Source organism: Pholcus phalangioides, unplaced genomic scaffold (assembly GCF_987345545.1).
Source record: "Pholcus phalangioides strain wild (caught in Gottingen) unplaced genomic scaffold, Ppha-v1.0 ptg000013l_1, whole genome shotgun sequence".
NCBI lineage: Eukaryota > Metazoa > Arthropoda > Arachnida > Araneae > Pholcidae > Pholcus > Pholcus phalangioides.
In genome coordinates this window covers 17,835,334-17,907,422 of record NW_028301606.1, presented here as the reverse complement: position 1 = coordinate 17,907,422, position 72,089 = coordinate 17,835,334, and the positions used below count along the sequence as shown (strand labels likewise).

At 34.6% G+C, this 72,089-nt stretch overlaps 4 protein-coding genes across 4 annotated transcripts; 1 reads left to right on the top strand and 3 right to left on the bottom strand.

Moving 5' to 3' along the window:
- The first annotated feature begins 18,084 nt into the window (after positions 1-18,084).
- Positions 18,085-21,205, top strand: LOC149078688 (uncharacterized). Its single transcript, XM_089241265.1, has 4 exons — positions 18,085-18,426; positions 18,478-18,888; positions 19,011-19,254; positions 19,611-21,205. The coding sequence occupies exons 1-4, from the start codon at positions 18,085-18,087 to the stop codon at positions 21,203-21,205; spliced, it is 2,592 nt and encodes an 863-aa protein (XP_089097391.1).
- Positions 21,206-23,692: 2,487 nt separating this feature from the next.
- LOC149078687 (uncharacterized) lies at positions 23,693-30,756 on the bottom strand. Its single transcript, XM_089240507.1, has 5 exons — positions 30,606-30,756; positions 30,330-30,368; positions 28,619-28,684; positions 27,011-27,163; positions 23,693-23,940 (listed from the first exon to the last, which is right to left on the bottom strand). Coding segments are annotated over exons 1-5 (351 nt in total). The 5' UTR covers positions 30,697-30,756; the 3' UTR covers positions 23,693-23,938.
- A 1,399-nt stretch (positions 30,757-32,155) lies between these two features.
- Positions 32,156-62,290, bottom strand: LOC149078686 (uncharacterized). The gene is made up of 18 exons (XM_089241256.1): positions 62,196-62,290; positions 61,496-61,608; positions 60,649-60,678; positions 57,701-57,833; positions 53,016-53,170; positions 48,889-49,021; positions 47,981-48,144; positions 46,256-46,379; positions 45,522-45,688; positions 42,274-42,406; positions 41,789-41,943; positions 39,897-40,038; positions 37,650-37,798; positions 36,837-36,927; positions 35,836-35,999; positions 33,580-33,727; positions 32,376-32,518; positions 32,156-32,292 (listed from the first exon to the last, which is right to left on the bottom strand). Exons 1-18 carry the CDS (start codon positions 62,288-62,290, stop codon positions 32,156-32,158), a joined length of 2,376 nt encoding a protein of 791 aa, XP_089097382.1.
- Positions 62,291-66,539: 4,249 nt separating this feature from the next.
- Positions 66,540-68,572, bottom strand: LOC149078685 (uncharacterized). Its single transcript, XM_089241255.1, has 3 exons — positions 68,518-68,572; positions 66,926-67,085; positions 66,540-66,690 (listed from the first exon to the last, which is right to left on the bottom strand). The coding sequence occupies exons 1-3, from the start codon at positions 68,570-68,572 to the stop codon at positions 66,540-66,542; spliced, it is 366 nt and encodes a 121-aa protein (XP_089097381.1).
- Positions 68,573-72,089: the final 3,517 nt, after the last annotated feature.

The window sequence follows — 72,089 nt, the reverse complement described above, 5'->3', positions numbered from 1 at the left end:
AGTGCACATGAGCTCCAAGGAAATAATGAGAGATTCGTTTCCTCTGTAGTGTAGTGGTTTAGGTTTTCAGCAGGACGTGGGTTCGATTCCCCGCAAAGGCAATTGCATTTTCTCCCTTTTCATAAAAAATTCATCTTCGCAACAGCCAGTTTTTAAAAACATTTGTACGTTAGAGAACAATGACGTCATCCTTGCATAAGTCGCCATCTGGTGGCAGCGTCAGCAGTTGTGAACTTGGCATGAGTCAGGTCCGGCCGTCCATGTACGGTCCCGTTCAGTGCACATGAGCTCCAAGGAAAGATTGAGAGATTCGTTGCCTCTGTAGGGGGTAGTGGTATAGGGCATTCACCCGGAGAGTGAAAGGACGTAGGTTCGATTCCCCGCAAACACAATTACATTTCCTCCATTTCCAAAAAAAATTCATCTTCGCAACAGCCAGTTGCTAAAAACCTTTGTACGGTAGAGAAGACTGACGTCATCCTTGCATAAGTCACCATCTGGTGGCAGCGTCAGCAATTAAGTGCATGGCATGTTTGCCTGCAACTTGGAAATATGGCAGAAAATGTTCAACCGAGTCCTGGAGAGCCACGACTGAGCCTCATCCCAACCAGCTGGGCTGGTAGGCAACTTCGAAATATTGCAGCAATAGCTCAACCGAGCACCGGGAAGTGGGGGCGGCACAACCCAAAGCCCGCGATAGAAAGTTCCTTTCACCGGCCCTTGGGCGATGGGCAACTTGAAGACAAGACTGAAAGGCTCCGTGGAGTACTGGGAGCTAAACTGAGCCGAATAATATGAAAAAATTCTTAAGGATAGAAAATCAAATGATGTTCCACAATTCGCCTCTCCGGTTACACCGTTCTTTATCGTCGTGCCGTTTCACGTTTGGAGGGTGGAGGGGTTTACGCTATTGGCCCAGAAGACTATGGTAAGTTTCTTCTTGGAGGTTTGATTGTTCAATGAGTGTTCTCGGTCAAACTTTCCGTCCATGATTTCGAACATTGCCGTATACATAAATATCATGTTTCAGTAATTAAAAAAAAAAAAAAATCTCCACCTGATTCCCATTTGTTTCATTTCTTTTGTAAATGAATTTATTAGCCGCTGTGTGTGTTGTGTATACCTATTTCACGACCATCTCGACTATTCAAAACTTACGAGCAGAAAAAAAATATGTTCATTTGAATACTTTCCCCACAACCAAAAAATATTGAACTAATGAGAAATGATATAATATAAAAGAACAAATCATTCCATATAAAAAGCTTTGCTTGTTGCCTTACATGTAAACCGACAGCGATTTTCTTTACTCTAATTTCACTGTACCTGTATTTTGTCTTGTGTGTGAGCGAGAAATACTTCCATCTTGCGCAGAATGCACAGTACTGCACCAATATACTTAAATTTGAGTATTTATATTGTTAGAGTATGCAACGATTAAAAAACATTTGTTATTACTCGAATCATTTCTCCCGCGATGCGATTAACCTTCCAGAACGCGCAAATCAAGTTCATAGGTTCTTATGCTGCTGCATTTTGAAACATGGCATGGTTTCTAAACTATCACATATAAAATTGATCATAACATCCATGGATTTAGAAGATTCAAAAGAAAAAAAATCTTCGTATCATCCTTCGCTACTATCGTTAAAATTAAATGTTTATCATTTTGTGCTCACATCAAATCCTTACATCTTGTAACAACGCTATCGAAAGAAACAATCTTTCAAATTGTATTCTGAAATAATTATCCTTTTTAGTTCCACCACTACAAATGAGCGAAATCCATACACGTTTACATAACATATCAAAATGGTTTCAAACACATCCCCTTCGGACCAATTTCGCTCGAACAGATACAAAACAAAAATTTTTGATTATCCACCAACAAATACACAGTTTTGGAAAGAACCGTCAATTTAAATCAAGTTATTGAGAATAATTCATCAGCAGTCCAATCCTAATTGCACTGGAAATTCATCCGTTGACTCTTTTGAATGAAAACAAGAAAAACAAACCAATAAAATATCATATATACATTTAGTGAAAATTTTCACTTACGTGTCGGCACAAAGAAGCTCGCAGAGACGAGGATAAAGCAAATCCGTAGCAGCCACATGTTGCAGCAGTAACGGAGTACTCAACTATGAGCTGCTCTCGTTGGTTCGCTTCTTTTTATTACCGCGTGGATTGTTCTAGAACAATTTTCGTCTGGCTTTCTCGAGGATTCTATACGCTCGAGGAGGCGACGCTTTGACTAGTCTATACGGATTTATCAATCATTACGTCCGTAATTGGTACAAAAAATAAAAAAAAATAGTACTTGATAAAGTGTGAAAATTAAGTTCGAAATTAGGAACTATTAAATTCGAAATTAAGAAACACCAAGTTCGAAAGTTAATTTGTATAAAATTAAATTGCTGGAGAAATAATGAATCGGAAAATCGATCTGGAAAATCGGCTGTAGTCACATGCCCGACAAGCACAGGCGCCAAGGAAGTGCCCAAAATAAACATGTAGGCGCCGGACTGGCGTTCGTCGGTTCCAGAACATTCCAGAAGTGCAACCACTAGGATTTTTACACATAATACTGCTTTTTTATGTTTTCTGGTCTATTACGGATTTTAATTACCTCGATTATTTAAAGAGCAAAAAAAAAAAAAAACAGTTCATATTAGATTATATTGTTGTCTGAACTATATCGCTAGTAGAAATGTGCGTGCTACAGCGAATGTGATGAATCAGTTATTACATGTAATAACCGGTCATTATGTATACTTACCAATCGCCTTGCTAAGTTTGGTAGTTTTATCACTTTTACCGACGGATATACATAATACCCAAGGGTGTTGTTGGTAAATTTCATAAATACTTCAAATTTATCACCTTCACTGTGATTATGCATACCCTAGTATAATTGCGCCAAGCAGATCAAGGGTGAAGACTAAACAGGGTACTGAGCGAAATGAGCAGAGACCACAGAGGGCCCACCTGAGGGTCCCTCATGGATGGAAACAAAGCGTCTTTTTGGTCATGTCCCGTGCCAGGTGGCAAGTACCGATCAGATATGAATAAAGTACTAGCCAAGCAGAGCCAACGACCCCCTCATGAATCGTCAGGCAAATAAATGGAATACGGAACGAGACCACAGAGGGCCCACTTGAAGGTCCCTCACTGATGTAAACGAAGCTCATTTGACAGGCCCAGCACGTAAAATCTGAATAGATAACAAAACTATCGTGTTCGGGTGTAGGTCGATTGCGCTCACGATGAACCGTTTGTGATAAGAAATAGGTCGATTGCGCGCACCCCCTGATTTCAAGAATTGCAGGTAAACCCTCTATCATTGGTAGGCCAAATTACCCTTATTTGGATGACAAGAGTCGTTAATTCTTCATTCTCCTATTATAATATGAGGCAGTTGATAAAGAGTAAAAGAGGAAGATGCATCTGACCTGAAAAAGTCTGAGCTGAGTGTCCGAAAACTTTTCAAGGTCATTCTAGGAGTTCTACTTATACCATAACAGCGTTTTTCAATTTATGGTCCGCGATGATGACATAAGTAGTCGGCAGGCAGACTTGATAAAATGATTCACCTGTTGTAATTGATACTAGCAATATCCATATATGGGTTCAAAAAAATTATACCTTCATACCTAGGCTCACCATACATAATCGTGTAAAATGAGGGAAATTGCGATCTTAAATACGGATTGTCACTAAATTTTGCCAAAAATCGCAATTTGTTGTTCTAAATGTAATTTGCTAATTACTACTTAAATTGCTTTAGAGTGCTCAAATGAAGGACTGCTACAAATCGCAATAAAAAAAGAAAAATGTGTTTCATGGAGAAACATAATCAAATGATCTGATGACCATATTGCTTTGTGACAAATACGGTAAACTATGATCTTAAATAATAATCCTTATATAAAACAGAACATCGCTAATTATCATCAAAAACTGTTCACAGCATAATCCCCAATCGTAATTAAAATTCTAAAAAAAATGCGGCCGAAACGTTAAACCTGACAAATATGTGAGATGAAATTTATAACTTATGCCATAATTATCACATAGTATAATTCATATTATAAAATTTAGTATGTGTATTCACGACTTTAGTAAATATTGCAAATTGAAATAACTGTCTTTGAAAAATGAGACAGAGGTATAAAAAAATCTGAATAACGGAAATTACAGAAATGTCCCGTAATACGGGACTCAAGTAGTTCGTCAAATTATTTCAGACATTATACTGGCACTTGTCTTCAGAAAGGTTGAGAAACATTGCCATAGATATATGTAATTTGCTCTGTGTTTGTACTGCTCTTACTTTTAGTGGATATGCAGTTCATTTACAGCAAACAAGGGAAAAAAATTGATCATCCATTCAAATTTTAAGTTTTATAAAGGTTCCAAAACGAATGAAGGCATCAAATGGAGATGTACAAATAAGAAGTGCACTGCAGAGCTTTAGACTGATGAAAATGGCACAATAATTTTCAACTGGGAATTAGCTCACTATCACGAACCTGAAAATCATCTCCGGAGGCATATAATATCGAATGCCGTCAGAAGAAAAGTTGAGAAAAATCTCTTTTAAAAACCATCGAAAATCACCAAAGAAGATACTAGTGCTTCTCATCATTCTGAAAATATCAACGTGAAAGATTGGGAATGTATAAGGGAAAATAATGTATGTATCGAGAGAGAGAGAAAGAGAAAGCGAACAAGCGAAAAAATCTACCCACGTCGCCAAAAAGCTTAGATGAAGTACATGCTGCATTATAAAATCTTGACGTAACATCATTCGGAGGTGAAAATTTGCTGCAATTTAATGACCTAGACCGCCACATTGTTTGTCTTGCAGTGAATTCCAAGTTTGAACTATCTGAGAAAAAAACTAAAATTTTTGTCGACGGCACTTTTGCTTACTGTCCAAAGTATTTTAGTCAGTTATTCACTCTATCATTGCCTTATTGAGCGTTATGTCCCATTGGTATTTTTCCCGCTTCCAGGTAAAACCAGTCACACTTATGTGAATTCCTTCAAAATGATAATTGAGTTATGTGGAAAAGATTTCATGCCCCTCGAAGTTGATGTTGACTTTGAAACGGCTATATACAAAGTTGTGGAGGAATTATGGCCCACGATAGCATCATTGGTTGTCGGTTTCATCTCATCCAAGCGTGGGTACCGAAAAATTCAAGAATGAGGCCTCAGTGTGAATTATAAAGGTACTAATTATGAAAAGTCTCAGTGGCTTCACTTTTGTTTCGGCTTGCCCTTTTTGAGAGATTAAGATGTTTCTGATGCGTTCGTAGAAGACCTCATGTCGGACCAACCTACAGGAAAAAATAATGAGAAATTCAGACAATGTAAGGAAAATTACGTAGCAGAGGACTCTGCATTTTTTCGCTAGCAATATGGGCAAGTCCCTGTTGACTTCAGTACGCACCACAAATACATGCGAATCGTTTCATTCACGGGGTATATTGATAGTTTTTTCATCCCAATTTAAACGTAATTCCTGATAGGTGTAGTTTTTCCTTACAAAAAAAAGTTGGTAATTTTATTATTATATTAGTTGAGCATTAATTTTATGCGGTATTTTTATCAACTGAAATTTTCAAATCGAACGTTCCCGATACTGAAATATATAGCCATGATCATATTTGAACACTTGTATAAAAATTGCATAATTGTTTAAAAAAAACTGTATTATTATTTAAAGAAATACTGTACATATAAAGAATTGCAACGTTTGAATTGGGTGTGTCTGTGTTTCACATCGTGTTTTTCAAGTTATAACTATTACGTTTAGAACAAAAAGTTATTTCATTTATTATATAGTTTATGTTTACGGAGAATGTCTATATTAGGACGAATTTAGGAAAACTGGGCAAAAAAATCACCTTTTAAATCTAAAAATCCGAAAAAAACTCTAAGTTACACTTTCTTATCTGCTGATAAATGAAGTCGACAGCGGAGTTTGATCCAAATTCATAGTGAAAACAATTAATCTTAATTTAACCATGTTAAGAGGTAGGCCAATTCAAGTGTCATTTTAATTGCTCTAGCTCTAACTTTTTTTTGAGAGAGAGATAGAGATAAATACTTTTATATATATATATATATATTTGTATGAATAAAATACATACAATGACATATAAACAGAAACAACAGGACACATAAACTACACACAAAGTGAATACAACGCTATGATCTCCCAAGGGACCTATGTCCGTCCAGGGCAGATTCATGAAAATAACACCAAAATGTTTTCTCGTGGCAACACATCGTTTTATATATACACGTATGTGTGAACACACACACACACACACACGTATATTGATTTCCCTCACGGTTTTTTAAGCATGTGTTTATTGGTTTCTCTTAAAACTTTATACAACGTCATTTATTTGGATATTTGATGGATGGATGAGTATTAGGCCTGATTAAATTTAAACTTTTTTTTATTGTTTTATTTAGTAATTGGATATTACATTCATAATCTCTTCCTTCATACACAAATTCCATAACGAATAGTGGACAGGATCCATGCATTGTAAATAGTTATTAAAATTTTTTCTGATACAATATTTCGGAGATTATACATTCTTATATTATAATATTTTATCATACTGTTGATAATTTCTATATAGGATTTTTCCATTTACAAATCTCTACTGAATGTTGTTATTAAATACTTGAAGGCTTCAGTATTTTCTATTTGAGACTAATCGCAGAGCATCCGTACAATTTAGAAGTGGTACTTTATCTGAAATGAAATGTCAACGTTATTTCTTCGAAGCTGGAATTTTATGCATTTTGTTTTTGTGACGTTTAACTGGAGTTTATTGTTATGGAGCCAAATATTGAATTCGATTCAAGTCTTCTTCTGTATATTGCTCTAATACTTGATCGTTTGAAACTGATATGCTCAATGCAGCATCATCGGCAAAAGTAACTAATTTCCCAATGCAGTTGCAAAGAATGAATATCGTTTATATATACTAAAAATGCCAATGGTCATAAAATTGATCCCTGAGGAATTTCTTTCCTTATTATCTTATAATCACTTATTGTATAATTTATTTTAACAGATTGCTTTCAAGATAACTCGTTAGCCAGTTAAAAATTTTCCCCCTTAAACCTGCATTGTAGAATTTTTTCATTAATATATCATTATCGATATTTTTTCATGCGCATCAGCATAGGCATAAACTTTAATCCTGCTCATGAGCCAGAGTTCTATCCCCCACTCATCAACATTTTCCGCCATCTCCACAGTAACCTATGGAAATATTGGGTTTGAGCTTTCTCCAACAATTCTGAGACCTCCGAAATTTCCAATAACTACGCCTAAGCCGATTAGTTTGAAAATTATCAACATGAAAAATCTAAATACAATAATCTGCAGCATAAAAAAATTATGATGCAGGTTGATGCATAACTTTCAAAATTAAAACATTCAAATTTCACTCACTATTATTATTTTTTTATTTATTTTTTTATTATTAATTTGACAATACACAAATATATATATGAAATTGAGCGTTGAGCGCGCACACAAACCATAAAGACATCTATGTGGCCCCAAGAGACAATTGTCCTTCCAGGAAGCCGATAAGAATTATATCTTATCTGTTTACACAAGCAAAATAAGAGATAAAAAAAAAATTAAATTAAATAAGAAATAAAAAGAAAAAATAATAATTACAAAAGTAATACAATGAGTGATACATATATATATATTTTTTTCTTCTCTCCTTCTTTGAATATTTCTATTTGTTTAGCCGCCAATTTGAACCAAAGTACATTACAATGTTATTAGGTTTTCTATTTGCATGAAGACATAAAGCAATGGAATAAAATTTATCAGAGAAAAAAAATATATAAAATAGACGATTGTAACCTCACAATTGTGAAGGTTTCGCAAAAAGAATTATACATATTGTAGGTGATTCAGTGTGCAAGACATAATTTATGTGATGTCTAGATATGCTATTAGCAGGACATGTGAAAATGAAATAGAGCAATCAAAACATTTCATAGTGTGCTAGGAAAATATCATTTTCATTATTTCAGACGTTTTTACATATTGATATATTTCATACTTTTTGTTACACTAGCCACTGTGGTGGTCGAGTGGTTATAGTGCCGGACTCGTGATGCGAGGATCCGGGTTCGAACCCCACAGTGGTGGTCGGCTGAAGTTGGTTTTCTGTGGTTCCCAACTTCAAGGCGCAAATGCGAGCCGATCTCCCCGTTAAAAAGTCTCGCCACAGAGAGCAACAGTCCTACAACGGTAAGTCATTCAACCATAACACTTCACTCATAGTTAGTAAAACTGGGGGCAGATGACAGCACTACACATAACAAGCATTACACAGAAACAAACTTTACGTCAGGTTGCACTACACATACACGCACATTCCCGCATGTACCGATTCGTTGGGGGGTTCCGCGGGGGGGGGTGCATGTGTGGTGTAGCAGTAGTAGGTAGGGGCTCGGGGATCCATGATGTTCTTAAGTCAGCCACCTCGTTGGGCAATTTGCCTGTTGTGGCGTTGTATTTGTATTTGTATTAGTGTTGTTAGTTGTTTGGTACTCCGATTGGAAAAAATTCATTATTTTAGGTGCATTGAAATAGAAACTTTTATGGAAGAGATGTTTTTTCGTTTTTGGTATTTGATATTCGTTTTTAAGTCTTACCGAGGTTCTATTTGTTTTTCTCTGTAACCATTAGATGTTTCTTGTTAAGAAGTTAATCATTCTGTAAATATATAGCTGTCTGATGTTAAAAATATAGCTATTTATATTATTATTGTTTTCACGATATGTGTCCATTATCATACTTCTTATTTTATTATATATGTTGCTTAGTTTTTCAATGTTGGTTTGGTATGCACCTCCCGAAGCACATAAGCCATAGGTTATTATCGAGAAAACCCAAGCATAGAAAATATCTTTTAGAAAGTCTGCATCTATTAGGTACTTCAATCTATATATCAGGACTGTGTGTAATCTAAGTTTTTTGACAAGTTTGTTGCAATGAGCACTCCATTTTAGGTCATCTTGAATGATTATTCCTAGATATTCATACTCGTAAACTCTTTCTATGAGTTCACAATTACAGTTATGTTGTCCCTGTGGGTAACAGCTATGGATTTTAACGTGAATTTCAGTGTCATGATGAATGCTTCGTGTTTTTATGCATTGATATTTTGTTTTACTAATGTTTAGTTTAAGTTTATTTTTTGTCATCCACTGATTGATATTTCTAAGGTAATTTTCAGTTTTTATTAAAAGATTTGTTATATCGTTATCTTCTATATATAATGCTGTATCGTCTGCAAATGAGATTAGCTGTCCGTTCAGGTGCATTTTGCAAAAGTCATTTATATAAATTAAGAATAATGTGGGACCCAACACTGATCCCTGGGGTACACCTTTTTTGGTTTCGTGGTAATCACTAATTTCCCTATTTATAGTAACGGCTTGGTGTCTATGTGAATAATAAGTTTTGAACCATTCAAGTACATGTCCCCTGACTCCAGCCTTATGTAATTTTATTGTAAATATATTTAAGTCTACGTTATCAAATGCTTGCTTTAAATCCAGATAGACTATTATGCAATATTTGTTATTATTGTAACCATTATTTAGTTAATTACAGCCTTTTAGTATAGCCATTTCAGTATTTTTGTTTTGCTGGAATCCATACTGATTACATGAAATAAAGTTGTTATGGTTTAAGAAGCTAATAGTTGGCCATTCATATGTTTTTCAATAACTTTTGAAAATATTGGAAGAACTGAGATTGGTCTGTAGTTAGCCATATTGTTAGGATCTCCTTTTTTGTAGATTGGATGTACAAGGGAGAACTTAAGTTCATCGTAAAAGTGGCTTTTACTTACTGAAGAATCAATAGGTTTTTTAAGGTATCAATGTGGTATAGTGCAATAATTTTCAACATTTTTGGTGTTAGCCCGTCATACCCATTTGATTTATGTTCATTTAAATCATTTATTAATTTTTTTAAAGTGGGTATTTCGATTTCCATGCTGACCATTCAATTTGAAACACAGTCATTGTCATCTTCATACATGTGTTCATATTTAAATAAAAATAATGCTGCAAATTGTTTCATTGCATACCATGCATTTTGATTTGAAAAATGTGAATTAATCGAATTTCACATGCTTTAAGCATTGAAAAGAAATTATGGCGTTCATTTTTCCATTATAATAGACTCTATTCATTAATAAAAATTTAAAAAAGAGAAATATTAAAATTTTACATGCTGTTAGCATGTGTCTGGATTTTGCTGAATTGAGCAATGAAAATTTAATGAAACAAAATATCAAAGTTTTACAAATGCTGTGGCATTTAACAGATAATGTCACTCTAATATTTTAAATTCAACGTATAATATGCTGTTGCTGATTTAAATTTTCGCATATCAACAAGTGGTTTAAACAGTGAAATGCTTTATTGAGATTTCTCACACTTGATACGTATGCTGATTTTCAAATTTGTGCATTGATTTTGAAATTTAAAAAAAAGCAAAGTATTCAAATTCAACATGCCGTGACATTTCACATCTCATAGAGCTGGTCGTTTCAATATCCACGCATTCTTTCGAAAGTTTTAAACGATGAAATATTCAAATTTCACGTTAGAGTGAAATTTGAACAATTTTACTCAAATTTTACGTGGTGATGCATCAACATATTACGTTACTGCAAAACTGAAACCCACCCCCTAAAAATTTCTGAATGTGGCCCGGTTCCCTAGATTAAATATTAACGCTTTGATCTGAATATTCTTTATGGTGAAATATTCAAATTTCACATGCTATAACATTCCCCGCAAGATGGCAATCAATGTTTTAATATTCATGAAATGAAGCGATAGTAGTTTTTCGGCCCGAGTTTCGGCATAACATCCAGAAAATTCAAATTCTCAGTTGATGCAGTGATTTGAATACTTTAATTAAAAATATTTTAATTTGACACAGTGTGACACTATTGCGTAACATTGACGCATAAATTTCAAAATGTCAGAAAAAAAATTAAGTATTCTAATTTCCCATTTGACGCTGTTCAACTGTTCGGGTCTATTTGACCCAAAACGTGATTTGCCTTGTTTATTAAGTGAACGTTTGTCAATGAATCATAATTTTTTCTAACATTATTAGTTACTAGCTCATCTTTATGATTACGATGTGTTTTTGAACTATTTTATTTTTTTTTGTCTGAATTTTGAATTTTATACCTTTTTTAGGTTCGGTTCAATTTATGGTTCAAAAACAAAAATTTCTTTCAAAAGTTTTAAATTTTTACACATTAATTTGAGGGTGACAGTTTTTTTTAATGAGTTTTCCAAATTCCTTTTTACATCATTCAAGCACGGAGCTATTCACCCGGTGTTCCGCGGAGCTAAATAAGATTTCACAGCGGTTCAACGAGAAATGATAATGAACATTGTGAAAAAACAGTTTTAGACAGTTCGTTGAATCGAATGGAAGTAGCTGCAATGTTTCAAATTCCAAGAAACAGCGCTGAAGAACCACGCATATAATTTGTTTAATAAAGAAACAACGCATGTCTAACTACTGAATGAATGGAATCTTGAAACTTAATACGTTCATCGGGGTGCAGAGGTTGCTACGCCATTACTTTTCAAAAATGTTTTCGTGTGTCAACATGTCTTCTGGAAAAAAAAAAGACGCTTAAAATTTGCACCTGTGTGCATGAAAAATGGGGAAAAAAATATATACGGTATCATTATACACTATTCATTCCCATGCCCGTTTGAAACCAACAACCAATTTTACTTGAATTATAACAAATAGTAATGTTTTTCCTGATAGATGGCAGCAGGGGTTCCATCGCAATTATGTTCTCCCATGATAAAAGAGGTTGAAAAGAGGACTCTAAAAAACTTTCTTATCAACTTTCTTTATCTGTTATACTTTTCCTTATGTATATTTTCCTTTTCCCGTTCTTCCTTTTTCTAACGTGCGGCTAGGTTAGGACAAAATTACCGTATTTAAATAGAAATAATCCAAATTTCTTGCCAAAACCTTGTACGTGAAGTGGTTACGCTTGGTTTTCTGAATCAATGTGCTATTTTTTAACTAAACTACTAACCAATTTTTTTGCCTCTATGCTATAAAATAATTGCATTCATGTTTTAAATTAGTAATAATATTTTCATGCAAATCGAAGTTCTCACTTTTGGAAGAATAAAAACAATTCAAAGCATCAGATAGTGAAGAATCCATGTCTGAACTTGAAGATCATCCGAGCAACGAGTCTTAAATAATGTTTCTTCTAACTTGGATTTGGGCAATAAAGACTCGTGATGTTCAAACTTTTGAAATATTTCAGAGATGAGGAGATAAAATAAAAACCCGAACCACACACATTACAGCAATATGGTCCTTTTATCCGTTACCTTTGTAAAATTGCACTAGGGGCAACTACATGCATTTGTTCAAGAATCATTGTTTTATAAGTTCATTTGGAAGCTTTATTTTATTTATGCAAAATAATCCATTGTACGCCAACCTTTCCGTATTTTTTGCATGTCATGCAGGCCTGATCTAACTTTTCATGCTCTCAGTGTGTTCCCTTCCCCATGTTAGAATTCTGCGATTTCATCACAGTTTGGTTGCTCTCTCACTCTTGTTAATACCTATTCTAACCCCTGTATTCTGCTCAAGCCTATTTTACTCCTGTATATCACTGCATCTGCATTTGTCTTTAGGGCCAGATGTACGCAGCTTCCTCCCCTCTTTGATGAGGACCTAGCCATCATTTTCAGACCCAGGGAAAGCTATTAATACATCCCTCTGTCTTTTAATTATTCTAAATCTTCACTTCACCTGCTATAAATCAATTTTCTATGATTGGAGCACGAGCAATTCCAGCTATGTTTGAATGCGTACATATTGACAAATGCATCTTTAGAATTAGCTCTGGGCTGGCTAGCAATATTCTTTTGTTCTCTGCCTCCCCTTTTACCAACCCCGAGCGGTTTTCCATCTTTGAGGTGTGAATGTGAGCTGGTCTCCTACTTGAAAAAGCCTTTCCGCCAAGAGAAGAGAGATCTTCAATATGATACTCTTACGCAACATAGAAATTCAAACATTTACCGTCTTGGAGGAGTATATCAACTTCGCTCCAAGCATATTAAAAAGTCACTAACGAATCATCCGTTGGTTTAGTTATCAATATTTACCATCTTCATCTCAAAGTGTGGCAGACAGATGACAGCCCCATCAAGAGCGCAAAACAAGCATAAATCTGACACCATAAATACGTTAAGGCAACGCATATACACACATCACAACATGTTCTTGCATATTCCGATTCACTAGAAATTTCCCAGAGGAATTTGTTTGACTTGCACGTGCAGTTAAGTAGTGGTACATAGGACAATTTCATTGTCTGCTCAAGGAAAGCTATCGCTACAATTGTTATTATAGTCAACGTATTTAAAATACAAAGTTTAAACACGAAATTAAAAATGTTAGATTGATGTATGATTACTTCAATGATATTTTAATTTTTAGGTTTTTTATCTTCATATATAATACAGTAAAACCTGCCTTTACTGTCGAGATATGATTATATATATATAATATTTTGTATGCCAATAAATGACAAGAATAAATTAAAAAATCCCGCAACACCCTAGAGATTTAAAGTGACGTCATTCAAACAACAAATGATATCACTAAAACTGTGGCACGTCCTTCAAGGTATCATTAAATGTGCCACAGATCGTTTAAGTATTCTGGAACAGTGTGACGGGTCACGTAATTGATCTGTGAATGTGCCACGGGCCTACTTGAGTGATCTGAAAATAAGACCCACGGGTGCTTAAATTTTCTGGAATTGTGCCACGGGTCACTTCAGCGATCTGTAAAAGTGTCACGTAGTTCGGTTTTACTAAATTAGGTTTGAGGGTATAGCACAGACAGGGCCACATTTGATCCACCGGCCAATGATTTGATATAAGCCTATAATGGCTATTAATTTCTTAAAAATATATTTTGTGTTCATAGCCTTCAAATAGTATTGTCATTTAAAGAAATCTATTTGGAAACGCCTAACTTTTTATCTTTTGCACCCAACACAAGATGGAGTTGATGTCAACTTTCGCTTTTCTTTTCTTGTGTATTTCTTATTATTATTATGTCTCTCTCCCTCTCGAAGGGGAGAAATGTGGAAGAGTGTATGTAACAACCCTCCAGTGGGCGGTTGTCTGATGTAATTCCCCTGCGTGTTATTGCGCGCATTATTGAATCACCCTTCTCACAGAATTAAAATTTGTTGAGTTTAAAAACACAGGTGTGTGTTTGAGTTCATGGTATTGACTGTTATGTTGAATTGTCAAAATTCATCATAACATTACATTAACTCAATCTTAAAATAGTTTTAATTGTAGAGAAAAGAAAAGATTATTATATTGAATAGATTTTTGCCTTATGTTTTATTTGTACAGTGGCATAATTAATCATTTGATTATACCGATATTTAATTGTATATATTATGGCACATATAATAATAGTGGAAAGCAAAATCTATTCTATAGAAAGTTTAGGCCTTAAGATACAGTTGTACACGGTACTGTGCCTTGGGGCCCCAGATGAGAAACACGGGTCGAATTACAAAGGGTTGTAAGAGAGTGAAAGAGATGGTCATCGAGCCATATAAGGTAATGTTTGTTTTTCAGGGGGTGTGACTAAGGGTCCTTGGCGAGAAGAATTTCTCCGAAGATCTTAACGGTCCCCTTAAGTTTTCCCCTTTTTTCTGTTGTACCTCGATTCCCCCCCCTCTCTCTCCCTTCTCCGCCAACTGTAAATTAAAACGCCGAATAGTTCCCTTCAGGACCTGTACTCAGTACATTTTCATATAGTTTTGGATCGCCAAGGGGCCTTTTTAACATACCCTCTGGGAAAATTCGCTCTCAGTCTCGGGAGATGTTTCTATCAAGGTTTTTCGAGAATTCTACGCTACTGTCGGAGGAGAGTTTTTTTTGCTCTCGCTTGTAATTGAAGCTTGCGCGAGTTATATATGTTCGTTCGCTGGTGATTTGAATTTACTATGTGCCTCGAGTATTCACGACTCCTGTGTTCTCGAGTAAATCGCGTGCGTCTACCGCTATGTGCTAATCAATGTGTGTACAATCGTTAAGATTGTACGAAAGAGCAGAAATCGTATGGATGGAGGGTCTGGATCAATGGTCATTCCAGCAATTACTATGATAGAGGACGGCTTCGCCTTCCAGAAGGCCGATAGTAGCCAGCTAGCGATAGTAGCCAGTCGGTGAGTGCCCCTACCAACCTGTTCCTGAGAGGTGCTCTTAACAACAGGAGTGCTCCTACGAACCTGCTCCTGAAAGGTGTTTCTAACAACAGGAAGGATTCCTAGCCGCCAGTGACCTGCAGAATATGCGGGAAAATAAATTCCGTCTTCATTATGGACAAACCTCCATGCTCACCTTTTCGAGCTTCAACCGTAGTTTGCATAAATAGACAGAACGATAATATGTAAGTTTTTTTTTTATTTAAATCATTGTAAAGCGATGTTGTTTTTTTTTTTTTTGTCTCGGAAAATCTAACCTTCTGTAGATGTTTACATTTATCTGTATAACCTTTTAATTGTTAAAAGGTAGCTACCTACACCATTATTTTCTATTGTTAAAAATTAAATATCTTCTTTTCCTTAAAATTTGACTCTGATTTACTTGCTCATGAAAGTGTTGTGTTGTTTTCTTTCATCTAATGAATTGCTAAACCCCTTGTCTTGATCCTGCAATATTTATTCGAACCTGGGTGAATGGATTCCAATTTTGAATCAAAGAAAAATATAAATGAAAGAAGAAAGGATTAAGACATTGACCATGGCTGTTGGTCCGTCATCACAGGAGCATCAGTGAACCTATAGATTGATAGTTGATTAGTGAATCAGCTCAACTTTGGATACTCAACTTTTCTACACAAGAAACTGTAAGTAGAATTTCACCAAATTCATATTTCGATTCGCACAATGGTGAATTTAACTGTGTTAAGTCGACGTAAGGGCAACGTCAAGGCCCAAATCACCAGACTTGATAAATTATTGTCAGATAATGAAAGTGCTAGTGAGGCAGTAATTAAATGCAGAAAAGAAACATTAAACACGACAAAAAACAATTTTGAAGAGTTGAAATTGAAATATTATGAAGTGTTAAAAGATGATGAGTTCGAAGTTCTAAATGTAGAGCTCTGTGAAATTGAAGAAAAATTAGAGGACATTGAAATCCGTTTGAATTTGTTGAGTTTCGTTCCCAGTAAAATCGAAACTAATGCCTCTAAGCAAAACGTAAAACTGCCAGAAATTCCCCTGCCACAATTTAGTGGTAAATATGAAGAGTGGACTCTGTTCAAAAATCAATTCAATTCTCTGATCACCGAAAATAATAACCTTTCCGATGTACAAAAACTTTATTATTTACAAGCGGCCTTAAAAGGTGAAGCTAGACAAGTTCAAAGCATTGAAGACACCTTTGATTCGTTATTCTCTGCACTAGAGAAACGGTTTGAAAACAAACGTTTGATTGTTGATACGCATATCAATGCATTAATTTCAATCCCTAAAATCACCCAAGAGTCGGCTAAAGATTTGAGAGCCTTGCTAGACAACGTTCTAAAGCACCTGAGAGCATTAAACATTGCAAATCTTAAAACAGATGCTCTGAGTGAAGTAATATTATCCAATTTAATTCTCAGAAAATTGGACAGAGAAACAAGAAAACAATTCGAAATGACCCTAGAATCTACAGAAATTCCTAGTTGGGATAGTTTGATTTCGTTTTTGGAAAGCAGATGTCAGGTTTTGGAAGGTGTTACGCGAATCATTCCCGTCCGTGAGCCTCGCAATTCACCTATAAATAAATCGAGGACGTTTGCTGTAAAATCCTCTAACTACGGGAAATCATGTCCTGTATGCAAATTAGAACATTCCATCTATAATTGTTCTGAGTTTCATAGGCTAAGCATTAATGAGAGGCAAAATATAGTGAAAAAGAAACACCTTTGTTTCAATTGCCTCAACGACTCCCATACAGTAAATGAATGTATGTCCAAGGGCTGTAACATCTGTGGTTACAAACATCACACCCTCCTTCACAGAGTTAAAAGAAATGACTTGTTAGAAGACAAAACAAAAAAAGAAGGAAAGTCGCCTCCGCAAGCATCAAACGTACTCCCGCTTGCTGATAAACAATCCGATGAGATGGGGGAAGTCAGTCACACATCGACCCTCATAAACAGCACTCCTCGACAAGTGACGAATAACTACGTTCTTCTGGCTACAGCAGTGGTATACGTGAGGGATTCACGAGGTTGTTTACAACCATGTAGAGCGCTGTTGGATAGTGCATCGCAGTCAAGCTTTGTCACTACCGAAAGCGCAAAGAGACTTGGGCTGAAAAGAAATAAAACTTTCGTCGCTGTGTCTGGGTTGAGCGGCTTACCAGTACACATAAACCAGAAACTGCATGTGGTAATTTCATCTTCAGATGACAAGTTTAGGCGCTCATTGGAGTTGCTAATAGTTCCGAAAGTGATGGGTTTCAGTCCTTCCAGATATATCAACAAATCTGAAGTTTCCCCTCCAGAGAATATACGGCTAGCAGATCCCGACTTTAATGTTCCGCATAGAATCGACATTTTATTGGGTGCCGAAATATTTTTTGAGATTTTATGCGAACATCGGATTACCACGTCTAAAATATCGTTGCAAGAAACTGTTTTTGGTTGGATAGTTTGCGGTGCGGTGCAAAACCAAACCGAAAGTAATGTATTGTCACTTATCCAATGAATTAGAACATTTAGATAACACCTTGAAAAGATTCTGGGACTTAGAATCCGTAAACGAAAACAAGCTTATTGAAAGTACTGAGGCATTTCTTTGTGAAAAACATTTTTGTGAAACTCATTTCAGAAATGAAGCAGGTAGATACGTAGTGCAACTACCTCTTAAATCAGATCAAACACAATTGGGAGATTCTTTGGCCATGGCTAGTAGAAGATTGAACGCAACGTGCAAACGACTAGACAAGGATGAAGATGTGAAAAAGCTTTACGTGTCCTTCATGAAGGAGTATGAGGATTTGGGACACATGGAAGAACTCACCTCTGTTGCAGTTGATCACAACACCTACTATATGCCACATCACGGCGTTCACCGACCTGATAGTGCGAGTACAAAACTTCGCGTTGTCTTTGATGCATCCGCCATCTCTTCTTCAGGGGTGTCTCTTAACCATTTGCTCATGAATAGTGGAACCATTCAACAGGATTTATTCTCAATTATGATGAGATTTCGTCAACATAGATATGCTTTCACCGCCGACATTGTAAAAATGTATCGGTAATTTCTGGTTGAATCCGGCCATTGTGATTTGCAGAGAATCGTGTGGAAAGAAAATCTGAACGATCCTGTTAAGGTGTTTAGATTATTGACTGTCACCTACGGTACAGCTTGTGCTCCGTATTTAGCTACACGTGTGCTGAAACAGCTTGCGCTAGACGAACAACCTCGGTTTCCTTATGCGTCCAAGATTGCACTCTCGGACTTTTATGTGGATGACATCTTGTCTGGTGCACATGAGCTACATGACGCTCTAGAGCTTCAGCGTCAATTGATACAGATGCTCCAAACTTGTGGAATGACACTTCACAAGTGGTGTTCCAATTCGACACTGCTAAACGCAGTCAACCATGGCGAGAATGGATACAGTTTTGATGCCAAGGACAATGTCACTGTGAAAACGTTGGGCTTGGCTTGGAATCCCCAAAAGGACTATTTCACGTTCAAGGTAAGCGCTCAAACCTATCTTCCGATTACACCAAACGTACCGTTCTCTCGGATATAGCGAGACTGTTTGACCCTTTGGGTTTGCTAGGGCCTATCATAGTTAAGGCAAAAATATTCATGCAGCGTTTGTGGCTGTTGAAATTGGACTGGAATAATACGCTTCCAAAAAAGGAAGCAATCGAATGGTGCAAGTTTATTACTGCCCTGCATGTTGTTAATGATGTATACATTGATCGTTATTGCTTATCTGGTGAAGGTCGATCAATTGAAATACATGGATTCGCCGATGCTTCTTCTGAGGCTTATGGCGCAGCAGTTTACGTGCGGTGTCTTTCTGAAAATGTGTACAATGTTAAGCTTTTGTGTAGTAAGTCAAGAGTGGCTCCACTCAAGGTGACTACTATATATCGTTTAGAATTGTGTGCAGCAGTGTTGCTATCCAAATTGATCAGTAAAGTCGTAGAATCTCTAAGGTTAGACCTTAAGAAAATTATTTTGTGGTCAGATTCAAAAATTGTTCTGACATGGATAAACACCTCACCTCATTTGTTGAAAAATTTGTAGCCAATAGAGTGGCAGTTATTCAGGAAATAACTAGTATGTATAAGTGGTACCACGTTAGATCCGAAGACAATCCAGCAGATCTGGTGTCACGTAGCTTGTCTCCTGACAAATTAATTCACAATGAATTGTGATGGAGCGGTCCTGATTATTTGAGATCAGAACTTAGTTTTGATTTGGATCCGCCTACGTTGGCAGCAGAGGATGGGACATTTGCGAGTGAATTCAAGAAATCCGTTGAACATTCATTAGTAGCAAGTGTTGATGATGTTATAACACCCATAATAACGAAAGCCAGCAGATACACAACTACCATTAAAATAGTTGCTTACGTTCTTAGATTTTGTTCTAATGCGAGATCTAAGACAGACAAAAAATCAGGTCCACTCACTGCCCAAGAACTTGACGTGGCAAGAATAAAAATAATCCAGATAGTCCAAAGGGAATTCAGTGAGGAATTGAGGAACTTGAAGCAAGGGGCTCAAGTCTTCACTAAAAGCAAATTGAAAAATCTCAATCCCTTCATCGATCAGAAAGGATTGCTTCGCGTTGGTGGTCGCATAAATGAAGCAGACATTTCGTACAATCAAAAACAACAGATAATTCTACCAGCCAAACACCGACTAACGAGACTGATTTTCGAATACTATCACCGTAAACACCTGCATGTAGGTTCTCAAACCTTACTGCATCTCGTTCGCCAAACTTTTTGGGTTGTTGGTGCAAGAAACCTTGCAAGAAAAATAGTTCATGAGTGTGTAACATGCTTCCGTGCACAACCGACCACTCTTGAGCAAATAATGGGCAACTTGCCTAAGGAAAGAGTAAACAGAACTTTTCCATTCAACGTTTGTGGAGTAGATTTTTGTGGCCCATTCTACGTAAAATTCAAGGGTCAGAGAAGGGGTCAATTGCATAAAATATATGTTGCTTTATTCGTGTGTTTCGTGACTAAAGCAATCCACCTAGAATTCGTGTCAGATTTGACAGCAGACGCATTTATTGCATGTCTAAAGAGGTTTTTTGCTAGACGTGGAAAATGCTCATCAATATTCAGCGACAATGGCACTAATTTCGTCGGTGCCAACACAGAGTTGAAACGTCTTCATCAGATGGTTGTGAAACCTGATGAATCTGTGGCTAATTTTTTCGCCTTCGAGGAAATCACATGGAATTTCCTACCTCCAAGAGCTCCAAATTTTGGAGGTTTGTGGGAAACTGGTGTCAAGTCCTTCAAGCACCATTTCAAAAGAACTGTTGGGTCTTCCAAACTCACGTTGGAAGAGTTCCAAACTGTTATGACCCAAATTGAACGAATTTTGAACTCCAGACCAATAACACCTCTATCGCCAGACATCAATGACTTTGAGGTCCTAACACCAGCTCACTTTTTGATTGGACGATCGCTTAACACCGTTGTTGAGCCTGACCTGTGCCACCTTGGTGATAACCGACTATCTCGATGGCAGCTCACAACACGATTCGTTCAGACCATCTGGAAGCGTTGGCAGATGGACTACCTAAGTTCGCTCCAGCAACGAAATAAGTGGCACTTCTCAAAATCTAATGTGCAACCAGGTGCCATGGTGATTGTCAAGGAAGATAACGTGCCGCCGTGTAACTGGTTACTTGGAAGAATCGAAGAAATCATTCCAGGTCCAGATCACAAGATTCGCGTTGTGACTGTACGAACTAAAAAAGGACTAATCAAACGATCCATAGCAAAAATTTGTTTGCTCCCGCTTCAAGAGAAATGAAGTGACTTGGTCTTCATGTAATTTATCATCTAGTGTTTGTGTTTATTATATTTAATCGGATACATCTTAGTATTTTCATTTGTGCATTTTAGCTGCATAATTTCATTGCATATGATAATGATGGTTTTTTTTTTTAAGCTTTTCAGAATGGATATTAATTTGAATTGACTGTACATCTGTTTGTTGCATTTTGAATTAATTGCAACGCGTGTTTGATTACAGCAGTTATGTGTTTAGATTTGTTTCAGTTCATTTTGATGCCTAAGATAGGATATGCCTACACAAGTAAGATGCATCTATCTTGCAAATTTATTATTATCATTATTGTATTATTACCATTATGCTCATGATTCTTCATAATTACTTTTTCAATATGTATTGTGTACAAGTTTTGATTTCAAGCCTTTTTTTAATTTTTTTTGTATTGTGTTAAATTGATATTGGTTGTAATTAGCATTACAACGCCGAGCGGGATGGAAACGCCTAACTTTTTATCTTTTGCACCCAACACAAGATGGAGTTGATGTCAACTTTCGCTTTTCTTTTCTTGTGTATTTCTTATTATTATTATGTCTCTCTCCCTCTCGAAGGGGAGAAATGTGGAAGAGTGTATGTAACAACCCTCCAGTGGGAGGTTGTCTGATGTAATTCCCCTGCGTGTTATTGCGCGCATTATTGAATCACCCTTCTCACAGAATTAAAATTTGTTGAGTTTAAAAACACAGGTGTGTGTTTGAGTTCATGGTATTGACCACTATTAAAATAGTAGTTGAAGGTAGTTCCTTTAAAAATTTTAATTTTTCTAAAAAATATTTTTTGCATTAAAAAAATAAATTTTTGATCTTGGGGAGCTGGGCTCCCCTGTGTTAACCACTCCCCAGCCCCCAGCGTACGTATCTGATCCTACGAATATGAATTAGGACGTAGGGGGCAGAGATGACGAAATTTTGCTGACAAGTGGGGGAGGGGGAGGTCAGAGTTTTGCTGACTTTTCTGACAAGGGGGGGGGGGTCACTAAAAATTTTCTGGCGTAATACTTGAACGTCCCCATACGAAAAATTCTAAAGAATAAGCATTGAAATTTTTTACGTTGTAGTATTCTGACAATAGATGGTCATGCTGTTAATTTAGATATTCCCACACTTTGATTCGAAATACAGATATTCGTGTATATATTTGTGTGTGAACTGTTACGGATTTTTTTTCTTCTCATTCATAGAGTAGAATCTCGAAAATCCGAGCCACGAAAGTTTTAATATTCGGATAATCCCGAGGCAATGAAAATTTCCGATTATTCTTCAAACACTCTTCCCCTCCTTTTTTTGTTCCAAGACCCTATCTTTATTTATTTTTTATTTTCAAGAGTACTACGTAGTGTAGAGTACGTAATGCACAGTAATTTTGATTTTAACAGGAACTAGTCAACCCCCACATTTATAATAGGTATAACTGGTGTAATGCAATATTAGACTCCTTTGAATGGACGTAGATCGTCATTAGACCGTCAAGGAAAGATTGAGATATCCGTTGCCTCTGCAGTCCAGTGGTCTAGGGCGTTGGTTCGATTCTCCGCAGATGCAGTTGAATTTTCTCTCTCTTTCCAAAAAATATATATCTTCGCATCAGCCAGCTGTTAACAACCTTTGTGTGTGTGTGCGCGCGTGTGTGAATAGCGGAGAGTGACGTAATCCTCGGACAAGACATTTTTGTTTGGCGGTCGTAGTTTTGAGATCGAAATGTCGTCTCGGAAGAGCGTCAGTTTTTTGATAACGGTTTCCAATTAATGGTGAAACATCGGATATCCGAGGTCAGCTTGAGAATAGTGTTGGTAGTGAATTGTGCATAAGATCTGTGTGATCAAGTTTTCGTGTGTTGTTTTTTTCTCTCTCTCCAAGTACTGTGTAATTGCAAGATTTTTTTTCTTATTGTCAAAATTCTGCGGACATTTTGATCGTGGAAAATTGGTGCAAAACGCTGCAATTTTTCTTCAAATAATTTCTTTTGTTTAATGTTAAAATTTATTGGACTTTTTCTAGCATTGAATAAAACGAAATTTAACGAAAAGCTGGTCGCTGGTTCCAAGTCCATGAGATGGTAATAATGATAAATAATATTTTCCGTTCCATCCGTAAATGATTGACGTGACCATTCCACTCGTACACGATGGGACATTCTCCTAAAAGTCGGAAAAAACGATTGATTTTTTTTTTTGATTAATTCGCTAGCAGTGCATTTTCTTTAACCACAAAATTTACGTGAACTTAACCGGACACAAACACACATTGTATACTCAAGAAACATTTGAATTTGTTTAGGTTCCATGGATAATCACGAATGGTTCTGCGACAGGTTTTAACTTGGCAACCTCTACCTTAGTTGCATGCACAAATGCGTACCAACTTTCCTTACGAGTCTGTGGGATTATTCAAAAATTAGAAGTTGTATTTAAATTACTCAACAAGACATGTTTAGCATAACAAAAAAAAAAAATCACATAATTATAAAATTTAATTGACCATTCCTCATTTTACAATACATCCTTGCTAATTAATACAGTAACTGAGAAAAATAGCAATCGGTTGAATCGTTTCAGGTATTCATAAACAAATTCGTCTTTGTAATTTAGTTGAAAACACTGGTGACAATACATGAGAACGTGTGATGAAATGGAAAGCTAATTGGAGATACATTTGATTTCTTCAATTTCTCTACATTTCTTTCTGAAGCGGATTTCTCTAAAAAAAAAAGAATTAAATTCAGTTCATGTGAGAATGTATACGAATTTTTTCAATATGAATACGGTACATTTCAATCACAAACATTTATTATTTTATTATTCATAAACCATTAAATACTTTCTGCGGATGATATCATTATTATTACTGTATTTGTCTATTTCAGAAAATAAGGTCAATAATTCACCCACTTTGAGTGATTTGAGTGCTAATATAGATTTAAAGTGCCACTTCCATTTTCAGAATAAATAGCTACTGATAAACAATAGTTCTGTTGGAAAAACTTTTCCAAAAAATTACTTTTTACTAAATCTGTCTCAACTGAAACTGACAACACACATTAGCTGAAAATGAATTCAGCTATGATATGGAAATATACAAAAAAATATACACAAATAGGGGGAAACTGTTATCTCTTGACCATAGTGAACCTCGAAACACTTGAAATAGTTTTAACAGTATTACTTCTAACTCACGTTTTTGAAGTGCAAGGAATTAGAAATGAGTATTCCCACAACTGAATGTTATTTCAGCAATTTGTCTATGACCTTCACAGAAATTTTTCAAGTAAGGCTATTCAGTAGGGCATTAAAAGTAGATAAATGCAAGTAGGCATTTTAGTACAACATTGTGCAGTAGTTTTTCTTATGTTTCTTCTCAGCTTTGCAGGTTTTGCGAGCTATATTTAGTAAACCCGGAACTTGTCCTTTTTTAGTAAACTTTTAGAAAATATTTTATTACACATCACTGTCAGCTAGATATGATGACATGATGGCATCACGGATATCCCCTCTCTAATGCAATCTCTTCGTGTCAAAAGAAAGTTACAGAATTACAAATTTTCTTTTCTAAAAGTAAAATGTCGAATATTTACGCATTTAATTTATGTAATTACGTTCCCACCTCCATAATCTATGCAGTCGTTTGATAACTTATAATAAGTGCTCAATCATACCAAGCACTGTGAATAGAGTAATTGATGTTTTTCTAGATATAGTGGGAACACCGTGTATCTTGAAGCAATAAAAATCGCGTACCTTGAAACAGTATATCTCTTCATATTGTCCAAGCATATTTTGAGATTTAAACTTTTAACAATTTTTAACTCTTCTTTTTTTGTTTTTTATTCTATTTTTTATTGTAAATCTCAGTTCTATACCCTTTTCCTACAAAACATTTAACTATACTAATTTTTTTCTGTCAAATTTTCTATTCCAGGTCAAATGTTTTGGAGTAGACAGTGCGGGATGCGTCCGACAAAAATTCTCACCACCAAATTCTCTTTGGAGGGGAGGTGAAAAAATTTTTTTTTTTACTCATCAGTGTCAGCTAGATATAGCATGCTGGTATCATGGATATCGTCTCTCTAATGCAATCTCCTTGTGCAAAAAGAAAGTTACCGAATTACAAATGTAATTTTCTTTTCTACAAGCAAAATGTCGAATATTTACGCATTTAATTTATGTAATTACGTTCCCACATCCATTTATGTTAATTTAATGTAAATATATTATATATATATATATATATATATATATATATATATATATATATATATATATATATTAATGAAAATAATGAAATATAATATACTGTATAATGAATATTATGAAAATAATAAATATATGATGATAATAATAAAAATATATTTTTAATTTCAGTATTTAATTTATGTGAAAAAACCACCCATGATGTTTATTCCAGTAATATTTGTCATTTCTCTTTATATGTCTACCCTGTTTCAAGGTTGAAGACTCATTTTGTAGCGTGGAACACATTTTTGCCTTTTGTAAAACTCCACATCTCTTGGTTATGGTATAACAGAAAGGTAATTCACATTTCATGACTTTTCATACGCTATGCGGATCAAATGAGTTTAGTGAAATTTTATCATGAAAACTGATTAAGAGAAATGAATTTGAAAAATAATGTTCCAAGGTAATAAAAGTCTCTCTTACATCTTATCCGAGAACTCTACAGATTATCTCGATACAGTGTAAAAATTGTACAGTAAATTCATACATTAAAAAAATAGCAAAGTAACAAGCACTCTAGTTACATATGGGGTTTACCTAGTTTTGAATCACACAATAAATTTCAAATACATCCAATCCTCGGTTTATGAAGGTGTCAGTTTGCGAACGATTTGGTTTATCAATAGCAAAAATGATTCGGTTTACGAGCCCGCAACACGGCCCAAAAGTCCCAAAAAAAGCATACTTCAGAAGTCTGAGATTGTAATTTTTTTTCCCGACAGAATTTGGTTGAAAAGAATCGTATTTCATCGAAATGGAGTTCCCATCACTAAATACTATTCGTCTATTCAGCCCGTGAATGAGGAGGTAATTTCAAACTTTATGAAGTTCAGAAGAAAGAAATTGTTTTCAAGATGTTTTGCAATATCTCAGACAGAACTATAAGTCAGTAACTTCTGGAAACATTATTTCATCATTCTTCATTGCATAGTTGTTATTTACAAAGCTTGGTAGCAAGTGCTTTATAGAACCATCAATTTGGCTTGGAATATATTTTGCTTTCAGATAGTGTTGCAAGCAAAGATTTGGAGGGCTTTGACAATTATAGATGATACGTACTCACGAAATCAGACTTTGCCCTGTCATCACTTTTATTTCGTTTGCATTTCATCTTTTTAGAATTATTGTAATTTTTTTTGGTATTTGTTTAGTGATAACCGTTGGTTATGCACAGAAGCCGTTGTGGAAGTTCGCACTATAAATCTTTAGGCTCCAGGAACGAATTAATTCCTTTTTTCGTTGATTCTCGTGAAAAAAATTACTTCGGTTTGCGAACAATGTGGTTTACGAACGGACTTCTGGAACGGATAAAGTTCGTAAACTAAGGGTTGACTGTCTTGTTTTCAGCTGCAACGTGACACTATTCAATTTTCATTATCTTCTTGCCTCAGAAGGAAAATGAATGTCATCAAATATTTAGAAATATTTTCACAGAACAAAAAAAATTGTGTGGTGATAGTTCCAGTAATTTAGCATACTAAAACATTGAGTTTAAATATTCGGTGAAAACTATCAATATAACTATTATGACTTACAGTAATCCCCATCATTCCTTTGAGAATCGCAACTTGGAAGATGCAAGTCAATGAACATAACATTATCGAAAGCATTATACTGTTCAGGATGAGGTGAAGTATATTCGTAGTCAAAATCTTGAAATAATTTCTCCACTTGATCGTCATGATGTCCTAGAAATAAGTACCAGCATACAAAAATACACATCACCAAGACGATATTAATATTCAACCACGGCTGAAACATTAAAGCATGCGATAGGGTAGGGAAATTTTACTATTTTTGAATATTTTGTCCAGTATATGTAGATGAGATTTTGAAAGGGATGGATAAGATTAGGGAAGGGCCGAATATGTGCCATGGTACAAATACGGACTGGATGTTGAGCTAGTGGGAGATTCTGCAACTTGGGTAACGAGGGCGTGACCTTATCACATTGTGATAAGGAAGAAGGTCTTGAATAGTTAGTTGAGCTCAAGTTGTCTCTGTTGTACATATTCAAAGTGCTGCTTCCATTTTACCATTAAATGACGTAGTTTTATACATCAAAACTTAATTAGGTAAATTACTTTTCTCTATTACTATCCTCTGTACTTACTAATTACTATTCTCTGCACATTTTAATAATTAATTGCAGCATGTTTCGTTGTTACCTCGTTACTAATAAGATAATTAACTATGTTATGGTAACAACCTAAACGGTATCACGTCAACACATCGCCAACAAGAACATCGCACGTCCAAAAAAAATCGCACGTCAAAACATCGCGAGTCAATAGATCACGAACAACAACATCGTCGTCAAAACATCACCGAAAATAAAATAAAATATGTGTCGTATTTCCGGGTATATAATCAGCGGATTACGTCTAAAAACTATTTTCTCAATGCGATTTGTTATTTTATTACTGTTTTATTTTTTGGGATGTAGCAAGCTTTTTTGAGATTTGCAACAGAAACGAAGGTACAGGTGAACTTTGTTAATTCGAATCATTGGATAATTTTGAATATGAGAGGTTTGACTATCCTATTCAATTGAATTGTTGAAATTACTTGTTTAATTCAATTTTTTCCCTAACGTTTTGGATAATTCGAAGTTTGATTCCGATATGCCATTTGCAAAATGTCTCTTTTCTCAGGATTCGTAGCAATCACAACGTTCTTTCAGAAAACATCGCCAATAATCGTTGCACCCTCTTTTACATTCCCTTCTACCTCTGCGTCACCCTGCCCTCTCTCATGATGTTCAATAAACGAGATATACAAGAAAAACTATAGTTTCGATTATTCGCGGATTTCCGTATTCGCGGTCACCCCGGGAACGTAACCCCCTCGAATACGGGGGCCGACTGTATGAACTATTTGAAACTAAATCACATCAACCATGGAAGATCTACGATGGCTTGTAACCCCGAACGGACGAGATATCTCGTTCAAACGGAAATGAAAGAAATTCATTACACTGGTTTTTTTTGCCTATTTTCTAATCATCCCGAAGCTTTATTGTAACCCTATGAACGGAAGGTTTGTTTTTTTTGTTAAATTTGTTTATAGAATATATGAGAGAGAAATACAATACGCATAGTGAGGGCGAAAGAGAAATCTACTGTCATTTCTTTTCTACTTACCTGCTCTACTGTTTTCCCCTGCTTCTTCTTCCTTTCCACTATTTCTTTTTTCCCCTTCTTCTTTTTCTAAAATGCGAACAAGGACGAAAGTTTTTATAAAATTATTGCCGACACTCCAAACATACATAGCCGAAATTTATTGCCCCCAAAATGAAGTTTATTGCCCCAAAAGCTTGTACATCAAGGGGGGTCAAATCATATCTTTTAAATAAAAGTTTACCAAAACCCTTCTTAAATGCCACCCCTCTTTTACGACGAAATATTATTTTCCAGGTCTCTATTTCAAAACTGTACTTAGTCGCCGATTTTTTATGGACGATTTTTTTTACAATTATATTAGGGTAAGTATGAATGTAAATTATTATTTTTTTTTACAATTGGAGAGAAAAAATTCGATCATACTGTGCGTGACTTCCTATTTGAAAACAAAAAACAAGCTCTAAGAATTTCCAAATCAGTTCTATAGATGCATTATTACAAAGAATGTAATAATGCAAGTGGCAGAGCCTGACATCTTTCAATCGTGTTATCAAAAACACATGACTTTTAGTACACCGCCAATCGACTGCTTTTACAATGGGACATCAGTATCGATTGGTGAGGGACAATGCAAGGCTATGGTGTCGCAGGGAATTTTCCCCTAATAGGGTTGTTAATAAATGGAACAGCTTACCCCCGGAGGTAGTAAACTGCAATACAATTGACACGTTTAAAAAGAAATGCGATAAACATGTTGGGGTAAATCGAGAAGCTATCCATACTTAGAATAAGACAATCATAAATATATTACGGGCATTGTATAGCATTTTGTCATGTGTATATATTGATTATAATTTTTGTTAATTGAATTTTTAATTGGGTTGCTATATAATTTTTGGAAATATATGACATCCTTATTTTTATGGGCATCTTTTTCTCAGCCACCTCGTTGGGCATTTTGCCTGTTGTGGCGTTGTATTTGTATTTGTAATAGAATCGTCCATCGTGACGTAGGCACATGCCAACTCTCCGTGAACTCACCATACTGATTGGTTAGATAATCCCCAGAGGAATGTGTATAAAGTGTATGTGTGGTTAAGTAGCAATAGTATATTATCTTAGGATTCCAAATTTATTTCCACAAATGACATATATTGCGTAACATCTATTGACAATAAATATTGCTTTTCTATGATTCTGCTCAGATGGCAAAATAGAATAAGTCACTTTTTTAAAATTTCACGAGGGCAAATTTGCGAACAATATTTTGCAAAAATGTGGTAATGTTGCTTTTCGACTTATGCAATTTGCCCCCGTTGGTTCCTCGTGAACCGAAAGAGATGGACGAAACTTTGTCACCTTCCAAAATTTTGACGAACGAGACTCCAGAATGCGAACAACTCAATTTTTCGGAAAAATGACTTGTGACATTTTGCCATCTGACCACAGAATTTATCTTCGATTCCCAGTTTTTTATTGAATGGATGAACTTAAATACCATAGGGAAAATAAGTATGAAATGGTTCTGGATAAATCTGCATGATATTTCATCATAACGTTATTTATACAAAAATATAGGATGATTAAATTAACGTAATTTGTTCCAAAGCCGTGATACATATAGTTTATTCTTATACTTTGTGAATCAATCCATAATTTTAGTTGTTATAAAACAAAGTTTTTATTTTTTTTGGAAATTAACTGAAGTTTCGAGGCAAAAAAATTAACTCACCAGGGAATTCCTCAGGAAAACAATCATCATAACTGATTGCTATATGTAAATGAAAACCACACATTAGTAAATATATTCACATGTATGATATCCAGGTGTATAAACGAAATAACAGTGCCGTTATCGCTAGTGAAAAGCTATATGAGATTCAAATTTATCACAGATAAATGGATAAAACTATGACTCTACAGAAAAATACATTCAAAAGCAAATCCTTGCAATATAAATTGATTGATAGTTTAAAATAATAGATCATTACAATATTCCATTCCTTACTTCTGGGAGGTTCAGGAATTAGGAAGTGTTTCATTGCATCGACACTTTGAGTGATGTTAGGTGATATCCTGGTAATTATATATGCGGACATGCCGTTATTGCAATGGCTAGTGGCACGTCTGATGCATCCTACTGTTTCGACATCTATTTCCCTGGCAAAACGACATTTTATGTATGAAATCTGCATTGTTTGTTTCAAAGAACAAAAATTATTTAATCTTATATTTTTTTATATTTGAACAAGTGTTCCTTTTCCCATTCTCATTAGTATCTGTAGTTACATAAACAATAGCGTAATATACTATATTTGGTCCGTGATATTACTATACAGGGTGTCCTGTAGGTCCTAATATGACATTTACATCATCAACCGTTTGTTGTAGATGTATAGTTCCAACATGAAAATTGCTCAACATGCGCTCAGAAACCACCCTATATCAGTTTTGAGAGTCAAAAGAAACAAAACAACTAAATTTTTATATAGTCGCCTGTCCGTGAAATCCCAGTTAGGAAGCTGTGGATCCGTCTCTTCTCCGCACAACAAAAATCATTTCACTATGCAATATCCTCTGAGTTATGCGAATTCAAAAATCGAAGAAAATTTGGGGAAAAGCCGCATAAACTAACGGACAATGATTCTCCTCTCAAACTTACGCTGTTCTTTTCCAGCCTTACTCCAATTTTCAAATTCAAATATCTCAGTGAATGTTGCACTTGGAAAAATTTAACTCGTGAAATTTTTTTTGTTGGCATCGGGAAATGCAGGGCAAATGTATATTTTTATTTTTTGATACACGTGGCTGTATATCACTGCTGAAAAATTGATGAGTATCTGTATCATTATGATAAAATTATTGAATTATGCAAATTATTTTCGTCCCCGATTTTAGCAAATGTTATAAATTTAAACAATCTATAAAAGAAAAACCGGTATTTTTTTTATGAAGGAAAACATGTCGGGAAGGGTGAAGTTCTAAAAAAAAACAAGAAAATGTCCCATTTGCTGGTCATTTCATCCAACAAGTTAGAGCGTAAAACATGTAACGCATATTTCCTTTTCATTGTTGTATGAGCTTATCTTCATTCTTTTTGTCGATATACGCATTATTACTCTGATTTCTTACTGCATATGATACTTTCGAAAAATTGTACAGGTAGTTTTGTATTTGAATGATAGCAATATTTATTGTTGTTCCACATATGATCAGAGAATGATACGAATGAATTATATTTTTGTGTGAATAAAATAAAAGTATATAAGTTGAATTTTCGGTATGAGGTGTATATATCAGGTATATTTTTCAAGTATTTCAGGGAAATGTTTGATAATCATGTTTTATTTGAAGCATTAAATGAATTGGTTTGAAAAAACCGTCTTTAATTGGATGATTTTTTTTCTGTTTTTCTATATTATGCGGTTTGTTTCTGTGATGAATAAAAATGATTTGAAATGAAAAATTGTCCAAAATAATTCTGGTCATAAAGCGTTAAATACAGAACTTATGACACATAAACACGATTGAATACATAAAAATTTTCAAGCAAAGAACTTACTGCCTTATGGTTCCACGATTAATAACTATGTCGTACAATGCATAATGCAAATTTTTTTGGCATTCGTTTACCTTCACTGGATCCACCATATTGAAGCATACTTGCAATTCCTTCAGTGGAGGGCCAGCTTGCACTGAAAACAAATTTCATACATTAAAAAAAAATTGAGGGAGTTCGAATAATTGCAATTATAATAAAAAAAAACAATTTTCTTACATTCATAGTCCTCAGAAGAACCAACCAGAGGAAGCTCGGGATAAGAATGCAAAAGTGTGCTAAGCATATCCATTATCAGAACTCTAGCTCTAAAGCCGCAATATTGAAATGCAATGTGATAACACGGGAGTCTTTCTTCATGTCTTGGAATATGTAAAAAAAGAGGCCAAATAGAGTTGATGAAATAAATTTCCATAAGAGGTAGAAAAATTAAAATACAAATATAGTAAGAGACATTTCATGTCAAGTAAATTTTCATAACAGATAACTATTTAATCGATTACGATAGTGAGCATATTTGATTTTTCATTTCCAACAGAAGACGGGTTATTATAAAAATAACCATACTATTCTGCTACCCCATCGTCATTGCATTTCTTTTCAGTTTTAACCCATTTTTGTTGCTAATTGATATATCACATGTCTTTTTTATTTTTTTTTTATATTGAACATTTTCTATGTATTAAAATTCAAAATAATTTGTACTCTATTTTGAATTCAATCATACTGTTACGATGTATAGACGATAGGTGGCGCAAGTCTTTATCGCAATTTTCTGTTGGCAACGAGAGTTGATACCGGTTTCGGTTAAGCGCAAGAATGTGCCATTGGTGGAGAACTGGCGGAGGGCGCGTAGAGAAAATTCCAGAAAGATCTACTCCCAGACAGTGGCGCCACAAACCTGATACTAGGAAATAGAGATTTGTGGAATGCTCTTTTTCTCGAAGTTTCTACCAGGGTTATAAATAGTGTGGCGCTCACAAATTGCAAGGCTCGCACTGGATGAAAAGTCAGTTGTGATTTAACTTTGCGAGAAAGTTGTTAGCTCTCTGATTAGCCTGTACATACGTGTGAATTGCTGTTCTGTAATGAATTGACGGGATTCACCGTCGAACCGCTTCTTGTTTTGCAATCTCGAAGTCTTGTGAAAAATTATCCGGAACAATACTAGTATAATATTCCGACTCACTTTAAACCATTTACGGCGGTGAGACGTTTTTTGTTCTAAACTCAATGAGAAAGCCTCGGGCTTTAGAAAGGGCCCTGGGAAAGATCCGGTCTTACAACTAAAAGGGTTAATAAGTGGAAATCAATAAAACTTCATATTATGAACATGATATGAAGTATTGTATTTAAAACATATTTAAATAAAAACATATATGCAATGGTGTGTATCATAATAAGCTAATCGCATGTTACTTACATGTAAGCATAGTTTGGAATCAATCCTTCCCCTAGATCTTTAATAACTTCATACAGTCCCGGAAAACATCTTTCCATAAGTTGCTTATTGAGATCTTTATGGCATTTTGCGACAACATATCTATCAAATTCGGTGTAAACAACATAGCCTGGATTTTAAAAGTGAAAATAGAGATGATGGATGAGCATTGTATTTTTGAATTATAAGAGTGCTTATCGCTTACTTATACACTTTGCAATATCGAACGTCTCAGAGCAAAATTACTATATATTTGGTTTTGATTGAACAAAAAAAGGGCACCCATGATTTGCCTATTTTTATGAATGAATCCCTTTTTAAAGCTCGTGAAATTGAATCAAAACCGTGTTGCGCTCTGTAAAAAAGATGGTACTCTGGAACCCCAGGTAATACGTGATAATTATAACCATACGGATAATTAATAAAATGTCTTTTAAATTGATAAAATGGATGCATTTGATTGCTCTAGGTATCTTTCTCTTAAATACACACACTCATTTCTTGTATAGACTTGGTTCACTTAAATAGAGTTAACAAAAGAGAAAAATTTATTTGTGGAGTACTACAAAGATCAAAAAAAGAAAAAATATATTTTTGCACTGATTATATTAATTATTGACAAATCAACCAAAAAAATGACTCGGATTTTCTGTCTTTTGGTAATGTCTGCCACATGCTAAAACTTCTTCGTTGAGACAGAGCGGCAGACCATGAGTGGGTCACCATCTGGCTAGGAGTGGGTATGTAATAGTAGAGGTGAAAATATATGGATGTGAACGGGCCAAAAATCGAAGGTTATAAAACCGTATGTTACATCCACGGCTTATGTTATCTCCAGGGTATGTTATAACTTGTACTCGACTGTACGAGTGTTGAAACAGGAGAAGTACAATACCCTGGTTCTTCAAGCTTATTTTTTTTTTAAATGATGGCTGAGTTTCAATAAAATGATAAATTGTGTGTTCAAAAACTCGAAGCTCCTGTTCAAGTGCGATGAGATTCTGTAGTTTCCTGCACAGATATTGCAATATATTTATTCTCAATGTACAGAAAATACTGCTTTCATACATACTTATTACTCTTGTACAGCTGCTGTAGGGAAAAAAAGTAATACATACTGTATAATTTATGATTGGGAATCAAGGACGTTGTTGTATGTGTGAGCTATTTTTCAAAGTAGAGAATCACTATCCTCACACACCCTATCATAAAGGCGACACACACACACAGCGACCGTGCCATAAACAATCGGAAGAATAAAAAAGTGGTTTTGTATACACATTTACATAGTATGATAATAATTTTGTAACCTTGAATATTTGTATGAGCTCATAATGACATTTGTTTCCAATATGTCTTGTATATATATTTTGTATACATTGAGTATATTTAGACCGTTCTCAAATCTCTCCCACTTCAACGTGTCAACTTCTTACTTGCTCCATGTCTTTCCACAATTATTTGAAATCCTAGGCTGCAGTCTCCGGGCCACTGGGGGCGTACGTGCATTTTTTCCCTCTAGTCATTCATTTTAGTCAAATGACTTGTACGTTGCATCGAGTTGATGCCTGTCTTCATGGGGAGAACGACTCGAGTGATTCGATACTTGCGAGCACGGGGCAAGGGGATGCAATACTACAAATCTTTGCCAACTTTTTCCGACACAACTCTGCCTCTTTTGAGGTAACGGAAGTAAGGTGCTTTGCATCAGCCCGGGCTGATTTGTTTGTATCATTGTATCTATCGATAGAACCTGTAGGGGAAAAAACATTTCTTACGGTTTTTTCAATGGTTCAATAAAATAATTTATCGGTCGCTGAAAATTTGAGTATTTCTACACCTTGACAACATCTATACGCGTACCAAATTTGAAGAAAACCCGAGTCGGTCGTGCAACTGACTATCAATTTTTTTGTCAATTTGTTATCAAATAAACCCTATTTAATACATAAAACACAGCCTATTTTTGATTTTGTAAACATTTACTAATCTGGATGTTTACTATCTCTGGTGAAAATTTTTAACGTACAATACAAAGTGTTCGAGTTGTAACATTTTCAGTTTCCGATAGTGTACATCCTGCACAGGTTAGGTTTTGAACAATTACTTCAGATTATATAAATGCTGACGATGTAAGACAAGTAATGGAAATTTCTATATCAACTTTAAAAATTACTTTCCAATTTCAGTGATATTGATTCTGTTGAAAAGTGTTAAAGTTCATTTAGAGTATATTACCTTCCTTTACATCGCCAAGGTCACTTTTATCAACAATATCTAGCATTTCATGAGAAGGATAATTCTTATTCGTCATTTTCACCAAATGGTCGAATAACATCTGCTCATAAACAGAGCATCGTGTTCTAAAGAAGTTTCTGGCACAAGTAGATCTCTCTGCTTTGCTGTAAAAAATTAAAAACAAAATATATGTTACGGTAAATGTGATAAAGGTAAATCCGGTTATCATGCATTAGCCACCAAGTTTGATAAATTTTCCTAAATTTATAATTTTTACCACCGATTATGCATAGTACCCGAGCATCGTTGGTAGATATAACAAATTTCCTAAATTAATTACTTTTATCGGCGATTATGTATAGTACCCAACCGTCGTTGATAAATAATGATAAGTACTAAATAATTATCACTTTTACCGGAAGTTATGCATAATACCCATGTGTCGCGTCGTTGGTAAACATGATAAATCATACTTTATGATATACCACACGATATTTAATACATATATCATTGTATCGGGGTGCGATAAAAGTGATGTTTTCATTATTTATCAAACTTACCTACGGTACTTGGATATTTGCATAATCTCCGGTAAAAGTGATAAATTTATCAAACTTATCAAGACGATTTGTAAGTATGCATAATAACCTTTATCGCATTTACCACGTAAAACACCACTATATTAACCACTATATTAACACGTAAAATATTTATCGAAACTTCATCAACTCTATATAAGCTAATCATTCAATACTATTTGAAACTATTACTATTGAATTAAATTTCTAACGTATATTCGACTAGAAAAAATATCTACGAAAAAATTTGTTTGTAATTATTAATTATTTTAATTTTGTCTATTTCTCTACAGAAATTTTCAAATCACTTGTTATCTATGATTTTTCAAAATCTTAAGAAAAATCATGAATGAAATAATAAATGAAACTTAAGATTCACTATCGGTGAAATTTCTGTGTAGTATTTTCAAACTGAACACTTACAGATTCTCAATATCCACAATAACTCCACGTTCATCTCCAACGCAATCGTTGTATATCTCCTTATTCTTTCTTATGCAGCTTCTTTCATTGCCTGAAATATAAATAGTGGTATCTCTTCACATATACTAATGCTGAATTTATTCGGATGAATTGAGGCTTCAAATGTTTCTTACGCAGACACATATCATTAAAAAAATTTACTAAAAAGCAGTAATTCAATTAGAAATCAATATACATTATTGCGTTGTTTTATGGATTGAATATAATATAACTAAAATTAGTAATTAAAAAAGTGTGTATAAAACATGTGTATACTATTAATTACAATCTGTTCAATGGAATGTTCTAGGGCGATTTTTGAAGTACGATCGTTTGGTAATTTCTCTGAATTAAAACAAGAAATTTTTAAAAAAGGATGAACAGTAAATCCCGCTTAGAACGATCCCACTGGGAACGTTTTCCACTTAATACGATTTATTGTCATGATATCCGAACTTTTACTAACACTCATCAAGATTTCCTATTTAAAGCGTTTTCTTGCCTTTAACGTTTTCGTGCCAATTGTTTTTTGAAAATTAGAAGTATAAATTATACATCCAAGTCAGTAGCACAATATCTTCTCTGTAAAATCCCAGAGTCAAAGAATAAGTGTATGCGAAAGGTTGTTTCATGCAACTGAAACAATGCATAACAAAGCATTTGTCTATATTCGAGTGTAGATGATTCTCGATACACCAGTGATAAATATAAGTTAACTTATCTTGAATAATAGCTCAAGATTCAAAATTCGTATGACTTCAAGGGGAAGCTCACCTATAAGTCTTCGAGTTGTTTCAGCAGTGAATGGCAACCGAATGTACTGAGATGTAAATCTATTGATGGCTTTCATCAGAAGTAGAATATCATGAGGGGGACAGACACGCATAGAATCAGTCCAACAATCCATTGGGACAAGCAAAGGACTAGGATGAAAAGATACAATAAAAATAAGATTGCATACACTCAAAATTGTTGAACATCATTTCACGGACAGGTGGGAATGGGAGAAATATTTTACGGATTGGCAAAAATTAAATAAATGGGTAAAATAATTTACGAACTGGAAAAAAATGAACATAGCAAAAATGAGAAATATTTTGTGAACGAGCTAAAAATAAATACCGCAAATATTATACATAATTTGCAAATCAGCAAAATAAATAAATAAATGGGAGAAAGAATTTGCGGTTTATTATTTTATGACATATGTTTTAGTATTTTATGACATAAAAATAAATAAATTGGAGAAAAATAACTCGCGGATCGACGAAAAAACTAAATTATGTAGTCGCTATATATGAATTGGATGAAATGTATCGCACACAGGTGGTTGATGAACACTGATCATGCATAGTGTGAGTGTGTTCTTCAACCTTTTACTACTCGCAGTGAGATTAAGTGAAGAATTTCGTGAACCGGCATAAACGGTAGAAATAATTTGCAAACGGACGAAAGAAAATATAAAACGAAAAAACTTCCCTCTAATCTTCTAATTTATAATATTTTATCGTGCGAGAAACAAAATTTGTTTACGATTCCTGCTGCTACCCATAAAAGCAACTATTTGTTATAATTCCCCACCAAAAATTGGTTGTTGGTTTTAAACCGATATGCAGCGGCAAAATGAACAATGTTTTTTTTAAAGCTGAACTGGTTGTTTTATGCATCATAATACCTGATTCTAATTTTCAATGTCCAATGATAACTATTTCTTAAAACGTTATTCTTAGACAAAACTTCTTAATGTTTCAAATGGTGTATGGTCTAAGCAAAAGCCGTTCAAGCAAAAGAAAAATATTTCTGAGTTACAAAATTTTCTTTTCTTTACAGTTCCTGGGTTCTTCAAGTCAAACTTTAGTTCTTTAGCCACTGACATGTGAAACAAAACAGAGTTTATTTTTGTGTGTTCAGAGCTGATGTAAATCATGAAAATATTCCAGGCACGTGCATAATTTTGACCTCACTTTTATTCATTCATGAGGAGAACCCTAACAATTCTTATGTTATGCCAATGCACAACCTATGTTATGTTCTTCACAATGTAAGGAAAATTCTATTATAATGTAAATTTTTAAAAAACGGTTTCCATACTTTCTTGTAATGATGCGTTTTCATGTCTGGAATATAGGCCAAAAATTCACAAAATTTAAGGTTACATGTCTCGGTGAATTTTGGTCACGATAGAATGATTTTGTTATTTGTCACGCGTACATTTTAATTGGAATATAAAAGAAATACACAAATATTACAACAGGAAACGTTTTCAGAATCTAACTGAACTTTGAAAACCCTGTTTTGTTCCACTTAACGGTATGTACACCTTTCATACAGAGAGAAATAAGAATTAACCAATTATATATGAGTGAATTTGTATAAGATCCATTTCTAGTTCTGTCACGGTATCTGTGATAACGCGTTGATTAAAGTATGCGATAGTGTTTGCATTGTAGATCAATCAGTAATTTTACAACTGCTTCGCTTAAATAATATGAACTTTATCACGCGCAAGACAATTTTTGTCATTCATACAGGATTCGTATTAAAGTGATAACATCTCTCTCTGTATCGTTCTATTTTAGGATAGTGTATAGCCATTAACTTCATTTTTATAGCAATATTTTGTCTGTTCCTGAGAAAAAAAAGGCTACTTCTATGTTATTAATAATTTTGGTAGAAGGTACTGCATGAACAGATAAATCGTGATTGAAATCATACGAAGTCAAATCCTACAAGGAAAAGGTTTTTTTCATACGTTGAATATTAAAATAAAAGAATTAATACACGTAAAAATAACTTTTTCTTTTTTAAAGAGTCGAAAAATGCATTCAATTTAATTCACGTATCAGTTCCAAACATTTCATCCCGTATGCTTTTCATAAGATTTTACAAAAGAAAATTAGCTCTATATTTCTGTTCCACGGTGACACTGAATGATTCCTTTGTCTCTTTTATCAAAAATGTATTAATAAATTGGAAAGTTTGTCACATTAGGTTTCAATTATAATTCAAAAGATTTCTTACCGATCACTCAAAGATCTGAACGACGAATTTCGCTTGTAACTCAAAATTGAGTCAAGAAAATCTATGAAACCTGGAAAGCATTCGTTGATAGTAGTTTTCTCGAGTAGGATCTTGCATTTTTTCAGGCTTTGCATTTCGTTGCCTAAATTTTATGGAATAACTCAAGCTTATTCAACTAATAATTGAACACTTGTAAAAATTTTATAGGTATTAATAAAAATAGCATCACTTGCAAAATTCCTAAAACACACCTTAAAGTTTAACCTTATACCCATTTACTTTACTTTACATATTACTTATGTACGCACTCACTAGTCAGAAGTAAAGCACACAATTATCTAACAAATTTGAACCAACAGGATGTCTAGAAAAGGAAACTATCGAATTAAAATTGAAAATCTTTAAAACGGTGAATGAAAAGATTTTTTTTTTCGATGCTTACTGACAGCCCTGTAAAGTTTTGATCAGGAATGACGAAATCGTATAGAGGCTGATTCTGTGAAGGGGGGGAGGGGACCCTGCAATCTTTCAAGTTAAATAGGTTGTCAAACACAGGTTAATGCATCTGCTGCATGCGCACATGCAAGCACGATCCCTGGCGTACTTCGATCTCTGAATGTCGGTTTATGAAAAAATTTGCAAAATAGAGTTTATTGCGCACACATGAATAAATTATCGGTGCAGCGCCATCTATCAATTAAGTTCTAACCGACAAAAACAGGGGGGGGTCACCAATAAAATTCTTTTGAAAACGGAGTCACGCTGCAAAAAGTTTGGGGACCACGGCTCTTCACAAGCATTTGAAAAAAATTCAGAACATGTATTAATAAATACAAATTTACTTGGTAACTGACTAATCATTTTTGGATAGAGACATGTTTTTCTTTCACCCAAAACACATCAAATGAAGAAAATTTCTGGGTATTATGTTGGAATGTGTGTGAATAGTACTCTGTGGTATAATGGTGAGTAAGCTTGCCCGGATTGCAAGAGGTGCAGCGTTTGATTCCCGAGTTCACCTCAGCATAATACCAGGAAAGTATCTTGATTGCATGCATCTTGGGCTGATTCGGATAAGTGAATTTGAAATAATTTAGCAGTATTTCTCCACAGAGAATCAATTTGGTTCAGAGACCTTCATTATTTTTTATTTATTGGTGTTATATTAGTTCTCTTGGTGATGATGATTGTATTTACAACAACAAGTACCATAAACAAATAGGTATATATTCAAAAAAATTTTTTTCATTAAATGCACCTTAACTGATAGTCAGGGGTGGCTCGAGACAAAATCCCTACCAACACGGAACCTATTTTTGGCACCCTCTCTGCCTGTTCCCATCCCAATTCATCCCCACATTTCCTAACAAACTAAAAAAACGGGGTTTTTTTGTTTTTCATTTTTTCACCTCTTTACCACGGATTCAATTCCTCATCTCGTCTCCACCGGGAATCAAACCCAGGTTATTTTACTAACTGGCAAGTATGCTACCATATACAACATTAGTCAGTCTAGAAGTGTCTCTCTGGGGGGGGGGGCATTAGCTGAAGCTAGGAGAAGCTACTAATACCTCTATTTCAACGCCTCAGGCCACAATGCGTGATAAAAGGAATGCAGGGTCGTGTCTTCAGTGGTTTATATGGAGCACACTTGCCCTGTTGTCAATTCCTTTCTTTCCAAATTTGACGGGTTTCTACTATATCTCTTAACTCTATAAGAAGGATTTATCCGCAATGAATGGAACCGTTCGCTTTGACGAAATGAAGTAGAGTCTCTAGGCTAGTCTTCATCAAGAAGGTATTGATACAACACTTATTGTGCGAGATATCACTAGGTCAAGTCAATATTTATTTAAATCTTTTTTCTCGTCTTAGGAATGAAGTTTACTTACCTGTTAATGGAGATACAGGAATAGTTCTCTCTAGTTTGTCAATCAATTCAACTTCACTCCCAGTAGCGATTCTGACGAAATTTGATATCAAAATTTTCGAGTGCATAGAACAGTTGGCAAAAAGATATCTGAAGCATATTTTTTTCTGCCAGTCTCTGCAAATGAAATTAATCAGATAGAAACATTTAGTTTACTGTCATATATTTTCCAACTTATTTTTCATTGATTTGTGATGTGTATTTAAAATTTCATCACACACATCCTGCCATCATGCTGTTTTGAATTGTAAACAATATAAGAATTAAGAAAAAAATCAGAATAGAAGAGGAAATAAAATCTGTTGCATTGAAGCAAATCACTGAATGAACTTGTCATTACGGGCCAAGAACAAGTCTTTTGCTATGAAAGCCGAATGCTTTGAGCGGTAAAATTAATATTAATCACTGTGTAAGGAAAAATAATAATAAACTGTAAGAACAACTTACATGGTATCTCTCACCATGGGTATTTCCCCTCTAGCAAAACTCTTCAACAGAAAATCAAGGTTTTCGTGGCAGCATGCGGTTTTCTTCCCATCCAGGTTGTTCACACAATTTTGAATAGATACTTTCTCATATTCTTGAATGTAAAAAAAATAACCTCCATTCACATTTAATTTATACAGTGAATCATCGTATAAAGATTTATCTACATTGGTGGAAAAAACTATAAGGCTAGATGGAAATGGTAATTAAAAAAAAAAGTAACCCCCCCCCCACTCCACACAAACATAATTTTTCACAATATTTATCAGAGATGATGACTGATGAAAAATGATATCTTGAATACGAATTCAAAAAATCCGCAATAAATTTTCAATAAATATCTTCCTTTTCGATTACTTTGTGACAAAAATGTGTTTTCTTTGTTCCAGGGTAGAAGTCATAATTTCTGTGTTGGTTTAGACTGGATAATCCTGAAAATGATGATTTCCCTCAAATTTTGCTTTTGTGGAGATCGATATTTGTGAATTGGTCATTTACCATTGGCTGATTGGATGACTGGAATATTGAAAATGACCGGTAAATAACTTCACACTGACAATAGTTTTAAAAACTATAAATACTCTCTAGAATTTGTATAAGTCACATATCTAGACATTTAACAGAAAATAAAATTCAAATTAAAATAAAATTATAAATAAAAAAAATAATGGGAATTTTTCCATTTTTATTTCCACATGCACTTCATCTTCACGTTTTTAGCTCCCAAAATCTCTGTGTTATGTCTATGTGTTCTCTCTGATATAGATGCTCCAAGTCGATAATTCTTTGGTGAAGGCATCCTTTTGGTGAGCGTACAGGCTTTCTTTGAATTTTGCGAAATGACAGTGGAGCATGCGATATGCCAAATGGAGAAACATAGGAAATTCTTTTTTTGCGTAAATTTCTATGTTTTTCCACCACCTTAAGATGGTTTATGTTACAGCGGTTACCTAAGAGCCCCTTAAAAGTGCGAACAGATATCTCCCAAGTTTCTTTATGAGTTTTTGACTTTTTTGGTAAATTCTTTGTGTTCCAAATTCTTTACTGTAATTACAGTGCACATGACATATCGCGAAAAATTCAAAGAAAAACATGGGTGCTTACAGAAAAGAGTTTCCTCACTAAACAGTTCTCGACTTGGAGCGTCAACATTAGAGAGAACACATCGAAAATATATTTGCAATTATGTATAATACGTGAAGATGAAGTATATATGAGAAAAAAGAGATGGAAAAAGTTTCCTTATATTTCTAATTTTATTTTAACTCAATTTTATTTTCTGTTAAACGTCTCAATACGTGACTTATATTTTAAAAGTTACTTCTATTTTTTAAAATTATTATCAATGACAATCATTTTTTTATTCATTTCCAATTATTTCAGTCACCCAATCAGTCAATGATAAACGGCCCATTCTCAAATATCGATCCCCTCACCAGAAAAGCAAAGTTTAAAAGAAAAAAATTACTGTATTCCGTCTTTTTTATCGTAAACGATTAGGAAAGGCCAAGAGCAAAAATCATGTTACCCAGTGTTATCAATGCAGCTGGCAAAATCTATAAAGCCACTGCGCTCTTTTTCCGCTTTTCCCAGACTAACAGTTTCCTTGTGGCGTATTATTTATATAGCCTTATATATAACTAGACATCTTTTTAACAGGATATCCTCAAACAATTCAGTGTTTTTTTTTTGTTTTTTGGAACTTGATTTTTGAAGTCGAGACGAGGCACAAAGAGCTATGTCATATTCAACAGAATAAGATCCTCACTTTTAAAAAAAAGTTAGATTAATTTCTTAAAAATTGAATGGAATATAAATATGATCAAGACACTGGTTAACAATTTCTTGGAGAATAGTAAATGCTATTTTGAGTATAACAATATAATTGACCGTATAGTTAGGACGTCTTCTTTAACAGATCGGCCAAAGAAATTAACACTGTGAGATGTGAGCCAAAAAAAGTCTGCAGAGAAAACCTTGAACGATTTGGAACTTTCTTGAACAAGTAAGAATGTATGCAATATACATTTAGGAAGTACGCATACAATGTGTTCGAAATTCAAGACTATTCTCCTGACCACCACTTACAAACGCATACAAAGATATTGGAGTTTGCTAAAAGAACTTTATTTTCAGAGAATGAACGGTAAAATGTTGTATTTTGAGATGGCAACTCATAAGCAAGATGCACAGCTAACTCCTCGAACCATATATTACTGGAGAACCGTTCATCCTACAGGCATACTTCCAATTAAAAAAAATTATCCGAATGCCGTGCAAAACTCAGATAAGTCATTTGTATTAGAAAGAGGTTGAATAGTTATTAACAGAAAAATATTAACCATTTATACAGACATCCTATTCTAGAAAAAACACAAAAAGGGTGTTGTCCGGTCTTTTCTGAGGGGAAAAAAATCCATGTTTCTAAGTGCAAAGTTCGTTGAAATATTTGAATACTATTTATATTCATCTGCAAGTGTAAAAGAATGTTTAAATTTTTTTCCAGACCTTATCCTTATTGTTCGCCGTTCTTCCCGTCATTTTCAGTGAATTTTAAATTCAAATAGCTCGGTCAATGTTGTATTCAGAAGCTAAATTTTCTTTAGTATTTTTTTGTATTCGAAATTAGAGGACATGAGGACCGTGTAAAAAATAAATTCCGTATCTAAGTTCTGTACCTAGAAGAAGAAATGACATATCTAAGGGGCCATTCAAGTATTACGTAAGCAGATTTTAAGCCATTTTTGACCCCCTCCCCCCCCCCCCCCTGTCAGCAAAATTTCGTCAGCAGCTTTGAATATTTCTTATCTTCACAAAGGGGTGGTTGATGACGTAAGCCACCTTCAAACTCTCCACCCCCCCTTCTTATCAAAAGTCAGCAAATCCGAACCCCCCCCCCCCCGATGCTGACGTAATACTTGAATGACCCCTAAAATAGGCATGCGCTATTTGGGTACTTTTTATAATTAAAACTATGTATGTATCACCAACGGTTCAAAAGGTAGTGTATATAAAAATATAAGACTTCGCATGCTGTATTGCCGGGCAGTGTCATACAATATATATATAATTAGGTCACGGTCAATGTCCGATGTCCAGACGTTCCGTGAAACAGCAGTGTCTGAAAGTCTCAGAAATGAGACTTCGGACCAATACCGTAACACGCACACATAGATGAAAAATTATTAGTTAACTAATTATTCTCTTACCGGTGATTCGACCATATATCACGGCATTTTCTGGTCTTATAGACAAAGACACTTTAGGAAAATTCGATGAGCATTTGTATATAATATTTGCAACATTAAGGCGTGACTTGATGGAACATCTCCGTAAAATTAGATTCAAGCAACCAAGGTCGATGTCGGATAATGACCTAAAACAACAAAAAATAAATATTTACATGTAAAGGCTAGAGCGTTTAGATGTTAAAAAAAAATTGAATTCATTTTAGAATTCTAATTTTTTAAACAATATTTCAACAAAAAAATCAATGAAAAAACATTATTTGGGTGTGAAGAAACATATAAATCAACAGACGTACTGCGTGTTAATTACAGTAATGTGAGCACAGTAATATGCAATACCAGTGTTAAAATAGAAATTTTATTAATTTGGATGTAAATGCGTTATTATTAATGACTAGTAGCCATAATATTATTTATGGCATGTTTTTTTCGCATGATTTATGTGTTTTAGGAATTTTTGCATATACAGGGTGTGTAGAAAATGAATACGCAACTTCGATAGAAATAACGAAGAAATATGCATGTACAACCTTCAAACTCTAAATGAGATCCGATGTACTGAAATCTCAATATAATCATGTAATATTTCTTGTCTAGAGGCTTTAACAGCTTCATTCTCACAGGAACTACAAAACTTTGAGGAGGTGGAGGGGGGGGGGGTGAAAGGTACTGAATACTCTAAAGGAGTCAAATACCTAGGATCACATGTTTTGGAATCCTTCACATGATCCCTCAATGTAGAACAGAAGCTTTTGTCGCAATGCACTCGAGTGCAATTTGCCTTCATGATACAATGCAGAGATGCTGTTACATCATCGACTAGAAAAAAAAAAGAAAAACAAATTATTTTTTTCATATAAAAAATTATATCAATTTCTAATTTAGAAAAAAAGTTATGGCTCTGAATAAGAAGAGCACAAATGCTTATTCGTCAAAAAGGAAGCAGTTGCAATAGTTATAATACAATTTTTTTATGGATTTTTTTTTCTTTCATACGGATCTGAATTTTGAATGTTTTATGGTTATACCAAAAATACATTATCTGTATAACGACTATTTATTCAATCAAGTAGAGACGAATTGATATAATTTATAATAGCATTTTGTTTTTAATTTGTGTTTCATCTCAATATTTCTGAATTAAAGTTTGTTTTATAGAACGAACACATAATTGAATTTATAAAACTAATTAATTATATGAAACTGTTCAGACATAATCATAATGAAAAATTATTTTTAAATCAAAGAGAATTAGCAAAAGTATTGCAAGGTTTTTGATTTATCTCACTTCTGTACTCTCTCTCTGTTCATGGGAGCTCCGATATGAATAAAGAAACAACTAGAGAACGCGAATAAATATCATTATTTTAGCATTGAGAGAGAAAAAGCTGGTTAAAAGTTTATTTATAGAAATAGCATTTTAATTCAAAAACCATGCGCAGACGAATAAGAGAAAAAGTAATAGGCCATCTGCACTGTTATTCAATTGAACTGGATTTAAAAATTCGCCATTCTAGCAATACACAATGCCGACTAGCCGGACGATTTTCTATATCTCACGGAAATGATGTCGAAGGGCTTTACTAAACCTTTTCGTAGAGAATGAGAGTAAACATAAAAAGCTTTTCCACAAATGCTTACTCTCGCATACATTCATTAGAAGACTTGAAAGTGTTTTTCAAAACTTTTGTTTCGGTGAAACTTCTTAAATGACATTTGTGGTCCCAAAAGTGTAGGAGAATGTCTGAGGGAACACCTATGAAGCTAGAACATGGTCGAGAGGTCCATATATTTAGAATAATTTTTCCCTGCAGTTCACCACTATTTCTCGTTGAACCGCTAAATGAAATGTCTTGATTTCTAGGGTTCTGCGGAACATCGGTTGAGTAAGCTCGTGCTTTAATGATGCTTAGAAGAATTTCATAGATGCACTGATCTCAATAAAAACTTGTTACCCTGAAACCAATGTAGAAAGAGGACTTTTAAGGCCCTTAAAATAAAATTTGTTTTTGAAGTCATATTGACCCAAATGTATATAGGTACAAAACATAATTAAGAGGGAAAAATAAAATCAAAAATACATCGGCCTGGTAAAGTTGTGGTCGTAACTGGTGAAGTCAGGAAAAATCAAATACAAATACAAATACAACGCCACAACAGGCAAATTGCCCAACGAGGTGGCTGACTTAAGAACATCATGGATCCCCGAGCCACTGCTACACCACACATGCACCCCCTCACCCGCGGAACCCCAGGTTTGCGTCATTGACAAACAGTTATTTAATAAATAGGACAAACTTCATTCCGGGTCAAATAGACCCCGGGCAGTGCAGCAGGGTTAAATTACGAAAAAAAAAGAATGTTCAATGACATTGAAATTGAGATGAGAGAGAAGATCAAAGTTAGTGTAAGAATCTTACTTGATAAAGTTTCAGCTCGCCTGTTGGTCAATCCCATGTTTTCGAATATCGATGGTGCTCCTGTTTTTACATACGTTGTATATAAGTAATCGAAGACACGAAGACTTATCACTGAACAATTTTCCATTGCTTGCTTTAAGCATTCTCTGCTGTTAATGGCATGTCTGAAATAGCAATGAATAGACATGAAATTGAATTTCATACTATTAACGGCAGTTCTAAACTTCCTTTAATAGTATGTAACTTTTGTAATTGTTATTGCATTATTACTCACAAAAAACAAAAAAAAAATCATTCCTCAATCGCATGTTTTCAAGGTGAATACACTTAAATAAGAACGGAAAAAGGTTTTTTGCGTGTGTGTGTGTGTGCTTCATTCAGCATGAATTTCTTGTATGCAAAAAACAATTTCTATTTGGAAAAACTTACAGATTCAGAAAACTTTATGATCATCGCTTACAGATTAATTTCTTAAGTATGAAATTTCGTGCATATACTGGACGTGGAATTTATCTGTAAGCGATGATCATTAAGTTTTCTGAATCTGTAAGTTTTCCCAAATAGAAATTGTTTTTAGCATACAAGAAATTCATGCTGAACGGAACATACGTAAACCATTTTCCGTTCTTATTTAAGTGTATTCACCTTGAAAACATGCGATTGAGGGATGATTTTTTTTTTTTTATGAGTAATAATGCTATAACAATTACAAAAGTTAAGCTTTCAAAAGTTCATCTACTTTTTTTCCTCATTTAATCATAAAGTGATTCTTGTCAATTTATTTCAGTCATGCGCTATCCAACATTCACGTGTTATAACTAAGTCAATCTAGTTTTAAAACGTACATACATATGCCGAATTCCGTTGCAGATTTTATATCAATATAATTAACAGTAATAAGCACATACTTTTGTCTAACAAAATGAGAATAAAATCCTTCTGAAATGTTTAGGTATGCACCATAGAGGCCAGGAATACAAGTATCTAATATTGTTTCATCCACAACATTTAGGCAACTTTTTATTCTTTTTCGGAGTTCCACTAAAACATGAAATCAAAAACAGAGTGATGAAAACTGTAAAAGTATATAAAGAAACACGATTCAATGTACAAAATCATAACAACAAGAACTACATTTATTTTTCACGTAATAACAACCCTACTTTGCAGAGCCGTAATGTTCCTTCTTGTCCCCCCGGGGCCGACTTTTCCTCGGAGCCCCTCTTTTGAAAGGGTTATTATTATGATGCAAAACACACAAGCGTTGTGTAAAAAGTAAGTGTAAAAAAGTAAGTGTAAACTTTTGTGGAGCACTTCATTCGGCTCAGGGCCCAGGGGGAAAGCTTGCTACTTTGAAATATTTATAAAAATCACCCTCTGATCTGAATGAATAAAAAAAATTCATCTTCGGGTTTGTAGATTCTGGAATATAAAATATCGGAAACTTAAAAGAGAGATGGCAGCACCTACAAGCACAAATAAACCTACATTTCAGTCGTGGAATTTGTCTAAGGCAGGAGTCTTCAACCTTCGAGAGATTGCGGGCCAAATTGAAATTTTCCACGAAGCCTGCGGGCCATCAACTCATTACTGAGGTTTTGGAATTATAAGGTGGACTCCAGATTTACAATGGCGCAGTGACATCTTAACAGAAGGGCCAACTTTTAAATACTAAAAGGCGCAAAATAATACAAATACAACACCACAACAGGCAAAATGCCCAACGAGGTGGCTGAGAGAAAGATGCCCACAACAAATATGGGTGTCATATATTTCAAAAATAAAGCAACCCAATTAAAAATTTAATTAGAAACATTATAAACAATATATACACATGATAAAATATTATACAATGCCCATAAAGAATACTTGTGGTTGTCTTATTCTAAGTATGAATAGCTTCTCGATTTACCCCAACATGTCTATCGTATTCCTTTTTAAACGTGTCAATTGTGTTACAATTTACTACCTCCGGGGGTAAGCTATTCCATTTATTAACAACCCTATTAGAGAAAAATTCCCTGCGACACCATGACCTTGCATTGTCCCTCACCAATCGATACTGGTGTCCCCTTGTAAAAACAGTCGATTGGCGGTGTTCATGGTCCATCCTATCCATCCCATTGAAAATTTTGAACACTTCGATCATATCTCCTCGACACCTGCGTTCATCCAATGTAAACATATTCAAAAAATGAAGTCTCTCTTCATAACTCAAGCCCCGTGTTCCAATAAGGACACGTGTAGCTCTTCTCTGCACCCCTTCAACCAAGTCTATGTCCCTCTGTAGGTATGGTCTCCAAAACCTTACAGCTTACTCCAGTCAGTCCAGGACGAACTAAACCTCGAAAAAGCGGAAGAATGAGCTTAGGAGAACGCGAAGAGACCTTTCAAGACATCATTTATTCTGAAGTTATTAACTCAATAATCAATTTCGGTTGTTGATTAATTCTGAAATCATTTCTTCCACCAATCCTGAAAAGCATAGGTGGCGATACACTTGGAAGTCGGGGGGGGGGGACGTTCATTATTGCTGGGGAAGCACGATGATGATGATGTCAATTCATTATACATATATACATTAGATCAGTCGACTCCACCTTTGACGATGGGGGGAGGGGGGGGCAATGCCCGCCCCGTATCTCCGTTCATGGTGAAAGAGTTCTGATTATTTATTTATTTTAATTATTCTGAATTTACTTCAAATGTTTCTGCAATTATTTATTCCGTTAATTCTGAAATTATTCTCTTCAAGCTATCTTGAAATAATTTCCTTCGCTAATATGAACATAATTTTTTTTTTCTACAAAAATTTCTTTAAAATTAATTTCGGAATTATTCCTTCGTTGAAGTTCGTATCTTTCAGCATTTCTGTGAATTTTGTAATTAGATATGCCTTTTCGGATGCGACTTTTCCGTCTTTAATGCAAATCATGGGTCCAAGAAACAGATTGTGCCTCGCGTGATCGGTCTCTAACTGGCCTTCGGGTAAAATAAAATTACCATTTCTTTCTTAATCGTTTTTGAATGTCTTTAGACATTCTCTAAAAATGGTGTGCACAGTAAAAATCCTCCAGTGCCAAAAGTCGCCCGCGAGTCATGTGTTAAAGACCTCCCTGGTCTAAAGTTATTTACTTCTGTCTGGAATAGGTGGTATAGTGTCACATATAGTTAACTCAATAATCGTAACATCTATATACTCATTTAATAAAATTCCGGATGCACCCATCTTTCGGGAACGCTTCGATATCTCCTTGACATGGGAAGCAGGATGTGTCCAGCCCTTCAATGCTCAATCATAACATCTAACTGCACTTTCAAAGAAAAAATATCACTTTCATAATAATGTATCAGAAGACATACGCAGCCCGTGTTTATGTCTGTTATCTCAAGGTTAAAAAAACAGTGCAATAAAAAAAAGAATATACCTGGTAATACCAATGATGAGCTGATCGGATTCTCTTCTCTGATGTTCTCATAAAAAATATTATCTACGAAAAATATAAACGCACATAAATTTACCATGTCATTTGCTGCTTGTCAATACACGAGATATTGAAGATCATGCAATAAATGTACTGGAGAAACAGGATTCATTCGCAATGCAGTAGAAAATTAAAAATAAAGGTGTTTTGCGAGTAATAAAGAAAACTCTCGCTGAAATAATGTTTCATTAAGTTTTATGCAGTCTAACCAATATCTGTTTAGTATTTTCTTTCATGAAGTTTCCAGTTCGAGTTCTTTGAAAAGTTATACTCAAATATCCCAATACTGGCAGCGCATTGGAATATGGTTGCCGAATACATCAAACATAAATATACCTAACTAGGTTGAGTATCATTATTTCATTACACAAGCATGAGAATATAAATATGTACGTATATCAATAGGATTCCTCAGAGTGTGCAGCAGAGAACTGAAAATTACATTACACAGTGTATAAAGGGTTTTAACAGCTGGTTGATGCGAAGATATATTTAGGGGAGAGAGAAAATTCAACTGGCCTTGCGGGGAATTGAACCCACGTCTTTTCACTTTCTGGGCGAACGACATAGACTACAGAGGTGACGAATATCGTAATATTTCCTTAGAGCTCGTACGCACTGCACGGGACCATACATGGACGGTCGGACCTAACTCAAACCATAGCTCACAACTGCTAACACTTCCACCAGATGGCAGCAATTGTGAGCTTTGGCCTGAGTTAGATCTGACCGTGTATGTATAGTCTCGTTCAGTGCACACGGGCTGCAAAGAGAGATTGAGATGTTTGTTGCCTTTGTAGTCTAGTGGTCTAGGGCGTTCGATTCCCCGCAAAGGTAGTTGAATTTTCTCTTTCCTAAATGTATATATATATGTATAAATATATCTTTGCATCAGCCAGCTGTTAAAAACCTTCGCATGGATAGCGGAGAGTGACATCATTCTCGGATACACTGTGTACTATTTCTGCATTTTTATCCGTTATTATATTACATGAATAAAATTCAACCAAGTTCGCTTTCATGTGTATTTTATGAATAAGTTATTTCTCTTTACTAGTTATTTCATGACGCTTGATATTACAATATATTTTTGCCAGTGTAAGTACTGTATTTCCTCAGAATGAGTCACGCATGAGTGTGTAAAAGTAGGAAAAAGCATTAAAATTGGGCATTAATTGTGGCCATATAATAAGAGCTGTCTCAGCGTATCCACCCCATTTCGAGGATACAATTTAACTTACATGCAATTCCGGTTTTTTTGTTATCTAAGAACAAGTCTTCATCTGAAAATGTTCACTATAAATGAAATGCTCATCATCAATTCAGAATAGTAGGATGACAGTTTAATCAATTTGTATTTGAAAGTTATACGATATATAGTAAATTTCTTGAACATTATTTTTTTTTCAAAAACTAAATCTAACCTCTGTTCCGCTTTCCTCTAAAATCTTGTTTTTGAAAACACTAAGAGCCTCGACAGATAGGCTAAGAAATATGATGTGATTGAATGAACAGAAATTAATTAAGAACAGCAAGAAACACAAAATTACCAGATGGGGATATCACTGTAGAATGATGGTCAATAGGTATCTTTGTATCAAATTCGAAAATATCTATAAAAACCTGATGGATTACATAACGTTGAAGAGAAGTACAATTTGCCAGTGCATCGTTCAAGCACATCCGAGTCATATTTATCTCAAAACTAAACACAAAAATAAAACAAATAAATAAAATAAAGAAACAGCTGACCACCATAATTATACGCATCAATATAATTGTGTTAAAATTAGGTTTACATATAAAAATATATACTTCTGTCTTGGGGCTATGAGACGGCAGATTTTTTTTTCTTTTTGAATAAATATATATATATTTGTTTTGAGTTCTCTCTCATTCAGCAGCCTCATGATCACAGATTCCTACAAGAAAACCCGGACAAGGCTGAGATGATCGGACCGGACTTGAATGAGGAGAGGCCCAGCACCACCGCTGTGGAGCCAAGACGCTCGGCCAGGCTGGCAGGAAAACGTTGACTCAGACTTGTCAGACTAGGTCTGACTTGACCTCTAACCAAGCTGGACTCAAGCAGGTCCTGCGCTTTAGGCCCTCAGCGAACCTTCACTGTACATTGAACAGTTGGCTTCCCCCCTATTTCTTTTATATATCTGCCATCATGATTAGTATATATTGTAATTAATCTAGGATTTTCTTTTGTCTGCTCTTTTTTTTTCTTTTGTAAGTTTGTTTCAACTTTTTTTTATGTATGTATTCTGTGTACATGGAAAAAAAAGTTCTCCGACACCACCCAGTCCCTTAACCGGAACAAGGGCTAAAAATGTCGAATGTCGACCTAGCCTAGGTGGTGTACGGTAAGAGTAAAAAAAAAAGGCTCATGATGATCACCGATGGTCCCACGAGACGTTGGAAACACCTAAACTAGAGAGTGTGCAGACGTGCGAGTAACCAAAGTCGTGTGCAAGTATGTGAGGTGCCAAAAGACTGAACTATGAGCGAAGGACGGAAAGATGGACCTAAATTGTGTGAAAGCTTGAGAAAAGCTGAAAGAGTGGCTCAGACCCAGAGGCATATTGGTGTGGGAGGGGGGGTCTAACACCAACACAACAAGGAAACTAGATAAGAAAGGATGAAGGGTGACACATTTGTATAAACCACAGGCGAAAAACTCTAATCGGAGGGCCTTAAAATTATGTGGCTGGCCCCGCTAGAATTTCCACGTGGAAAAATGGTATCTGATTGAAAGTATCTGATCCCACTATCGTGGAATGCTTCTATAAAATCTAGAAAACTCCATCGGGCCGTACCTGACGGGCTCATGCGTTGAAAAGTTCCCGGGAAAATTTATTAAAGAGTCAGGCAATCTCTTCCTTCTTCAATTCAGAAACAAACAGAATCGGTGAACAAATGGATGAAGCACTCAATGTATGATAATGAATAAATATCCTCGTTTGTGAAGCACCGTTTTACTATAGAGTGCGCGCGAGGGGTTACAATGTGAAGCAAAGATCCGGAGTCACGTGACTCCGGTCCAAAGGCTGGTCAGGGAATCTCGCTGGCAATGCTTTCCTTATGGCTACTCGTATGACGATCTACACGCGCTGTCTTATTTTTGATTAGAATGGCCAACACTTGCGCAGCTTTCGGATGTTCAGAGCGGTTTAGGAAAGGGGGACCAGTATCCTTTCACAAGGGAATACTTTTTTGCTTATTCCTCTTCTTATAAATTAAAAATTGGAATATTAAATTGACGATGCAATGGATTTCTGACGTAATCTCAGATTTTAACGACTCCATTTTGGATTTAATTCAATTAAAGTTCCCAGTTTTGGTAAAATTCAAATGTCATGAATCATTATTAAATGTTTTAATAGAATTTTTGGCAATAAATGATTGAAATTGTGAGTTTTATGAAGTTTTAACTGAAATATACGTCTCCGCAAGATTTGGCGAGATTTGGCGAGTTAGTGAGTTCATTCGAGTTTTGCTCAACTTGGAAGAAAATATGCTTTTCAGAAGGAGAAATTTATGAAAAATATTCTATTTAAATAGAATGTGAGGAAAACTCCCCCCCCCCCCCCTCTAGACAATTGCAGTTTTGCATAAAAATGCATAACAACCTCTAAAAATAATAGTATTTTTACCCCTCTTCACACCTGAGATAAAACTATTACAGAAAAGAAATTTATTTTTTTATTCATTATGTGAAATTGCCGCTTCAAACAAGAAAATTAATTATTCAATTGATTTTTTGAGTCAATATCTGTACTAAGACCTGAAGTCATATATTGTGTACCTCAGATGTTATCTTGAAAAAGAATCATTCTGAAAACGATTTAATACCTTAAATTAAGATTAACATATGCATACTTTTGGAGCGAAGAGATTACATATGTCACATATATATATATATATATATATATATATATGTGACATGTATAAATATTATATTATATATATGAAATATTATATACTATATATATATATATATATACACACTTTAAATTATTACATATATACTCTACATGGAATTTTAATTCTTATAATTTAGAGAAATTGATGATGAGATTCTGTAATTTTCTTGAGTAAAATCTATTTTAATCCTGAAATATTATGTAAGTGTTTACAGTTTTGTGTGATGAGGTTATAAAAGGTTTTTCAGGAATGTTAGAAATGAAACTTTTTCTTATTGTTTGAATATTATTTCATGACTGAATATGGTATGAGTGTGAATGTGTTACATTTCATAACATAATATGATGCATTATAATTAATTATACATTAATTATGAGTATATAGAGTAATTGTAATGTTCTGGAAAGATATATTTTTGTTTTAACCCCTAGTATAAATAAATTTTCGAAATTAAAAGCGACAAAGTGAATGAAGAGAATATTTAAAAATATAAATGAATTAGGCTTTACAACATATACGTTGTTCCGTTTTCCAATATTTGTTTATTTTATAGAATTTATTTTTTCAAATCTGATACTCCCTAAATATTTCACATAAAAATGAGTGAAATTCATTGAAAAAATGAAGGAAAGTTTTCATCAACTTGATCGAATTGAGTCAAATTTCGTTACAGCAACATCCTAGCTTCTGCGAAAACGCGCCAAATGTAATAGCGCAGAACCTGTTCTTTCCCCGACAATACTGCTCATCTTTTCTTCACGTTCGACAAGTTTTATGAATAGCGTGCGCGGTCTATTTATATCTTAAGTCTATGGTTGTGAAAATATGCAAGGAACTTAGCCAAAGACAAGTGTGACTGCGTTCTCATGTGCAAATTTAAGAATGTCTCGTAACCCTACTTCAACGCTTTTAGTGGCATATTAAGTACGTAAATAAAACAAATAATATCGTTACATTAGAACCCTCTGTTGCCATCTATAAAATATGAAAAAAAATACTAAACACCAGCCTGCTTAAAAACCCGGCTGAGCTGAATAGTTTTTTTAACTTTGGGGGCTGTGAAAAAAAAAAGCATTATTACGAGGGATCCCTTTTTTAGGGTGGGGGTACAATCTATTTTATTTTTTCTGCACAGATATCTTATTTCTCTGTGCACAAAATTTTGACATCTCTTTTGTTTGTGCGTAATGAAAAAATATTACGCTACTTTATACAAAATAGGTAATTTTTTTTTTCTGCGCAGCAAATAATCTCTGTACACGGAAACACATTCTCATTCTCAGACCCTAAACGCCCTTATTTTGTAAACTTATCCACCTTCAAAAATGATGCCTCTCTTAGTTACTATTGCCCGCCCATGATCACACACACACACACACACAATTAACGGGTAAAAATGAAATATCTTCAGTAAAAATATGCGTTCTAGAAAATATTGAAAATAACGTTTTTTATTACAATGTAAGACACACATCATTGAACTGGAATCACTGCTGTCACCAATCAAAAAAAAAAAAAAAAAAATACAACTATTGTGATTCTACCATTGGAAGGTGGTGACCGGCTTCTGATTAATGTACAGCAGAAAAAAAGTCAATATGATTTGTTATTAATAAATACATTATGAGCAATAATAAATATAATAAATAAATATAATAAATAATATAACTAAATTATCAAGTTTGCTTCAAAATTTTTACACTTAATGTTTTTGTACAGCAAATTAACATTAGTAAAACGAATAAAATATAGCTATAGCCCCTTTTGAGGTTGTAAGATTACAAAATAAGCACGTTTAGGGTCTGAGAAAATGAGAATGTTTTCGCATACAGAGATCTTTTTGCTGAGCAGAGAAAAACTCCCTATTATTGTATAAGATAGCATGTTACTGGGGCTATAATATAGCGCTAAGACAGAAATAGGGACACTTTTTTTAGATAAAGACTCAAAAATTTGTTTGAGTTCAGTAGAACAGCTTCATATCATCAAGGATTCCGCGGGACAGCCTTATTACTATCAACGGTTCCGCTAGAAGCATTACATTGGAAACTGCTATACCTTATACAACCCTTTTTTCTTTTCTCCAACCCACCTCAGTATTCGACTTGGTTTCAAGTGTTACATCATTTCTGTCACATCTCTTTGCGGGAACGACAATAAATCTTATTATATTTTTTTTAAATAAACCATATTAAAATCGGCAAAAAATCTGATGGAATACTTTTATTAAATTTAAACTTAAATGCATAAAACCCATAAAAATTTTTAACTATTACTGATAAAAAAAATCCGATAGACTTACACTTGACTGATTAATTCATTTCCAATTTCGCCTAAAGCAACACTTTCCAATGCTTCGTAGGCGTTGTCCAGGCAAATGTCTAAAAACTTTCTGGAGGTCACCTTGAGGCATTTTAAAATTGGTTCCTTGTCATCTGTGGAAATAAAGGCATAAAGCAATCGGTAATGAATTAATTTAACCTTTTGCGTTCAATGATTTCAAGTATGACAAATGTGTATATTATTGTTTCTGTAGCGGGGCGAATGTAATGCTGTCAGTTAGGGTATCTACTATTCGCATACGTAAATTAGAATCTGTTTTACCAATCTAACAGTTTCGACAGCTATATGATTCCCATCACATTCTGATTAAGGTAATCGAAGAAATATATCAAAATAAGATAAAGAATCAAGAATGCCTATGATGCTATTTCATGTACCTGTGCCAAATTAATCACTGCTAATTTGTTTTACTTGCAAACTTAGCACAACGTTAATTTAATTAATTTCTGGCACAACAACTTTACTTGTTGACATCTATACAGCGATTAAGTGATTACTTTCGATATTACCTGAATAAATATCAGTTTCATTATCAGAAATGAGAATGTTGTTGAATGCCATCAAAACAGGCATTTTCTTAAGAAGCAAGCTTGTCTTTTTCATTAAATGGTCATTTTCTTGCCGATATACTCTGTGATGATTTATCTAATGAACATTCAATACAATTCGGAGGTTTCGTTATCGGAGCGTTAGAACAGGAGTCAGCCTAGTGTCTGAAAGCCCTGTATAATCGCAATGCAACATTTATACGGCTGCCATTAGGACTATAAGTGCCTTTTCACTCACATATATTTTTACACAATAGAAAGAAAATTTCAAAGAGTATCTCCGATGCATAAAGAAATGTAGAGGAATGAAAATGAGTTTTAACGGGTAAAAGTTAGCTTTCACTGCTCGGGAGAAATTTCTGAATTTCTCAATAATCAATTCGTATCTTCCAGTATCTCTACAAATTCCTCATAAATATGGAAAATAAGATATTTTTCCCTTTGAAAATTTGTTTTTGGGTATTCGTACTTTTACTCCAACTTCAAAATTGTCATTCTTAAGGCACGAATTTTTATGACCTAAAGAAGAAAAGGCGTTGCTGATAGGTCAAAAAACCTGAATTTCGCGTTTTTTAACCGATCAGAAATAAACGTTCCATCTTTGGGTCAAGAAAATCTGGTCTTTAGTCATTATTTTGAAAGTCCATATACAGGGAGAACGTTATATGTTCTGCCAAACAAACAGGAGTGATAGACAAGCCCAAGTGGAACACGATACACCCTACCAAACCTGTCCAATCTTGAACCGTTTTCGAGTTATGGCGGATTATCAAATTTGGAAAAAAGTGTGTCAAGTTTGAAAAATCCCGAATTTGTGAAGTTTCTGCCAGTATTTAACACAAACTAAACATATTTAGAAGGGACAGGAAAAGTTCCATAAGGTGACACCGATTTCACTGAAATATCTAAATTTAATGCGCAGCTAAAAGTGCTAAAAGACTAGCCAAGTGCAAAATGAAATTGCCGCCAAAATTTTTAGTCGCTAATTCTACAAACACCCATATAGCTACAATCCATCAAATTTACCAAACACTTGTCCATTGTACCAACTTTCGTAAGAGTCTGCAATAAATCATATCGGTGCTGTAGTTCAGAAGAAATTCAGGCTTTTGTTTGCAATACATCACTGAAATAAGAGTTTGTTGAAGTAGATATTCGATGGAAATTCGGAATTAACGGGCACAGATTTCGGTGACAATTCTATTTTGCAGTAAAAATCGCATAAAATGGCATTACCTCCATTTACATGATAGGTCCAAACGCCTATGGAAAAAAACTAAAACAAGCTCTCTCTGTTTTCTTTGGCCTCTCCTTATTATCGGAGGCTTCGTTGTAACCCTACGAAGTTGTTCTTTTTCAAGAGCAAAAGAGAACAGATATGGCGAAGGCGGAAAAAAAGAGAAATTTCCACTTCCTATACCTACACTATCTTATGTATATCCCTCCCCCCCACTCTCTCTCTCTCTCTCTCTCTCTCTCTCTCTCATATCTTTACCTTATAAGGGGTTTCCTTTCATTAATTTTTTTCTTCCCCTTCTTCTATTTTTTTTCTCCTTCAACTTCTTTTCCTCTTTCTAACGTGTGGTTAGGTCAAGGTTATCATATTTATTGCCCATTCTTCAAATAAAGATATTCCGAATTTCTAGCCAATTTCTTGTAAGCGAAGGGGTGAGGGTGAATTTCAAGCGCTGTGTGATTGGTGAAGTGGAAAAGTCGAATTGGTGCCAAAACATATTAGTGATGTATTTATAAAGCAAACAAAAACAAAAAACAAGAGACTACATTTTTCCTGAACTGCATTACCAATATAGTTCATTGTAGTCTTTTTCGAAAGAGAAATGTAATGAAAACGTTTTTGGTGAAATGGGCCGATTTTTGTAGCTAGAAGGATTTTTGCGTAATTGGCGATGAAAACTTGTGGTGAAAATTCGATTTTGAACTTCGCCAATCTTTCAGAGATCGTAACTCGTAATTGAATTCAGATATTTTAAAGAAATTGGTATTACCGTTATATATATATGATTAATTTTTTCTGTTCTTTCCAAACGCGTGCTTAGTTTGCGTGTAGGCATCTCAGAGATTTCACAAATTTTGGTTTTTCAGAATTAACACATTTTTTCCCCCATAATCGAGTATTCACCATAACTCGAAAACGTTTCGAGATAGGACCAGGTTGGTAGGGTGTTTACTGTTCCACTTGGGCACCCCGTTTCGTTTGGCAAAACGTGTCACGTTCACCCTGCATACATAAGATTGACGTAAGAAATTGAATATTTTCAACTGGAAAATAATTTCTGTCGTAGCAAATATTTGCTTCTCATAGTGCATATACGTACAGAAAATGTGCCAACATATTTACCAGGATGTACAAATTCTCGTTCAACATGTCCTGAAAGATAAATAGTTAGTAAATTTCATTTTATTTCAATCGCAAAAACTTATGTAATTAATTGTACAAATAATTACTGTAACGAGAGCATTGGCTTATTTTACACATTATATCTAAATTCCAAGCATTTTGTGCTGCTCTCAGCCTACAGTTTATACAATTTTAAATTTTTCAGTCACCTGATATATATATATATATATATACTGAAAACATTCCTTTCCTCACAGTATTATCTCTTTGTAATAAAATGCATTGAGAGTACCCTTAGTTCATTCTCAAGGAACATTCTAGTGCATCAGCTTTTAAAATCCCATTGATAGGGCGTTGCAGTTGTCTTTCCCGTTCCCGCCTCTGACAAGACCTTTCATCTTCTTCCCCGTTGGTGACAAAAGCCCACCAAAACATACACATACCCCCTAGCTGGGCCGACTTGAGGCGGTTATGGGCATTAACCTACTCGGCCGACTTCGGGCGATCTGGGCATTATAGAGTTAAACTCGTATCTTAACTATTGGATTTTATTCCTTACTGATACTGTTTTTAATTAACCACGAAATACCAAGCTAAATACTGAATAATATTTTGAGAAACTGTAAAACCCGTCTGAGAGTGTTCTCCAATCACCATCTATCAATCAGAAAACTAATCTATCTGACAGGTGGTCCTTTATCTGAAGTAAATTGATGCAAATGCAAAATTCCTTGACAGAGAAAATTGCTCCATATCGGGAACTGGCCTGATAATAATCAAAAATTTATTTATGCATTTAATGTGCAGATATAAGTCAAATAAAGGAAAATAAAATGAGCTCACTTACTTTGTTTGGGGTTGTACACAACCGAAAACTGCTGCAGTACTTTGCTCACAATCATTCGAGCAGGATAAGAGCATCCAGAAAAATGTTCGTCTAAACAATTTGAGTCTGGTGACCTGCCGCAGAGTGAGAGAGAAAAAAAACTGGGTCAAAATAAATTTTTATCGACAGAAAATGACACAAATAACCTTACCTTTTTCCGATAATCTTTCCGGTTTAAAATGCATTTGCAACGGAGTTTGCTTTCGGTCTTTTGTTCTGAATGAATTTCGATGGGTTTATATATATCGTACGCTGTTGAAAAGTGAAATCGAATTTTGGCATTAAAATAGAATGTTATGCATTCCTGTTTAAATTTGTGCACATGCATGCTCAAGACACTTAGCATACGGTCATTCAGTGTTGCATGTGTTGTCAGTGTCCAACCGTAACCTGCGCCTATGGTAGGGACAATCTCGATAATAACTGCTACGGATCTGAAGGAGGATGTCTTCAGTGACGAATCTAGGTTAATTTCTACACTTGTGATGGCTTTATGCGTGTCTAGTGGCCCTCTCTTCATTGCCTGTCTTTACTGTCAAATGGAGCATTGTCCATACATCTGATATGATTGTCTGAGAAGCGATCTCATGCGACAGCCGACCACTCATAAAAGTTATTCGAGGGACGATGACAGCGCACGGATATATGCAGGACATCCTACAGCTGAACAGTTGTAACATCAACTGATTCATCACTATTACTAGTAGAACCTTGAAGTTGGAACTTCAGGAGCATGTAATGTAACATATTTTTCATCGTAAAATAAGAACAATAAAGATTTGAAGACGTAGTAAGGGAACCTTTAGATTACAATAAGACTATACTTAGATAGTCAACCAGATCATCACCAAAAAAAAATTTCACCGCCGAGATACTCCGTTGGAGGGAGGCACCCATTGCAGCACTTGCCTATGACCGGAACACTGCAGACTGGCATGATGAAAATCCGGCTGAGGGCAATGAGCAATCGACCGAGCCAAATGTACACCGGCACATATTTATTGTTTATTCGGTTGTGTCCTCACTCAGATGTAATTCATAAAAAAATTACTTTCTTCTGTGAATTAATTCATCCAATCCATTCAATGTTTGAATTTTACAGATAAAGGAATTTTTCTTTTGAAATTTTCTGCAATTGTTATGGCAACGTAGTCAACTCACCTAACAATGTGGCGGAAAAAATACGGAAATAATTGTCCATGCAAAAGTTTCATGGGCGCTTGGTGTGTCTGGAAACACACGATAGATCACAGATCTAATCTCTTAGAATCTGTTTAGAAATATCTATTACACGAATTTTTCAACTTGCCATAAGTAAGATTAATATACAGAGATACAGATATAAATAAACGAGGGAGGGGGAGAAATAATGTGACTTACTCAAAATCTCTTGTTACTGGTATTGTATCAACGACTCTGTTCAACGCATCGTATATTCCTTCAACGCATGTGTCCAACTTGGATTCCTCAGCAGTTTCCAAACATTCTTGAAAAACAGTTTTTTCTTCCCCTTTAAATACGATTATAAATATCTAGATCAAAATGAAAAATTTAACAAACGGTATTGCAATGAATATATTTCTCACATTCGACTGGCATCGTAGAACTTTCCATAATGATCTACTGCAGTGGTTCCCACAGTGATATATAAAAAAACTTACTACGAGAGTTGATTGTATAACACTACAACCACGTTACAGCAACCAGTCCGTTACAACGACAGGAAAAAGTTTAAAATGCTTTCATATAAGAAGCATCCGATATGATTACCGTTTCATATAATGACCACCCAATAAAACGTCCGTCTTCGAAGGAACAATGGGGGATCGTTATAACGAGCGTTGGCTGTCTTATAGGAAAGATTTCTTAAAGAGATTGGTGCACGATCCACATGCTTTCCTATCGGAAAAATCTCCTCTTCCTTTAAATAAACATATACATTTGAAATTTTATTTAAAAAATATTATTTTTTTTTAGTTTAGGCACTCATTTTTTTACCAAATACTATGGATACTTTAATACAATGTAACACGAGAATTTAGGATTTTAATTGTTGGTTATTTTTTTCTCGAATTTTATCTTCATCAACATGCAACGTTTTCAAAAATCACCAAAATTTATCCGTATTTTGTGCATTAAAATTTTTTTAAATATTTTTTATAGAAAAAATCTTCTTGTTAAAGTATATAACACCATAGTGTGGAGAGACACCCAAAGTTTCAAGGCATTCCAGAAATGGTGGTATTCAAAATAATATTCCTTATCTGACAAAAAAGTTTTGCAAAAATTAGTGGAAAAAAATTAGCACATGCCTGCCAGCAGTTTATATTAACATATTTTAAAAATATTTGAACCTACTTTTTAAAAAGTTGAACACTGCAAGAAGGAAAAAAATTCATATTATTTGGAAACTGAAAAATTCGAAAATGTGTTTTATGGAAACTTTGCGTACACCAACCCCCTTAAAAGGAATTTATTAAATTTGTTCTGAAAATTTGGAACTTCACGCAGCTTATCTAATATATGATGTTTTTTCATCGTAAAATAAGAACGAAAACGAAGCATTGAAAACATGCAGCAAGAGACAAAAGATGTAAACAAGAAAATTGATGAATATAATTAAGATTTAAATGACTAGTGAAACACAATTTAAAATCATATATTTTTACATAAAGAAAATGAAAGAAATTAAAAATAGGAACCGATATAATTAGTTTAGTCGAAGCAATATTAATTTAATTTTAAACTCAATTGAATTCAACAAAAAATATTTTCGTCGTATTTTCAACGATTCAGATATAAATAACAAATAAGATATCCTCACCGATTAGCTCAACGCTTATCGCAGTCATTCTACTCAAAACTTTCTTGAAAAATTCTCTCTGAGCATCGCTGCAACCAAACAATGATCGCCTCAAACATTCTGAAAAGTCTGATTTATATCTGATTGAGAAATAAAAAAATCATATTGGATTTGCTTAAAATAAAAACAAGAATTGGTGAAATTTTTCTAAATATCCAAACATAAATATTAGGAATTCAATTTATATACAAAAATCCGGTATCTGAATATGAAAGAAAACATTACCGTAAAAACACGAAATGATGCAGAAATTCAGAAAAAATGTAATGAAAAAAAATTAAATTAAAAACTAAAACATGAAATATATTTTTTCTTAGAATATTCAAATGCGCAAAATCTTACGAATAAGATGACCGCTTGAAAGCAAAATTATAGGAGTTTGCAATAGGCAAGCACATCAGTAAACTGTTTCTATTGAGATTGCTCATACATTGTTTTGATATCTTGTCGCTGTTATGTTCTTCTGCAATAATATAGAATTTTTTCAAAATAAATTCACGTAAACATCATTACTTTCATTGCATCAGGATGTCTTTTGGATACAATATAAAAAATATGTGCATGAAAATAAAATAAAAAGCTGTTTTTATCGTGAACTCGCTTAAATTAAGGGTATTACAAGCGGAATCTCATCGGTTGAGGCATTACTAGTATGCAGAGTTACAGATGCGTATTACCAAGTTTGATATCAAGTAGTTACGTATTAACAAAAAGCTGTATGCTCTTTACCATATGTGTCAATGCTATCATCCAAATATTTCAGCCTAATAATGGTACATCTCTCTCAATTATCTTTGTAAAACTAAGTTATTGTATCAAGCTGATTGCTTTATTTAGCTGTCTGAAGCTGAAGCAGTAGTGTATATTATGAAGATAAAGATAAATTGAGTAACCATGCAATAAAAAGAAAAGGAAAATCAACATGGAATGAGATTCATACGGATTAAAAGAGATTGTGTTTAACATGGTTGTATAACCATGGTGAAGAAATTTTGCGTTAATTACATCCAAAAAATGCAACAACACCAAAATCTTTGAGAAAGTCCTCGATAGATCATTGGGTGTGTGGGACCGGTGGTTGAATATACCGTGACTAAAGGAATATCAAAATAGGATGTACGATATATGGAGGGCTCAGAAATCAATCAGCAATAAACATAAAGAATGAGATAAAAGGATCTTTTTATCCCGTGATCAGTATAAGTGGTACTATCTGCTTTTGCAATATGAAAATAGCGGCTTGAACGTTTTGGCGACTGGAAGTTTTACTAATGAAAATGCACTTGCTATACGGAGGTCAATTTTAGAAAAATTCACTTACACTGATTGGTTTCGAGCCCTCCATATTTTGCATAAAGTGCATAAGGGTTTGGCTGATGAAATACTTTACACAGAATAAATTACTTATTTTCACACATCGAAAATTGTGAAACCATTCGCATGAATGTTTGCGAAAAGCGCTAACAAGGAAAAAAAGACATTTATGGGTGTCTAATTTATTGCTATAGGTGAGATAATGGTTAATTATTGCAATCACCGCATTTATCCATTTCAACAAGTTTTTTTAAAAATATTTCTTGAATCAGTTAAATAAACCAGCATCATTCTTACAAAAATCATCTAAATGAAATTAGAATCTGTTGTAGGACCTCCTTTTGTCTTCCTGGAAACTTTATTCTATTCGCTAATTCAGATGATCAAAACTTTGGAACGTCAGAAAATATCATGATGGGAGTTGGTTGATTAAATTTTTATACAAATAGCAAAACAAGCTTTCAGTTATTATTGTTATTATTATTTGCATCAACCTTGTCCGATTCTATTTGAAAAAAAAAATTCATTCCTATAATCCCAGTAGTTTAAATTTTTTTACCTAAAAAAGCGAAAAATAAAAAATTTAAAGACGAAAGACATTTTTAAAAAATATAAACACATATAAAATACCGTTGATACTTATATTCAGTGTTTTCTATGGTACTTTTTAAAATAAATTTTATGTGTGAATCATGAAATGTTTATTCAAAAAACAATAACTTAACTAACTCTATGAATTGAAGTGAATAAACACCAATGTAATTCGTATGTAGGTTTTTTCAATTCGGGGTGCATTTTTTGAATAAAGAAAAGATGAAATTTCCAAAATTACCCACCGTATTCTTTCACAGCAACTTTTATGTTATTCCACAGGTATACTAAATCTTCTTTAACGTCCACAGTGTAAGACGGCATGTCATCTCTCAGACATACCGTGTTTGCGATTGCTTCGGCACACTTTATCCAAAAATTGGTGTAGCTGAAGAAGAAAATAAAAATAGTGAATTAGTGTCAAAGCGAAGGCATCACGACACTTTGTTTTTTCTAAGAACCATGTATGAAAATATTCTATTCACCTGATAAAACAAGTAAAAAATACAGTTGTTTATTTGGACATTATATAATATTTATAACCCCGTGTTCGTCTCACATATTTATCACCTCGTTACAATTTGCTTGCATTTCCCGTCTGATATAAATGGCGGATTCCTCACCTGTGGGAAATAGACACGTTTGATGCCTTGCGCTCAATCCAATTGCTCCTCGTCCACAGTTCGGAAGCAATGCAGTTATCCAGAAATTGATACTCAACATCCCATGTTGTCTTCGGACAATGCTTGCTTTGGGCAGTGGTGTTAGCATCGCAAACAAATTCTGAAAATTGAAAATATTCATTAATTAAATAACTGTTCTTTACCATTGCTTCCGTGGTTGTTGATTAATTATAACATTTCCCACCTCTTTGGGAACTAAATTAAAAGCATGAAATAATGAAAATTCTGATAGTGAATAAAATAGTAATGTCAGAATGGTAAATTATGTAGAATGAAACATTGGTGAATGAAGTATAGATGACTTGATACCAAGCGAAGATAATTGGAAAGAAAAGTCACATTCCTCAGTGCAGAATTATTTGGGCAACAGAAACATAGCTGTGTTTTATTTTCCTACAAATAAAATTCTTAATAAATATATTTGAAATTCACATAGATCAATGCGTGTATCGATAAAACTTGAATCCATAGCCTGTGTGAGTTAGGGGAAAAAACTGACAGTAAGTAATTTTAGCATGACGTGAAAAGATAAAACATTTTTAAATTCCTCAATAAAACGATGATTTTGCTACCCATTTTATTTTTGAAAAAAAAAATGTATTTTTTTGTCCCGGTATTTGTAATGCCAGCATTAAATACTTTGAATTAAATGGGAAAAACGTGTTAAATATTAAAATTCTAATTTTTATTAAAATCAATTAGCATATCGAAGTACGATCGAACTTGGTTAATTTGAAGTCGAAAGTCACTAGCAAAAGTTCGAATTATCCAAAATTCAAATTATACCATTATGTCTTGGATCTTTAAAATTGTACAACCTAAACTTCAACGTTCACATAGGATTGATCAATTGATCTTATCCACTACATTATTCCACTATTCTCGAATCAACATCACTGCAGGATTTTTTGACTATGTTCAAAGCCTGATTTACGGAACCAGTTCATGATCATCCGTTATGAAACTACTTCACAAATTTTGTTTATCATTCTTATGCCATCTAGGAAATGTATTTTCACTAACGTATTATTTTCTGAACATTCCGATACTTTCACACTCATAATGACGACAAAAAGATTCAGAATTTGAATGTTACACCTTGATCTAGTGGTTCAAAAGCGCATAATCGGTATTAAGTGGTGCACAGTCTCGATGCACTCCAGCTGAACAATGTTAAAATGAGCATTAAATTATAAAAAGAGGAGAGAAAAACAGAATTTTCAAACTTTTATTGGTGGTTAAAAATTTGTTGTTTAACAACTTGACGAGAAAAGCGAAGTCTCTGACTTGTCTTTTTGAATTTTTCCAAAGCATATTTTCTCATGTAAAAATTATGATTTTTTTCCCTCCTACTTCGAATTTTCCCAAAAATTCGAAAAAAGTTGAAAATTGTTGAAATCAAATTTGGTATAAAACAAGGGCAGCACGTAAAAGTTTGAATTATCCAAAATTCGAATAAACCAAAAAAGTTCTACTGTATATATATATGTATATATATATATATACTTTTTAAAATAAAAATTATTACTCACGGGCTGGAAGCAAAAGAGCAACAAAGCCAATATATAAACACTGTAACTGCAACATGTCGTAGCAACTTCGTTTGATAGGTGCCAGAGATGAACTACGGCGGAATCGGCGAATTCCTTCTTTTTATAGAGAATCGAAGTGCTGTTCCAGAATATTCTTTATGATTCATTCAGCATGAACATTTTTCGTGATTCCATACGACGATGATCACACACATAATATACCGTATTTGCTGGCATGCCGCCAAACTCGAGGGATAACAGTCTTTAGAATGTTGGAATGTGGTCCGTTCCCGGCATGCCGGATAAAACGAAGTTAAAAGAGGATCACAAGTGTGCATTCAGCCAAATGAATGAAGTTTTATAACAAAGATATTTAACGATTTTTCACAGAATTTGTGATTAAAATTTCCCAACATGCCGGTAAATACGAGCATTCCCGGCATTCTAGCTAATGCGGCAACACATTTTCTTAGGTTTAAATGTAAATAGTTAGCTTAAACATAAATCTATAGAGCTCATGAAATATCACTAAAAATATTATTTATTCAAATTTATTACACATGTTATCGAATGTTTATGCTATGCTGCAACAATGGACTTATACATCTTCAATGCTTTTTGCAAGTTTTCTACTATTAAGTAAATATTGCATTACGAACATCATGAGCATGATAAAATAGCACGAAATCAATATGATTGAATAAAAATTGATTTAAAATAAAGAAAACTGTTCAATGTGTGTGTGTGTGTGTGTATTCATCAAATCAGGAATAAAATATTGAAATCACAGAAATTGGTTACTGCTGCACAGAGTCCCACACCTAATGATTAGCACACCAACCTCTCGGTTGATATTAAAAAGCCAAAATGCTGAACGCTGCAGTTCGGAAATGGCAATAAATTGTAACTCCATGTCTGATGAGCCCTCGTGTGCAGCAAATGACCGTGGGGCGACAAAAATTATCAATTTTTATATAATTATTTATTGTTATGCTATTTTATTACGCACGGGAGATGTTAACAACGCTTTTTTCCTTCGTTCTTTGAAAATAACAAAAAAACTAATTTTCCATATTGAATGGTTGTCGATTCTCTATTCTAGGGGTTCATAATCTATGATGGGTCATGAGGTTTCTGAGATGGTTCATTCGAGTCCAATAATAGCCACGAAATTCGCAACTATGGGTAACGACCCAAAAATCTCTGATTCGAAGGTGATTCCAAGACACAGGTCGTACAAATCCACTTATGGCCAGTGATTTTTGAGCTATAGGTCATGAGCCAGATTCGAATCACGGTAGCTTTCGAGATGGGTCGTACAAACTTACAGACAGAATTCGTGAGCTATGGGTCACGACCCAAACCTCTGATTCGCACATGCTACAAACACACTAACAAATAGGGGCTCTTGAGTTATGAGTCACGACCGAAACTTGATTCGCAGCTGCTTTCTAGATGAGTCGTACAAATCCACTTTCAATCCTGCTAGAAATGAACTTATTGCGTCACTGGTTTCACTAATTAAAAACAAAAACAAAAGAAAACAGTCCCTTTGGGTCGCGACTGAAAAGCTTAATAATCCCTGTTCTGTACCATGAAATTTTTACGAAGACATCTAGACATGAAATTCGATACACAAGCAAGTCGAAGTGCACGCATGAATGAAAACCTTTAAAGAGTCCGCGTTCTATGTTCGCTCAGAAATTGGCAGGGAAAAGCTCATAAAAACGTTGGCGTCGCAGTTACGATACATTAAAAAAATAGAAAAAAAAAACGAATAACACATTGGATAATTGAAATTTCAACTCGAATTTCATGCTCAGGTGCTATTTATAACTTTTGGGTAGCTGATCAAAATTCACAAATGTAAATCAAAGTTTACTAATTTATGTATACATTGAAGAGACATCAGAGGTCAGGAAAGATTAAAGATCAAGAATCGAGAAATTAAAAATGTCAACTCTTAATCTATTGATATCCCCAAATAACACGACATTTTTTCTCCAGAGAAAGTCGTATTTTCAGCTGCTTCCATTTCACCGTTTTTCCTTTCAACGCCTCTTGTGACGTCTTGCTAGCTTTTTTTGCTCGCAGTAACCAATCACCGGCATGCTAATGCTTCCTGTGTTACTAAGAGAGTAGGGGGTTTAATTACGCAATCCGGCTCGCTCTGGTCTGATATGTGTCGGATTAGCGAACGTCGAATGTAATTCAATGTCCTTTTTATAGAAGGAAGGTTGGTAAACGTGAATTATCTACAAAAATTCAATGTGCCCCCCCCCTCCCCTTCAAACCAGATGTGCCTCCTGTAAAGATCATTCCTGTATACACCCCTGCATACTTCAGACATGGGTTATAAGTCACATGTACAGTATTATACGAAATATTAAATTCCTAAACGTGTTTATCTGATGTGATTTTTACATTTTTTTGCCTAAAAAAAATATATCTTGAAAATTGGACTATACTATAAGACAATCACATCAGAGAGAACCCAAAAATAACTCAAATGAAACTGAAAATTGTCATGTTTAATGTTCGATATATAATGACTCAAAGCTCAAATTTAGCTGAATATTCTTTGATTTTTCAGTTCCGGGAAACAAGACTTGATGCCACAGAGTCTAATAGTGTGTAATGTAACGCAACTGGATAAACGTTGTATCCAATTTATAGGGAGAAAAGAATTACATGAAATTAGATATTATAATTGTGTGCGTGCGTGTGTGTGTGTGTGTGTGCGCGCGCGTTGAATTTTGGAAGAGTAGCAAAAATAATTTCCTATCCACGACTTCCGTTAACACTGATTTCTTTGCCGCAAGTTCCTCAACCTTTAGTGGAGTCCAAGCGACTCCACTAATGATTTTTAAACGTGTCGAGGGTTTCCTAATTAAGGGATCTCAAACAGCACCGCAAGATTACGCAAGTGATCTGTAAAGGTACCGTGGGTCAAGTAAGTGACCTGTAAAGGTAACGTGGGTCAAGTAAGTGACCTGTAAAGGTAACGTGGGTCAAGTAAGTGACATGTAAAAGTGCCGTGGGCCGCTTGAGTAATCTTGTATTGTGGCGCGTCACTTAAATTATTAGTAAATGTTTTGTGTGTCGCTAATGTGATACGTAGATGAGTCGTGGGTCACTTAAATGCTCTACAAATGTGGCCCGGAATACTCAAGTGATCTGGAAAGCTGCCACTGGCTACTTGAGTGACGTGGAACTGCACTGCGGTTCACTTAATTCTTATATAAATGAGCCTGTTCAAGTCAGTTTACAAAATTTGATTTGAGGTTTTGGGCCATACCAGATGACTCCGAGTGTCACGTTTGGTCATGGGTTGAGCATGTATGTTTTACCGTTATTACATGGGTGGACCTCCCGCTCTCGATGCTCTTCATTCATTTCTCTCAATGGTAAGATATTGGCTACGTGGGCCATTCTCCATGTCTTTCCTAAAGCGCTTATTATCTATGGAACTGCTACACTAGAGAGAATAAAGAAAATATAATGTCAGGAAAGTCTCACCAGGGACTGATGTAATTTCCGGAGGCGAATCTTCGATCTGCATCAAGCCGAGA

Bases quoted from the DNA above. Each gene is read 5' to 3' on its own strand.
- LOC149078685 (XM_089241255.1), bottom strand. From the start codon at position 68,572: ATGTTGCAGTTACAGTGTTTATATATTGGCTTTGTTGCTCTTTTGCTT. The intron at 67,086-68,517 runs GTGAGTAATAAT...TTCAATTTTCAG, and splicing joins TGCTCTTTTGCTTCCAGCCC to AATTTGTTTGCGATGCTAAC. The intron at 66,691-66,925 runs GTGAGGAATCCG...TTTCTTCTTCAG, and splicing joins AACGTGTCTATTTCCCACAG to CTACACCAATTTTTGGATAA.
- LOC149078687 (XM_089240507.1), bottom strand. From the start codon at position 30,696: ATGTCCGCATATATAATTACCAGGATATCACCTAACATCACTCAAAGT. The intron at 30,369-30,605 runs GTAAGGAATGGA...ATTTACATATAG, and splicing joins AATTCCTGAACCTCCCAGAA to CAATCAGTTATGATGATTGT. The intron at 28,685-30,329 runs GTGAGTTAATTT...TTCGCATTTTAG, and splicing joins TTTTCCTGAGGAATTCCCTG to AAAAAGAAGAAGGGGAAAAA.
- LOC149078688 (XM_089241265.1), top strand. From the start codon at position 18,085: ATGGCTAGTAGAAGATTGAACGCAACGTGCAAACGACTAGACAAGGAT. The intron at 18,889-19,010 runs GTAAGCGCTCAA...ATATTCATGCAG, and splicing joins AGGACTATTTCACGTTCAAG to CGTTTGTGGCTGTTGAAATT. The intron at 19,255-19,610 runs GTAAGTCAAGAG...ATTTGAGATCAG, and splicing joins CAATGTTAAGCTTTTGTGTA to AACTTAGTTTTGATTTGGAT.
- LOC149078686 (XM_089241256.1), bottom strand. From the start codon at position 62,290: ATGAAAAATATGTTACATTACATGCTCCTGAAGTTCCAACTTCAAGGT. The intron at 37,799-39,896 runs GTAAGAAATCTT...TTTTCATCCTAG, and splicing joins TTCAGATCTTTGAGTGATCG to TCCTTTGCTTGTCCCAATGG. The intron at 33,728-35,835 runs GTAATATACTCT...TTTAAAATCCAG, and splicing joins CCTTGGCGATGTAAAGGAAG to GCTATGTTGTTTACACCGAA.